This window comes from Carassius auratus, chromosome 36 (assembly GCF_003368295.1).
Source record: "Carassius auratus strain Wakin chromosome 36, ASM336829v1, whole genome shotgun sequence".
NCBI classification, from domain to species: Eukaryota; Metazoa; Chordata; class Actinopteri; order Cypriniformes; family Cyprinidae; genus Carassius; species Carassius auratus.
The window spans coordinates 20,133,283-20,195,782 of NC_039278.1; the positions used below are offsets into that span (position 1 = coordinate 20,133,283).

The 62,500-nt window shown below is 37.3% G+C and overlaps 2 protein-coding genes across 2 annotated transcripts; both read left to right on the forward strand.

Moving 5' to 3' along the window:
• Positions 1–16,903: 16,903 nt before the first annotated feature.
• Positions 16,904–20,401, forward strand: LOC113055587 (E3 ubiquitin-protein ligase TRIM39-like). Its single transcript, XM_026221989.1, has 9 exons — positions 16,904–16,983; positions 17,421–17,443; positions 17,547–17,630; positions 18,000–18,553; positions 18,666–18,761; positions 19,123–19,356; positions 19,436–19,574; positions 19,676–19,702; positions 19,839–20,401. The coding sequence occupies exons 3-9, from the start codon at positions 17,567–17,569 to the stop codon at positions 20,384–20,386; spliced, it is 1,662 nt and encodes a 553-aa protein (XP_026077774.1). The 5' UTR covers positions 16,904–16,983; positions 17,421–17,443; positions 17,547–17,566; the 3' UTR covers positions 20,387–20,401.
• A 13,624-nt stretch (positions 20,402–34,025) lies between these two features.
• Positions 34,026–37,599, forward strand: LOC113055608 (E3 ubiquitin-protein ligase TRIM39-like). Its single transcript, XM_026222031.1, has 8 exons — positions 34,026–34,139; positions 34,709–34,792; positions 35,159–35,712; positions 35,825–35,920; positions 36,274–36,507; positions 36,587–36,725; positions 36,818–36,853; positions 36,990–37,599. Exons 2-8 carry the CDS (start codon positions 34,729–34,731, stop codon positions 37,532–37,534), a joined length of 1,668 nt encoding a protein of 555 aa, XP_026077816.1. The 5' UTR covers positions 34,026–34,139; positions 34,709–34,728; the 3' UTR covers positions 37,535–37,599.
• The last annotated feature ends 24,901 nt before the right edge of the window (positions 37,600–62,500 follow it).

The following is a 62,500-nucleotide window of genomic DNA, read 5'->3' on the forward strand; positions in this document are numbered from 1 at the left end:
CTGATTTGTAATGATCCATGTGATCGTAGATGATCAAACACACATTCACACAGAAAACTGTAATCAATCTGTTCGTTGTGTGTGTCTGGTGATCCAGAGAACAGGGAACGCTCTCACAACGTTTGCCCAGCGTTATGGCAAGGTTCTCTCAATGTGATCAACAAATGTTCTTCCAGTTCTCTGGTGTTTTCCAAATGTTATTTATATGTTTTTCTGGACATTCATCTAACGTTTTTAAATGGAACTTGTTTCAGAGAACATTCAAAAGTAACATTTCCATAATGTTTGGAATGTTCCATTAATGTTCTGAGGAATAACATTTTTACAACATTTAAAGAAACGCAGCACACAATCTTTTGGTTGTCCAGAGAACATTCAGAAATAAAAGTTTATTCAAGTGTGCTAACAGTATTCTTCTTTTAAACTAAAAATAGGAAAGTATGCCTTGAGTTAACTTTTTATGTACTCCTCAGAAATATAGTTAAAATTACATTTAAGTATACTTGACTTATACTTACAAAAAGTCTAAATATATTTTTCATTTTTATACAGTAGAGGGCGCTAGTACACATCTTCTGTACAGACCCCCCCCCCAAAAGTGTACTCAATTTAGTCCCAAGGAGTATTGAAACAGTACACTTACAAGTATACTACTACAACACTGGTATTTGTATACTTGCTACAACTTTACTTAAGTATACTTAATAATATAAACTTGAAGTATACTACTTTTTGAGCATATTTCTGTTTGCTGGAGGTCACAGTCTCGTGTTGGAGCCCATCCGATCTCTTCTGTGATTCCAGCCTGGATTTTTAATTTATTCTGTTCCAGGAGTGCTTCAGACGGCTGTAATAATGGCCTGTAATGCAGCTTTTGGCAGGAGAGTGCAGACCTTCATTACTGCAGTCGGCCTTTATTCAGGAGAAACACACGTCCATCCAGCATCAGCGCTGCTCCCTTCACCTCAGCCCTTCACTAATTCTGTCCACACATTTGCATTATGTAATTGAGCTCCTCTATTATGCAGATTATTGACTCTCTTCAGATGAGAGAAAACAAACCCTATAACACAGAGCCACTAAACTCACACAAACTGAAGAAAACACAAGAGTTTATTCATGAGTTTGATCACATGATTCATCAGAACCCTGCTAACAGAGAATGTGCTCGGAACGTTCTCCTGACATTCTGACCTGGTTCTCTCATGAACAAACTCTTAACGTTAACATTTTGTTATTATACATCATTTGTGCAAGGTCCTGAAATGTTCTAGGTTCATTTAGAGAATATTCAGAAATGACATTCCCTTTATCTGATGAAAGTGATGAATTATAATTTGACCTTTATGTATGTCAGAAATTAAAATAAAAATAAAAATAAAACTGAAATTAAAATTAAAACTAAGCCTAAAGAAATAAAATGTACATTAACTGAAAAAAAAAAATTAATTATACATACGTATATATATATATATATATATATATATATATATATATATATATATATATATATATATATATATATATATTTTCAGCTTATTTCCAGGGCTACATTTCTCATTCTAATTTAGTTTCACTTTACATACAACAATAAAAATGAATAAATAAATAAATAAAAATCGATAAAATCTATATAAAAATTGCTAAAGCTAAAATTAAAATGGAAAACATAAAAAATAAAAAACATTCAAAATATAAAAACTACAGTAGTACTGTTCATAAGTTAATGGAACATTAGCGAAACATTCTTATAAGATATGAAGTGATAGGTCAGAGGTCACAGGTCACAGGTTAGCCTCAGGAAGGCAGATGCAGACGGTTAGAGTGATATCTGTTCAGATGTAGAGTGTGTTTTGGTGTTTGTCAGTCTGTGTGTGTCTCTCTCTCTGCAGGGCACAGAGGCACACATATGTTTATGGCATCAGATATTCAGGTCTCTCAGAGGGCAGCTGTGATTTATGCTGCCAATAAGTCAGTCTCTGAAGCGCGGCCTGCAGCCGAAGTCACGGAGATGTGTGGATATAATGCAGGAGGTGACCGTCCTGAAATTACAGACCATCGGTCACCAGTCTCCTGCTGCTCATGTTTCTCAGAGAGTCTGTGTCTGGACTGATCGGGCTTCAGTGTGTTTGCTGTTTGATCCGCTAGTGTTGTGCTATATTTCTGATCTGTAGAGGGTTCGGAGCTCAGGCAGTAATCACAGGTCATGTGACGTCTGATCTGTGATGAATAAAACTGCTTTGATCAAACTACTGACGCGAGCGAACGACATTCTAAACAACAACCATTTCATTACTGTGCAATGCTTTTTATATGGGAAAATGAATCATAATGGCATCTGAGTATTTTAAGTAATTACTTTACATTTAGAGGAACAGGAACAGGTTTATTACTGATCCTGCTCAGTCACACGCTGAAACAGTTCAAAGGTCAGCTCTGATGATTATATATGCTTTTATGATAAATATTAGAGATGCATCTTTATCTTCCCTATTTTCAACATAAGAGCAGATGACTTCAGCTTCAATGTTTCAAAGGCATCATTCGCTTTAACTGTTAAAAAATCTGTTATGCTGCTTGATTTTATTATCATATTATTTTAATGCCTTTTAACCGCTTTTTAACCACACCATATCTTTCTGTTGTTGATGTCAAAGGTCATGTGTCATTAGAATTTTAATAAATATTTTATTTAGGGCTGTCAATCTAATATTTTAGTTTCTTGCAAATAGTACAATAAACAAGAAGTTAACATTGTGTTATAATCGAGCATCGCGTTAGTTCAGTCAGGCCACGTTAGTCACGCTTGCATCAGCTGACAGTCAGCTGTTCCTGACGTATACCAATCCAGTCTCGACACCTATCACCTGCGGTCTATTTAAATTCCCATTCTTCAGCGTCTCTTCCATCGCATCGCTGCTTGAAATTAAACTGTTGCAGTTTGTTTCAGAACATCTGAAATGTCCATCTAAGATAAGTGAATGCTCTTTTAATCCATATCGCTGTGTATGTTGCCTGGCGGTTAACATGGTTTTGCCATCGGTTGCAGGAACGAATATTTAGCATATTAGCAGAAGCATACATCTGTGTTCATACACCTGGAGCAATAAGCCACGAGAACAGGGTTAAACGAGACCAGCATTCTCATGTAAGCGGTTCAATGGTTGTTCGCTGTATTAGCGGCGAAATCTCAATGTCACTGATGTTTATTTATAAGGTTGATGTCACATTATCTGTGTGAGTGTTTCAGATGCACGCAGCTTCAAAAGCAGGCATTTATCGCTCTTTATGGCTTCTATACATAGGCTTATAAGAACGTGATTTCAATAGCCACGTTTACATGTTTTTGTTTTTTTTTTTCATTCAGATTTAAAGATTCGGTGGACTGTTTCGGAGACATTATCTAATCCGATATGGTGTTTACATGTGGTCGTGCGTCGATTTGGGACATACTATGTGGCCTGCGATGACATGCAAATTACCAGAGAGAGAGAGAGAATAAAAGAAGTGGTTGCATTAATATTTTGAATAACTGCTTGCACTTGCTTGGAATTAAGACTAATATTTGAACCTTGAGCTGATCGGCGAAGCGAGGGAAACCTCCACCACATTAGGCACTGTTTCTAAATTACACCAAACTGCCAAAAAAGTGTGAAGCGGCGCTACGTACTGCATCCGGCAGCTGCACGCAAGAGCAGAGTCTCCCGCACAGCGCTGCATCAATTTAACGGCGTATATATATGCAAAAAACAAACGTTTTAACGTACTAACGTACAAAAAAATTACGTTTAAAGTATCGAGGAAAATACATTTGCTTTTTGCAAACAAAAATTAAGAATTGCAAAACATAAATGAAACAGCACGAAAGCAATGATTTTGCAATAGATTTTTTCCATGGTCATATCTATTAATTTATTTGCAACGCTTCTTTTATTTTGCGTGTCAGTCTAGTTTGAGCTTGCGATACCATTTTTCCTTTGCGCTTCACTTTTCTGCACGTCTTTCTGTTTTTACGTGGGGGCGGAGTCAAGGGACGGGGGCGTGTACAGTGTACCTGGAAGTGAGGTCATCGGCTCGAGACGCAGCTCACTGAGCCAGGTCCTGTCATGATGAGCAGAAACTTGAGTGGATCGTTTCTTTTTATCCAGTAGCATTAAAACATTCATGTTTTTGTTTTATTTACTTTAACAAATGTACACTAGAAAAAAAGGGTTCATTGGGGTTCTATATAGAACCATAAGGTTCTTTACTCAACTCCAAAGAACCTTTTATGCTAAAAAGGTTCTATGATGACAAGAAAGAACCCTTTTGGCACAAAGGTTCTTTAGGCTATTATTCATTTATTCATTCATATCTTGAAATTTGTGATCATTCACATGCATTCATAAATGCATTTGAATACACCAAATAATGCAGTGAAAGAACGCACTCAAAATGCACACGCGCACTAGTATGACTTCATCATGTAACTTTACATTAGCCTAGATGCGTGCACTTTTTAGGCACGATTTGTTTAGTTTTTTAATATACTGTTAAAAGGCACATCATTAAAACAAAAAATACGAGTTCACATTTCACACCTAAACAAGCGTGGAAAACGTAATTAGAACTAGCTACTAAATTAGTTAAAAATGCCTATCCATATACAGCTATGATTCGCGAACTCGCTTTGATCTCCCGAACTGACTCAAATGATTCGCGAACACGCTCCGAACTCCCGAACTGGCTCAAATGATTCGCGATCCCCAAACTGACTCAAATAATTCGCAAACACGCTACGAACTCCCGAACTGACTCAAATGATTCGTAATCCGAAGTACCCATCCAAATCAAATGACACCGCTAGCGCTAGTTTTCGCTTAGTTCTCTAATTTCATAACATTTACTGATTTTAAGGTATGAAAAGTATGTTGTTAACAAATAAAATATCAATATTTCCATTCCAAACTGCTTTCCAAGTCGAAACATCCACGAACATGACCATGACCGCTTTGAACTCCCGAACTGACTCAAATGATTTGCGAACCCGCTACGAACTCCTGAAATGATTCAAATGGTTCGCGATCCCGCTCCGAACTCCCGAATTGATTCATTTGAAAAATGTGTGTGTATATATATATATATATATGTATATATGTGTGTATATATATATATATATATATATATATATATATATATATATATGTATATATATATATATGTATATATCTCAATATATATATTTGAGAGGAGGGGTTCCACATGTAATACGTATTTTGTATGCAAAGATGTCAGCCAATCACAACAGTTGTCGTTTACTCGGAGTCTCACAGCAGACACGCCCCTTCAAACAGAGCAATCAAGCCAGAGGGCTAATATCAGGATAAAAATGCTTTTTATTTCTAAATTTTACAGTTTTAAAGTACACATAAGGAAACATAAAAAAAAGCATTTAAAAAAAGGAAATAATCCATGTCATGGGACCTGTAAGTACCAAGTCTATGTAAACTATTGAACGGAGTCATTTTTATAAAGTAAACTATTTTCTCTTGTGGATAATATATTTTATGTGAAATATCTGATTCAGGCCAGTACTAAATAAAAAATAATATGCATTTTGTATGATCCCTCTTTTGTCAAAATTTTTTCACATTTTGTAGATTCTGCAAGGTGTATGTAAACTTTTGACCTTATGTGTGTATACAGTATGTGTGTGTGTATGTATGTACAGTATGCATGCGTACGTGTGTGTGTGTGTATGACAATAACAATTTGTGCAAATGTCATGTTTTATATTTGTTTTGTTTTTTTAGAGACAAATGAAAAGGAGGGAACTGTCTTTAAGCTGTGGACTCTATTACTACTAGAACCAACTCAAGCACACAATGGTGACACATTTATAAAAACATTTCCCTCTGGTAATTATTCAGATTATTCTCTTTCTCATTGTGTAGCACTGGTTTAAAGGGGGGGGGGGGGGGTGCTATTTCATGCATACTGAGTTTGTTACACTGTTAAAGAGTTGGATTCCCATGTTAAACATGGACAAAGTTTCAAAAATTAAGTTGTACGTTTGAAGGAGTATGTTTGTTCCAAAAAAACTTCTTCCGGTTTGTCACAAGTTTCGTAAAGTTTTTTTCGAGTATGGCTCTGTGTGACGTTAGATGGAGCAGAATTTCCTTATATGGGTCCTGAGGGCACGTCTGCCGGAAGAGCGCGCTCCTGTATAGACCGAAATGTCACAATAGCACAGCAGACCAAAAAAAAAAAAAAAAAACAGCATTAAGGGACCAGTGGATGGAGTTTATTTTTACAGAGCATCAACGGAGTTGTGCAAGTGTTTGTGTTTGTTCCCTGCATTTCGAAGATGCTTGTTTTACAAACAAGGCCCAGTTTGACGCCGGATTTGCGTATCGTTTATTTCTTAAGGATGATGCAGTCCCAACGAAAAAGGGTCACGATCGTGTGTTGGAAACCGCAGGCGGTGAGTAAAACTGCTTAAAATATCTCTGTGTTGTTAACTTAGCTATCGGCGCGTAAGCACATCAAGTAAATAACATGCAATGTTGTCATCAAACTGCACTTTCCACATGTACACCTTAAAAAAAATAAAAAAAAAAAATAAATAAAAGACGACATAAAGTGGAACTTAGTCATTTTCCAAAACCGCTAAGCAAATATATACAGTTTCAGTACATACCACATAGAGACGCCGTTGCTGATGCTGCTCTTGTTAAATTTCAGCCTCGGGATCTGATTCTGGATCATAAATAAACGGCTGAATCTGACTGTTAGCCATGGTTTGTTTTGGATGTTTTTTTCCTCACGGTAATGTCACAGTTTCCAGACGCGCTCAACGCAAAAGCTTAGCTCCGCCCACACGTCACGCATCCAGACGCTTGTGTTTTTCCGGGAAAAACGGTACAGACTATCTTTCTCTTATAAATATAATAAAACTAAAGACTTTTTGGAGATATGGAGGATGCAGTACTACTCTATAGGTACTCAAGATTAACAGGATATTGAGTGAAAATGAGCATTTCACCCCCCCTTTAAAGGGTTTGTTCACCCAAAAATTACAATTCTATCATTAATTACTCACTCTCATGTCGTTCTAAACCTGTAAGGTCTCCATTCATCTTCGAAACACAAATTAAGATATTTCTTGAACAGGGCCGTGCACAGACCTTTTGAGGGGCATGTGCTGAAACTGCACCCCCCTCCCTTTTTTTATATCAAGATTATTTAGTAAGCCTGCATAAAAGGAAGAAATGGTCACATCAAATTCAATAACACAAAATAATAGTCTCAAAAGCTTTAGATTTATTCACGATTAATAACAAACATAATAATAATATTAGATAATTAGATAATATAGATAAACAGAGTTTTAGAGTACTGAACTGGAGTAATGATGCTGAAAATTCAGCTTTGATCACAAAAATAAATGACATTTTAAAATATATTCAAATAGAAAAGAGTTATTTAAAATTGTAAAAATATTACACAATATTACTGTTTTTGCTGTATTTTGGATCAAATAAACGAAGCCTTGGAATGAATCATGAATTACATTCTGCATGATAAAATATAAAGATTTCACAGTGATCTTCTGTAATTTTTTTTTTGTTACTACTACATTACTGTAGTAAAACCATGTTTTAATACATTTTATACATGTGAGGACGAGCGGAGAGTATACCATAACATGATTAGCCGAAATGTTAATAAATTAAGTGTATCAGCAATCATAAATCAAAGAAGAAATTTCTTAGAAATATATGTTATGTAGGTGACGAGGATCACTCGTCGCTTTGTGTAAGTTCCAGTACGAAACAGCGCGGGATCGCACCTGTTATGATTTTCCGATGGTAAAAACAAATTATATGTTGTTGTATTACCAATTATCAATATATAGTTTTTGACCAGCGAATGTGTGCAAATGTAAATTTTGTTTTTTTGTCCGTCATTAAAACGGCAACGGCGCCTCACATTACATTTTCATCTACAGGTTACAAACTAGTTTTTGTAGCTTTATAGACGGAGCGCTCAGTTTTTCCTGTGGTAAAATGCATTTGGCCAAAATCGCATTTTATAAAAGATGAAATGCTACTGTATGCACAGGCTATTTAAGTGTTGGCTATGTATTGGATGGCAAATGCTAGCCCTCTCTCTCAGGCGACGTCCCACATGTCTCAGTCAGTGAGTCAGTCAGACAAATCAAATAAATAAAATATGAGCCTTAATAGACATAGTGTTTAGTAGTACTTATTCAAACAACAAGATATTTATTTACCCTTCGCAAAACTGTTCAGCTCAGCTGTTGTCTACTGTGCGGCTGCTGTGGAACTTCAGTTGATTCAATGAATATAGAGGGGGCGGAGTTATCAGCTTACTGACAGCTTGAGGATCGAATTAGATTTACACAAGCTCATTTTAAGAACTTTCATTTGCTAAGTATTTGTAAAACAGACAGACAGACGTAAAGGGTGACCAATAGCATTGATTACACTTCGGAGTGTAAGGGCAAAAAGGGCATGTGCTCTGCACAGGTTGAGCCCTACCTGTGCACGTGCCTGCTTTTATCCAAAGCGACTTACAGTGCTTTCAATCTAACATTTCTTACCTAACATAATATATAAGTATGCAAAGTATATTATATATTACTATGTAAAGTATAATATTGTACACTATAATATAATATAATATTGTATTGTATTATAGTTATTATATCCAAGTTGTCTGTCTGGAAAGCAGCATTAAGTTAACGTCAATAAACGATCGTTTACTACAATGAAGAGCCATTCTATAAGGTTATATTTCAGCACTTGACAAACGGGGAACACACTTAGGAACATTAACAACATTGGTAAGATATATCTTTCGAGATCTTCTTAGCGCGCTAAGAGTGAGCGTTATCGGGAAACAGGGCCCAGATTTATGCAGTCACCTGCAGGACAATCAGCAGATTACACCTTTAACTAGATTCAATTGCAGTGTGATTATAATATAAGGATTTAATTGTACTTTATTGTACACTTTTTGACTCGTTTTCTTTCTTTATTTTTTATTAATTTATAGATGAAATAATTAAAAAGAGCAGAAAAAATCGAAATACACATTCAAATCAAATGACTCAACAACAGCAACAACAACAACAACAACAAAAAATAAAAATAAAAGAAGTAATGTAGGAAATGCTTCAAAGACTGGGTAAAAATATGTCAATGACTTTCTGAAGTGCACGAAAACCAGCTAAGTATTGGACCCTGAAATATAGTCTCTCTCTCTCTCTCTCTCTCTCTCTCTCTATACTGTATATAAATAAATATATTTAAACAAATGTATGCATTTAGCAGATGCTTTTATCCAAAGCGACTTACAGTGTATTCAGGCTAAAATATAAAGTTTAATATTTAAAGTTTATTATATATTATTATGCAAAGTATAATATTGTACAATATAATATAATATTGTATTGTATTATAGTTATTATATCCAAATTTTCTGTCTGGAACGCAGCGTTAGGTTAACGTCAATAAACAATCGTGTATAGAGTCATTCTATAATGTAACATTTCAGCACTTGACAAACGGACAGCGACTCCTAAGCAGCACTTAAAACACAGCTACATGCGACTGTGTCCAATCAGAATCCATCCTGCTATAACGAGCTCGAGGATTTAAAGCGGCAGATTTAAAGGTGCGCTCAGAATAAACAGACGATTTCGTTCGCTAGTGTGGATGCTAATATCGTTATCTTGGTTGCACTTTATTTTACAGTACGCGTACTTACATGTACTTATAGTGTACTTACAGTGTATTTATCTAATAAAGTTCTAGTAATACAAGGTAACTACATGGGGTAGGGTTAGGTTTAGGGGTAGGTTCAGGGTTAGTACGTAGTTAATACATAGTTATTGAAATTACTATAATAAGTACATAGTATGTACATAGGGAACAGGACTGTAAAATAAAGTGCTACCGTTATCTTTATAGTTATCTTTATAGTTATCGTTATTGGTGTGAACGGGGCTTTATTCTGCAACATTTTGTATTTGTAATTAAATTATTGTTTGTAGTAACTGATTTTTGGAGAAAAACTGAAATGGCACTATGGAGCCAAAAGAGTCTCAATAAAGATAAATTCACATGCATTCATAAATGCATTTGAATACACTGAATAATGCAGTGAAAGAACACACTCAAAAAGCACACGCACCACGCGCACAAGTATGACTTCATCATGTAACTTTACATTAGCCTAGATGCATGCACTTTTTAGGCACGATTTGTTTAGTTTTTGAATACACTTAATACTGTTAAAAGGCACATAATTAAAATAAAAAATACGAGTTCACATATCACACCTAAACACCCGTGGAAAACATAATTAGAACTAGCTACTAAATTAGTAAAAAATGCCTATCCATATACAGCTATGATTCGCGAACCCCAAACTGACTCAAATGATTCGCGAACCCGCTTTGAACTCCCGAACTGACTCGAATGATTCGCGAACCCGCTACGAACTCCCGAAATGAATCAAATGATTCACGATCCAAACTCCCAAACTGACTCAAATGATTCGCGAACCCACTTTGAACTCCCGAACTGACTCAAATGATTCTCGAACCTGCTTTGAACTCCCGAACTGACTCGAATGATTCGCGAACCCGCTACGAACTCCCGAAATGAATCAAATGATTCACGATCCAAACTCCCAAACTGACTCAAATGATTCGCGAACCCACTTTGAACTCCCGAACTGACTCAAATGATTCGCGAACCCGCTTTGAACTCCCGAACTGACTCAAATGATTCGCGAACCCGCTTTGAACTCCCGAACTGACTCAAATGATTCGCGAACCCGCTACGAACTCCCGAACTGACTCAAATGATTTGAGAAAGAAAATGACAAGAAAAGGCTTAAGACTAGCACATATTAATTTAAACAGTCTCAGGAATAAAATCAATGAAGTTGCTGAACTGTTAAAATGAGTATAAAATACACATTCCTGCTATCTCACTTGGACTCTTCCTTTGATGACACAGAACTGTTTATTGAAGGTTACAACATATACAGAAATGACAGAAATGGTTTTGGTGGTGGAGTAGCTTTTTATATTCAGAATCATTTGCCAGTAAAAATAAGAACTGATTTAATGAGTTTTAACATCGAAATATTATGGTTGCAAATGCATCTACCTTACCGAAAGTCGATACTTCTGTGTTGCTGTTACCGGTCACCAAGTGCCAGTTGTGAATATCTTGATACTATCTGTAAAATGTTGGATATAAATACTAATGTAAGTCAGGACATATATTTCATGGGTGACTTAAACATCGACTGGTTTTCTAAAGATTGCTACTTGGAAAAAAAAACTGTTAACTACTGCAAATGCATGTGGACTTACTCAACTCCCTTACTCAATTCCCATTGGTAGCAGTGATCATAATCTGATCATTTCTGTGTTAACAACCAAGCTGATTGGATCTGGAACTGCAGTCTTATTTAAAAGATCTTATAAATTGTTTAAAAATGACAGGTTTATTGAAGATGTTCAAGCTATATGCTGGTCTGATGTGTTGGCAGTTAGTAATCCAGAAATTGCTCTCTTTAAATTTAACAATCTATTCTTGTCATTGATTGAGAAACATGCGCCTTTAAAGAAGTTTACTGTAAGGAATAACGTCACGCCTTGGTTGGATGATGAACTGAAAAATTCTATGAAAATAAGAGGTCAAATGAAAAGAACAGCAGTTACTACAGGAAATAAATGTGATTGGGACCTTTATCGTAAAATGAGAAATTCTGTTACTAAACTTAATAAAAAGAAGAAGAAAATCTATTTTGATAATCATGTTAAAAATATAGGTAATTATAGTAGGAAGTTATGGAATGTTTTAAATCAATTGACTGGTAAGAAAAATAAAATAATTCCATCTTTTTTGGAAACAGGTGATACATTTATAACTAAGCCAATAGATATTGCAAATTATCTTAATGATTATTTTATAAGAAAATTAGATAAACTAAGAGAAAATATGCCTAATCTATTAATAAGAAATGAACTGATGAAAAATAAAAACTTAAGGTAAATGGAGCGCAGCTGGAGGAAAACAAAACTAGAGGTATTTCGTATTGCTTGGCGGGAAAGTAGCATATCCTATAGAAAAGCATTAAAAACTGCTAGATCTGATTACTTTTCTTCTCTTTTAGAAGAAAACAAACATTACCCCAGGTATTTATTCAATACAGTGGCTAAATTAACGAAAAATAAAGCCTCAACAAGTGTTGACATTTCCCAACACCACAACAGTAATGACTTTATGAACTACTTTACTTCTAAAATCGATACTATTAGAGATAAAATTGCAACCATTCAGCCGTCAGCTACAGTATCTCATCAGACAGTGCACTATAGACCCCTTGAGGAACAGTTCCACTCATTCTCTACTATAGGAGAGGAAGAATTGTATAAACTTGTTAAATCATCTAAACCAACAACATGTATGTTAGACCCTATACCATCTAAGCTCCTAAAAGAGGTGATTCCAGAAGTCATAGGTCCTCTTCTGACTATTATTAATTCCTCACTGTCATTAGGATATGTCCCCAAAACCTTCAAACTGGCTGTTATTAAGCCTCTCATAAAAAAACCACAACTTGACCCCAGAGAACTTGTTAATTATAGACCAATCTCGAATCTCCCTTTTCTGTCCAAGATACTAGAAAAGGTGGTATCCTCACAATTATATTCCTTCTTAGAGAAAAATGGTATATGTGAGGATTTCCAGTCAGGATTTAGACCGTATCATAGTACTGAGACTGCTCTCCTTAGAGTTACAAATGATCTGCTTGTAGCAAGGTTCAACACAGTCTTAATAGGAAGGAAGAAGGCAGGGGTCGGCTTGTTGCTGGGACGCTCGTTTATTTAACAATAACAAACAAATCACGATGCCCTCTGGGCGTAGACAGCAAACGATTGCTTAAACACGGTCAATAACTTCAATAACTTCAAAGCACTGTTGTAGCTTTCCCAGTGCAGAACGAGGTCCCAGCGTGTCTCTCTCTCCTTCTCTCTGCGGTGACTCGGCTTATATCCGGTCTCTCCACGCCAATTACTGCAATCAAACACACGTGTTCGTTATTTGCACTTGACCTACTTACGCCTCGCTCTGCTCCCTCCGTCTCTCTCCCGTTGCAGATTCCGCTAAACCACGCCCCCCTCGCCACACTGCTCTTATCATCTGATCGTGGGTGTATCTCTCTATTAGTTTTATTGGATCTTAGTGCTGCGTTTGACACAATTGACCACAACATTCTTTTGCATAGACTTGAACACTTTGTTGGCATCAGTGGAAGTGCATTAGCATGGTTTAAATCGTACTTATATGACCGCCATCAGTTCGTAGCAGTGAATGAAGATGTATCATATCGATCACAAGTGCAGTATGGAGTACCTCAAGGCTCAGTACTAGGGCCGCTACTCTTCACGCTTTATATGTTACCCTTGGGAGATATCATCAGGAAACATGGTGTTAGCTTTCACTGTTATGCTGATGATACTCAGCTCTATATTTCCTCGCAGCCCGGTGAAACACACCAATTTGAAAAACTAATGGAATGCATAGTCGATATAAAAAATTGGATGACGAGTAATTTCTTACTGCTAAATTCAGAAAAAAAAGAGGTGTTAATCATAGGGCCTAAAAACTCTGCTTGTAATAACCTAGAACACTGTCTAAGACTTGATGGTTGCTCTGTCAATTCTTCGTCATCAGTTAGGAACCTAGGTGTGCTACTTGATCGCAATCTTTCCTTAGAAAGCCACGTTTCTAGCATTTGTAAAACTGCATTTTTCCATCTCAAAAATATATCTAAATTACGGCCTATGCTCTCAATGTCAAATGCAGAAATGTTAATCCATGCATTTATGACTTCAAGGTTAGACTATTGTAATGCTTTATTGGGTGGTTGTTCTGCACACTTGGTAAACAAACTACAGCTAGTCCAAAATGCAGCAGCAAGAGTTCTTACTAGAACCAGGAAGTATGACCATATTAGCCCGGTCCTGTCCACACTGCACTGGCTCCCTATCAAACATCGTATAGATTTTAAAATATTGCTTATTACTTATAAAGCCCTGAATGGTTTAGCACCTCAGTATTTGAATGAGCTCCTTTTACATTATACTCCTCTACGTCCGCTACGTTCTCAAAACTCAGGCAATTTGATAATACCTAGAATATCAAAATCAACTGCGGGCGGCAGATCCTTTTCCTATTTGGCGCCTAAACTCTGGAATAACCTACCTAACATTGTTCGGGAGGCAGACACACTCTTGCAGTTTAAATCTAGATTAAAGACCCATCTCTTTAACCTGGCATACACATAACATACTAATATGCTTTTAATATCCAAATCTGTTAAAGGATTTTTAGGCTGCATTAATTTGGTAAACCGGAACCGGAAACACTTCACATAACACCGTACTTTCTACATCATTAGAAGAATGGCATCTACGCTAATATTTGTCTGTTTCTCTCTTGTTCCGAGGTCACCGTAGCCACCAGATCCAGTCTGTAACCAGATCAGAGGGTCACTGCAGTCACCCGGATCCAGTACGTATCCAGACCAGATGGTGGATCAGCACCTAGAAAGGACCTCTACATCCCTGAAAGACAGCGGAGACCAGGACAACTAGAGCCTCAGATACAGATCCCCTGCAAAGACCTTGTCTCAGAGGAGCACCAGGACAAGACCACAGGAAACAGATGATTCTTCTGCACAATCTGACTTTGCTGCAGCCTGGAATTGAACTACTGGTTTTCAACTGAGTCTGGTTTCTCCCAAGGTTTTTTTCTCCATTCTGTCACCGATGGAGTTTCGGTTCCTTGCCGCTGTCGCCTCTGGCTTGCTTAGTTGGGGTCACTTCATCTACAGCGATATCATTGACTTGATTGCAAATAAATGCACAGACACTATTTAAACTGAACAGAGATGACATAACTGAATTCAATGATGAACTGCCTTTAACTATCATTTTGCATTATTGAGACACTGTTTTCCAAATGAATGTTGTTCAGTGCTTTGACGCAATGTATTTTGTTTAAAGCACTATATAAATAAAGGTGATTGATTGATTGATTGAAGGTTTAAATTAGAAAGTGTAAATATAGATCAAGTAAATAATCTTTTAATAGCCTGTAAAAACAAACCACCGGGTATCGACGGTCTTGACAGCAGGCTTCTTAAACTAGCTCCTGACTCTATTGCCCCTGTTCTAACCCACATCATTAACCTCAGTTTTATCTGCTGTACCTGCCCACATGCATGGAAGCAGGCTAAAATAGTTCCTCTGCCCAAAGATTAGAAATTGCCTTTCTCTGGTCCCAACAGTCGCCCGATAAGTATATTACCTGTATTATCTAAAATAATGGAATCTATAGTATATGATCAAATTAACAACTATTTTTATACAAATGATTTATTAACAGATTTTCAGCATGCATACAGAAAAAGTCACTCCACTGCCACTGCACTGACTCACATGTCTGATGATTGGCTTAGAGAGACTGAAAAGAGAAATATTATTGGTGCTGTATTTTTAGATTTTTCTGCTGCCTTTGACATCATAGATCACGAACTGTTATTAACAAAATTATCTTGTTATGGTTTTGAGCAGTCAGCAATCACATGGATGTACAGTTATTTGTCAAACAGAACACATACAGTGTTTTTTAACAGCAGTCTCTCACGTATCAGAAATATCACATGTGGCGTACCCCAAGGCAGTTGTCTGGGTCCATTATTATTTAATATTTTTACTAATGATTTACCGTACACTTTACATAAGGTGAACATTGTCATGTACGCTGATGATTCAACTATATATACATCAGCAAGTACACAAATGGAACTAGAAACTGTTTTAAATATAGAATTACAATATGTAGTAGATTGGATCAAATTAAATAAACTGGCATTAAACAAAGTAAAAACTAACTGCATGATTTTAGGTCAATCAAACATCAGTCAAAATCCTGTAATTAATATTAAAATTAATAACGCAATTATTAAACAGGTGCATGAGACCAAACTGCTGGGTGTAACAGTTGACCCTAGATTATCATGTAAAGAACATATTAATAATATTATTGCAAAAATGGGAAGAGGTATATCTATTATGAGAAGACATGCACATTTTTTAACTTCAAATATTATGAATTATGCGATGAAAGCACTAATATTGACGTACCTCGATTATTGCCCAGCAGTTTGGTCAAATGCCAAAGAGAAAAAGATGGAGTTGGATCCATGCACAGTCTTGCAATCATGGGTGTAAAGGGAGTAGAGGAATGGGCACAGCACACAGCCCTGTGGTATTAAGTGTGATCATAAGATATTGAACAAGGGTCGGCCCATGCAGGGCTCTATTGGTTCCCTTGTTTTAATTAGAAGTTCCCCCCAGCTCGGCATGCCTCCAAACTGCCCGGGCCCCCATGTGCACTTGCATATCCTGCACACCCAGACAATGCCACTGGGAGACAGATGTGCACTTTAGGTATTGTTATCATGATCATTACCACCACCTTGTGGAAGAATAGGACAATACAAATGATTATTAATGTACTTATTCATAAGTACGCTTATCCATGCGTAAGTTATCCAGACGTTTATCGACACGTAAGTTATCCAGACACAAAGTAAAAAAATGCACAAATTTCACCTCATCTGGCATAACTTATCGCCTAACAGTGCTTATTTAAACGCCGTTTAAATATTGATACGGTGGTAAAAAGCATCCGAATTCTGACCCATTTGGCCTTCCATAGAACACACCCTGAGCAGCTCTGACATCACTGTAGTTCAGTGAGAGACTCTGAGAAAGTGAAACTTACTTGATCAACAACATGAACGCCAGAAACCATCGAACTCTTTAAACAACAGAATATTGAGTCGTTCAGAGACACTTGTGAACACATCTGATACTCACAGGTAAGAGATAGAAATATAAGAGAGATTGTCCTGAACCGGTTTCTAATGGCAGTGTTCTGGTTTAGTAGGGTTTATGTCAGACTGGAATGAGTTGAACAGAAGCAGGTTTAAGTTTGTCAAATACTCAGATACTTTAGATGTTTACTGCACTGAAATGATATCAGAATTGTATTAACAGTATGTCATTAGATCGAACAAAGTTTGGTGTTTCTGTCATTTTGTCACGCGACGTAAAGACAAACAGGTAAAACAGGAAGTAAATGACCTGCAGACAAACTGAACACAAACCTGCTTCACTGCAGCTGAAAATCACTTTCACATTACACAATAACTTATGATCATATAATATAGTTTGTGGAAAGATTAATCTAATTTTTGATAAGGAGATATATATGTTTGTTGGAAAATATAAAGCTTGATCTTTGTACTTTGTACAGCAGGTCATAGTTCAGATTGCTCAGTAAGTTTACGAGTCTCTCACTTTGTTTCAAACAAATGATTGTGTTTCCATCACTATCAGTTCTCACATTTTAACCAGTTAAAGTATCATTTTTCTTTAAAAGGCTTTAAGAAGGAAAGAACAATGGCAGAATCTTCACTAACAGCAAGAAAAACCAGGAGAAAGAGTATTGAATATGATCCTCCATGTAAGTCAATAACCCAGAAAAACACTTTGACTTTGACTTTTCTTTTATAATATTGAACATGTACAGTTCAGGAATGTAAAGCAGATCAAATAATTTAATCTTAACAATAATAATTATTGTACATATATTTATTATTTAGGTAGTGGTTATGTAATGAGCTTCATATTTAGGTTCTGATCAGCTTGTCTGGGTTCATTTTACAATAATAACCAGCTGACTGTACATGATCTCTTTATATCTGAGTTTCTTCAGCACTCTTTGTCTCTAAACACTCTTTACATTCAACCAGCTTCATGAGGTGCATCATGGGATTCTTCATAAACAGTATTGAAGGAGTTCACACTAATCCTAAATAATGTCTCTTTCCAGTAATGTCATCCTCCATGAGTTCACTGTCTGAGGAGATTCAGTGCTCTGTATGTCTGGATGTGTTCACTGATCCAGTCTCGACTCCATGTGGACACAACTTCTGCAAGATCTGTCTGAATAAGTGCTGGGACAACAGCCAGACCTGCAGCTGTCCATACTGTAAAGAAACATTCAAGCAAAGACCTGATCTCAAGATTAACACCACACTCCGAGAGCTCGTAGATCACTGTAAGAAGAAAAGTCCTGAGAAAACAACTGAAGTTCTGTGTGACTTCTGTGAGGAAAGAAAGCTGAAAGCGCTGAAGTCGTGTCTGGTGTGTCAGAGCTCTTACTGTGAAACTCACCTGGAGCCTCATTTGAGAGTGACACGTTTGAAGAAACACAAACTGATGGATCCTGTGAGTAATCTGGAGGACTATATATGTCAGAAACACGAGAAACCTCTGGATCTGTTCTGTAGAGATGATCAGACATGTGTGTGTTCAATCTGCTCTGTGAAAGACCACAAGAACCACAACACTGTTCCTATAGAAGAGGAGAGTCAAGAGAAGAAGGTAGACGTTATTATTCTTTTAAAGGACTGATATCATGAGGAATCAGATTTGATTTCATATTGTGAGTTTAATCTGTGTTATGATAAATGTGTCTGTGTTGTTCTCTCTATAGACTGAACTGATGAAGACACAGAAAGACGTGCAGCTGATGATCCAGAACAGAATCAAGAAGATTCAAGACATCAAACACTCAGCAGAAGTCAGAAAAGTGAGTTTAAAATAATAGAATAAAATAAATATTTTATTGTAAATATTTACCATTTCAACAAACTTCAATGTTTAGAGACATTGAGAAGACATAACAATAACAAAATAAACAAACAATCAAACGAATGACAGATGACTATCAGACTCAAATATCCAGCAACAGCCAATAAAACAAGAAGTAAAATGTCCAGGGCTTGTTCTGCTCTCGTCCAGGGTGCAGAGTGAAGTTTAATACTTCATTTGAGGGATTCTGAAAACACATGTAGCCTATGTATGTGAACAAAAATGTATGAGCAATAGTTACACAGATTCTTCTGTTAGCAAACACTGCTAATAATGTGTTGCCTGTCCTGGTTGAGCAGAGAAACACAGAGAAGGAGAAAGCAGTCCGTGTGGAGCTCTTCACTGATCTCATCCGCTCCATTGAGAGACATCAGACTGAACTGCTGGAGATGATGGAGGAGCAGCAGAAAGCAGCAGAGAAACAGGAGCAAGAGCTGATTGAAGAGCTGGAGCAGGAGATCACTGAGCTAAAGATGAGAAACACTGAGCTGGAGCAGCTCTCACACACTGAAGATCACCTCCACCTCCTACAGGTCAGTCAACATGATCTCTCTGATCAATCATAATGCAGGATATGACATGCTGAAGGATTTCTCCTCTCTCCTGCTGTAGAGTCACTCATCCCTGTGCAGCTCTAGAAACACCAGGAACTGGCCTGAGATCAGTATGAAGACTCATGAGAGTCTGGAGACTCTGAGGAGAGATCTGACTCAACTGAAGGACACTATAGATGAGAAACTCACACTAACTGGTACATCAATACACACTGATCAGATAGAAACATGATAGTGTACTCTGTTCTTTAAATATAAGCTTCAGATCTGATTGTTTTCTTGTCATGTGTCTCTACAGAGCTGAAGTGGATGCAGCAGTATGCAGGTACAGTGTGCTGTCTGCACTACACTAGTTTACATTCATACACTCACTGCTTCATTACTGCACTACAATCTGATTAAACACGGGGTTAACTAAAAACATCAGCATCACAGAATATCTGTATTCTCTGTTTTCTCAGTGGATGTGACTCTGGATCCTGATACAGCTCATCCTAAACTCATTCTGTCTGATGATGGAAAACAAGTGAGACATGGAGACATTAGACAGAAACTCCCAGACAAACCAGAGAGATTTGATTACTGTGCCTGTGCCCTGGGAAAGGAGGGATTCTCCTCAGGGAGATTTTATTTTGAGGTGCAGGTGAAGGGAAAGACTGAATGGGATTTAGGAGTGGCCAGAGAATCCATTAACAGGAAGGGACGGATCACACTGAGTCCCAGAGATGGATACTGGACTGTGTTTCTGAGGAATGGAGATGAATATAAAGCCGGTGCTGGTCCTTCTGTCTCTCTGTCTCTGAGAGTGAAGCCGCAGCGGGTCGGTGTGTTTGTGGATTATGAGGAGGGTCTGGTCTCCTTTTATGATGTGGAGTCCAGCTCTCATATCTACTCTTTCACTGCTCAGTCTTTCACTGAAAAACTCTATCCATTATTTAACCCATGCCCTAATGATGGAGGAAAAAACTCAAGTCCACTGATCATCACACCTTTCAGTTATAATAAATGAATTTACTCAATTATCAAATGCAAGATTAAAATAATGAATTCATAATAAATAATCTGGAAACATTATGTGCTGCTATTTTTAATAATTTTCTTATCAGTTTTTAAAATCTAAATGATCTTATCACATTTTTTTTTTGTTCAGTAAATTATATTTTGTTCAACTTTTCATAAATATTTCTGCCATTTTTTACCTGACAATGTGAAATTGCCATCTATGCAAAGTTGGTGCAATAAAATAACGTCATAGTTAACAATTACTTGTTTACATACATAGATAGATAGATAGATAGATAGATAGATAGATAGATAGATAGATAGATAGATAGATAGATCATGTAACATAATTCTTAAATGTATAACAAGACTAGTTTCTTAATCATTACCAGGACAGTAGAAGACTAAAATGTCTGTGTCAAAAAAAAAAAGCTTTCATTAAGAATTGGAAGTTTTGGAGCACAGAAATATGTTTGGCCTCATTTTAAGGAAGAACCTTGGCAGTTCATTGTTGAGCTGAATTTTTTTTAAAGTGAAACAGAAATGTTATAGAGGCTTTAGTTTATGACAACATTTTTATACAAACACATATTTTATAAAACATGCTAAACTAAAAAAAAAAACTACTAGAAATCAAAACCTAACAATTAGTTATTGGTTGTGGAGTAATTAAATGCACAATGTCTATCACAATAACACACACAGTGTATGTAATGTGTGTGTGTACACTATATATATGTATACACACGTGCACAAACTCAGACTTCCCTCATTTATCATATAAAGTCCAGCACAGCAGGATCATCATGTAACAGGTTCAGCGAGGCTAGGATTTCTCAGAAGATAATAAAAGAAAAAAAGAACAGAAAAACATTATATAAATAAATAAAATAAATAAATAATTACATCGTGCTGCTCTGTGAACCCTTCGAGATTTTAAGAGAACTCATGTAAGTTATACTGGATGCTCTTAGGAGAGAAAATTATATTAAAAAAAATGAATTACTCAAAAATCAGGCTAATATCTTACTAGATAACCTCAGTTACATGTAACATGGATGTGTAACTATTAAAAATAAATTAAACAACAACATATAGTTCAGAAAAGAAAAACAGACTACAGCTGAACAATTATTTCTGAATAAATTAAACTTATTTTTTTAGGGAAATAAAAAAAGTCTAAATATTACTCTTGTACTGATTGTTATAATTAGCATATTTTTAATTAAAATGAATTTGTTGAGCCATATTTATTTCAATAATATTTTTAATGTCTGCTTTAAAGTTTCAGGGTAAACTATTCACCTTCAAATGATTTAACATTTCAATAAAACTATTTTTAGTTATTGCAGTATTTAAGTTATACAACGAAATATATTTAAAATCCAACAAAGGCAGATAAAAGCGCAATCTGGAGAAAAAAATAACTTTTACAATAACCCTTTTTTATATTTTGAGTTCCTCCAGGAACCTCTGGAGCACTTTGAGTTCTGGTGTAATGAAAGAGTGACTCCAGAAGCTCAGAACTGGAAACAAAGTGCTTCAAACATCCAAAGAGTTCTTACATCAACTGCAAAGACTATAATGTTTCCTCCAGGAACAATATGATGAGAAAAAGAGCTTCGACGCACTTAAAATAAATGATTAAGTTCCTCCAGCATCAAAAGGATTTCTGAGGCACCTTTAGTTTTTAGAGTATTGTTCTTTTCATCTTTTCAGCGAACTATGGTCAGTTATTTCCAAGTTAATGGTCATTTTTACGTAATAAAAAATCATAAGAATATTAAGTAAAGATCATATTCCATGAAGATATTTAGTAAATGTCCTACTGTAAATATATCAAAACTTATTTTTTGATTAGTAATATGCATCGCTAAGAATTCATTTGAACAACTTTAAAGATGATTTTCTCAATATTTAGATTTTTTTGCTCCCTCGGATTCCAGATTTTCAAATAGTTGTATCTCAACCTAATATTATCATATCATAACAAACCATACACCAATGGAAAGATGATTTATTCAGCTTTCAGATGATGCACAGATCTCAATTTGGACTGGTTTTGTGTTCCAGGGTCACATTTGCATTTATTTTTTCAGCCTGAGTGAACTCTGAAAAGGACAACAAATGACAATAATGATTGTAACATGGAGTCAGAGACGTTCGGATCCATTTGCAGTATTTTATTCGAATGGTCAGACAGGCAGTAATCAGCAAACAGTGTCAAGTATGTGATGGGATCTCCAGAAACAGAAACAATATCAGACAGAGAATCACGGGCGGTATACACAATCCACGGTAATACACGGAAAGAACAGACACAGGGAAACCGCTTGGAGTCAGACGGGGCTAAACAAGACTTCACAATGTGTGAGAATCCAAACACAGTATATAAAGAGGAGAGGTAATGGGGAACACCTGGTGGTGATTAACCTAAAGCATAGGAATATGGGGAATGGGGTTCAAGGGCAGTCCAGCTGACAATCGTGACTTTGTGTCCATGATAAGGCAGGTAGAAAGTTCACACATGGCCTTCATAGCCGTGACAGGACAGACAGTGAGTTCACAGACGGGTACAACTGACACCTCTGGAGGTTCTTCTGCAGTTTCAGCTGCCATCTCTGGAAACACAGTAGGTGCCGCTGTCTCAGGAGTCTCTGTCGTGGTGTATGCAGCACAAACACTTCATAAAGACATCCCCATTGTGGGAAGCACTACAGACAGGGGAAAAAAGTTCAGGAACAGGAGGGCTAGAGTCAATCAGTTTCGGGATAGTGACGAGACTCTGGACGGTCAGCTGGGACACCTGTAGTCTGATGTTCAGAAGGAGGTGGACATCATCAGTCAGGTGCTGCATCAGTATCAGTTGTATTCACCGGATGCTCTCCATTTTATTACGTGTGATTTTAACAAATGTTCTCTGGAGGGAGTTTTACATTTCCAACAATATATTGACTCTCCTTCAGCAATCAAAAAATACTTGACTTATGTTATGGGTCGATACCAGATGCATATAGATCCTTTTCCAGAGCCCAAATGTTTGTGTCTCTTTGCAACCATAATCCAGTGCTTTCACGTCACTGGTTATTTGTTGTTTTACATTGTTTGTTTGTATATATATATATTTTTTTAAATATTAGTAATGTAATGTTGTTGTTTTTTAGAAAAATATGGGTTTTGAACAACTTTGTAAACCAGCGAGCACTTGTAATCGTCTTTGGACACAGTTACGATCGCAGCTCCATATGTTTCGCTGTGGTTATATTTAAGATGCTGTAGATCAGGACCAGTTTAATAGTTTAAGAGGAAAGAATAAAAAAGATGCAGCAGTTTAAGAGATATCGTCAGCTGAAGGACAACAGAAATGTCAAAGAGCTCATTTATGGTCTGATGTGCACATGTCTGTGAGCTACTTTCAGTCTGACAAATAGTGCAACAGTGAACTGACTGATGGAATTAAAGAACAGAATCATATTTCACTTCACTGTTCATAATAAAGGCAATCAAAGTTATTTTAACTAAACATTGCAGAAATAGTAGGCTACTTGTTTGCACCGTGTGTATCTGACTCTGATGTTCATTTCTAAACTTGGTCACCACTCTTAACCAATCATCTTCCTTTGCAGTTGTGGTCATATCTTCCTTTCTATAACCTTCGAATGCATCAGAACAAGCCACACTGACATGTTTCTAGCACTGATTAACAACAATGAAGATTAAAAAGTACAGTGGTGTGAAAAGAGTTCCTGATTTCTTTTTTTTTCTTTTTTTGCATGTTTGCCACACTTTAATGTTTCAGATCATCAAACAAATTTAAATATAAGTCAAAGACAACACGAGTAAACACACCATGCAGTTTTTAAATGAAGGTTTTTATTATTAAGCGGAAGAAACATCCAAAACTACATGGCCCTGTGTGAAGAAGTGTTTGCTCCTCTGTTAAAACTGTGGTTTATCACACCTGAGTTCAGTTTCTCTGGCCACACTCAGACCTGATTACTGTCACACCTGTTCACAATCAACAAATCTCTGAAATAGGACCTGCCTGACAAAGTGAAGTAGACCAAAAGATAGAAATCATGCCTAGATAGAAAGTAATTGAGATATATCAGTCTGTAAAAGATTATAAAGCCATTTCTAAAGATTTGGGACTCCAGCTAACACAGTGAGAGCCGTTATTCACTAATGGAGCTGCTCCACTGCAGCGACTTAAACTGTAATGATGCGCTTTGCTGTAATAATGCAATGCCACTCAAATAATGCAGAAACACTCAAGAAAGCAAAACACTCGCAAAGAGTGCATGTGTTTGTACTGTTGCAGAACGAGAGGAACAGTATTAATGTACTGCCGAGCGCATTACACACAAGCTGCTGGATTCACTTTCGCCAGAAACTCATGTGTGCTTGAACAGGGCCGTGCACAGCCCTTTTGAGGGGCATGTGCTGAAACTGCACCCCCCTCCCTTTTTTTATATCAAGATTATTTAGTAAGCCTGCATAAAAGGAAGAAATGGTCACATCAAATTCAATAACACAAAATAATAGTCTCAAAAGCTTTAGATTTATTCACGATTAATAACAACCATAATAATAATATTAGATAATTAGATAATATAGATAAACAGGGTTTTAGAGTACTGAACTGGAGTAATGATGCTGAAAATTCAGCTTTGATCACAAAAATAAATGACATTTTAAAATATATTCAAATAGAAAAGAGTTATTTAAAATTGTAAAAATATTACACAATATTACTGTTTTTGCTGTATTTTGGATCAAATAAACGAAGCCTTGGAATGAATCATGAATTACATTCTGCATGATAAAATATAAAGATTTCACAGTGATCTTCTGTAATTTTTTTTTTAGTTACTACTACATTACTGTAGTAAAACCATGTTTTAATACATTTTATACATGTGAGGACGAGCGGAGAGTATACCATAACATGATTAGCCGAAATGTTAATAAATTAAGTGTATCAGCAATCATAAATCAAAGAAGAAATTTCTCAGAAATATATGTTATGTAGGTGACGAGGATCACTCGTCGCTTTGTGTAAGTTCCAGTACGAAACAGCGCGGGGGCGCACCTGTTATGATTTTCCGATGGTAAAAACAAATTATATGTTGTTGTATTACCAATTATCAATATATAGTTTTTGACCAGCGAATGTGTGCAAATGTGAATTTTGTTTTTTTGTCCGTCATTAAAACGGCAACGGCGCCTCAGTTTTTCCTGTGGTAAAATGCATTTGGCCAAAATCGCATTTTATAAAAGATGAAATGCTACTGTATGCACAGGCTATTTAAGTGTTGGCTATGTATTGGATGGCAAATGCTAGCCCTCTCTCTCAGGCGACGTCCCACATGTCTCAGTCAGTGAGTCAGTCAGACATCAAATAAATAAAATATGAGCCTTAATAGACATAGTGTTTAGTAGTACTTATTCAAACAACAAGATATTTATTTACCCTTCGCAAAACTTTGTTCAGCTCAGCTGTTGTCTACTGTGCGGCTGTGTGGAACTTCAGTTGATTCAATGAATATAGAGGGGGCGGAGTTATCAGCTTACTGACAGCTTGAGGATCGAATTAGATTTACACAAGCTCGTTTTAAGAACTTTCATTTGCTAAGTATTTGTAAAACAGACAGACAGACGTAAAGGGTGACCAATAGCATTGATTACACTTCGGAGTGTAAGGGCAAAAAGGGCATGTGCTCTGCACAGGTTGAGCCCTACCTGTGCACATGCCTGCTTTTATCCAAAGCGACTTACAGTGCTTTCAATCTAACATTTCTTACCTAACATAATATATAAGTATGCAAAGTATATTATATATTACTATGTAAAGTATAATATTGTACACTATAATATAATATAATATTGTATTGTATTATAGTTATTATATCCAAGTTGTCTGTCTGGAAAGCAGCATTAAGTTAACGTCAATAAACGATCATTTACTACAATGAAGAGCCATTCTATAAGGTTATATTTCAGCACTTGACAAACGGGGAACACTCTTAGGAACATTAACAACATTGGTAAGATATATCTTTCGAGATCTTCTTAGCGCGCTAAGAGTGAGCGTTATCGGGAAACAGGGCCCAGATTAATGCAGTCACCTGCAGGACAATCAGCGGATTACACCTTTAACTAGATTCAATTGCATTGTGATTATAATATAAGGATTTAATTGTACTTTATTGTACACTTTTTGACTCGTTTTCTTTCTTTATTTTTTATTAATTTATAGATGAAATAATTAAAAAGAGCAGAAAAAATCGAAATACACATTCAAATCAAATGACTCAACAACAACAACAACAACAAAATATAATAAAAGAATAAAAGAAGTAATGTAGGAAATGCTTCAAAGACTGGGTAAAAATATGTCAATGACTTTCTGAAGTGCACGAAAACCAGCTAAGTATTGGACCCTGAAATATAGTCTCTCTCTCTCTCTCTCTCTCTATACTGTATATAAATAAATATATTTAAATAAATGTATGCATTTAGCAGATGCTTTTATCCAAAGCGACTTACAGTGTATTCAGGCTAAAATATAAAGTTTAATATTTAAAGTTTATTATATATTATTATGCAAAGTATAATATTGTACACTATAATATAATATAATATAATATTGTATTGTATTATAGTTATTATATCCAAATTTTCTGTCTGGAACGCAGTATTAGGTTAACGTCAATAAACAATCGCGTATAGAGTCATTCTATAATGTAACATTTCAGCACTTGACAAATGGACAGCGACTCCTTAGCAGCACTTAAAGCACAGCTACATGCGACTGTGTCCAATCAGAATCCATCCTGCTATAACGAGCTCGAGGATTTAAAGCGGCAGATTTAAAGGTGCGCTCAGAATAAACAGACGATTTCGTTCGCTGGTGTGGATGCTAATATCATTATCTTGGTTGCACTTTATTTTACAGTACGCGTACTTACATGTACTTATAGTGTACTTACAGTGTATTTATCTAATAAAGTTCTAGTAATACAAGGTAACTACATGGGGTAGGGTTAGGTTTAGGGGTAGGTTCAGGGTTAGTACGTAGTTAATACATGGTTATTGTAATTACTATAATAAGTACATAGTATGTACATAGGGAACAGGACTGTAAAATAAAGTGCTACCGTTATCTTTATAGTTATCGTTATTGGTGTGAACGGGGCTTTATTCTGCAACATTTTGTATTTGTAATTAAATTATTGTTTGTAGTAACTGATTTTTGGAGAAAAACTGAAATGGCACTATGGAGCCAAAAGAGTCTCAATAAAGATAAATTCACATGCATTCATAAATGCATTTGAATACACTGAATAATGCAGTGAAAGAACGCACTCAAAGTGCACACGCACCACGCGCACAAGTATGACTTCATCATGTAACTTTACATTAGCCTAGATGCGTGCACTTTTTAGGCACAATTTGTTTAGTTTTTGAATACACTTAATACTGTTAAAAGGCACATAATTAAAATAAAAAATACGAGTTCACATATCACACCTAAACACGCGTGGAAAACATAATTAGAACTAGCTACTAAATTAGTAAAAAATGCCTATCCATATACAGCTATGATTTGCGAACCCCAAACTGACTCAAATGATTCGCAAACCTGCTTTGAACTCCCGAACTGACTCGAATGATTCGCGAACCCGCTACGAACTCCCAAAATGAATCAAATGATTCACGATCCAAACTCCCAAACTGACTCAAATGATTCGCGAACCCACTTTGAACTCCCGAACTGACTCAAATGATTCGCGAACCCGCTTTGAACTCCCGAACTGACTCAAATGATTCGCGAACCCGCTACGAACTGCCGAACTGACTCAAATGATTCACGAACCCGCTACGAACTCCCGAACTGACTCAAATGATTTGAGAAAGAAAATGACAAGAAAAGGCTTAAGACTAGCACATATTAATTTAAACAGTCTCAGGAATAAAATCAATGAAGTTGCTGAACTGTTAAAATGAGTATAAAATACACATTCCTGCTATCTCAGAGAGTCACTTGGACTCTTCCTTTGATGACACAGAACTGTTTATTGAAGGTTACAACATATACAGAAATGACAGAAATGGTTTTGGTGGTGGAGTAGCTTTTTATATTCAGAATCATTTGCCAGTAAAAATAAGAACTGATTTAATGAGTTTTAACATTGAAATATTATGGTTGCAAATGCATCTACCTCACCGAAAGTCGATACTTCTGTGTTGCTGTTACCGGTCACCAAGTGCCAGTTGTGAATATCTTGATACTATCTGTAAAATGTTGGATATAAATACTAATGTAAGTCAGGACATATATTTCATGGGTGACTTAAACATCGACTGGTTTTCTAAAGATTGCTACTTGGAAAAAAAAACTGTTAACTACTGCAAATGCATGTGGACTTACTCAACTTATAAATAAGCCTACAAGAACATGTTTTAAGAGCGACGGCTCCAGAACATCTACCTGTATAGATCATATTTTCACAAACCGACCTGAATTGTGTAAAAAGGTATTGTCTATTACCATTGGTAGCAGTGATCATAATCTGATCATTTCTGTGTTAACAACCAAGCTGATTGGATCTGGAACTGCAGTCTTATTTAAAAGATCTTATAAATTGTTTAAAAATGACAGGTTTATTGAAGATGTTCAAGCTATATGCTGGTCTGATGTGTTGGCAGTTAGTAATCCAGAAATTGCTCTCTTTAAATTTAACAATCTATTCTTGTCATTGATTGAGAAACATGCGCCTTTAAAGAAGTTTACTGTAAGGAATAACGTCACGCCTTGGTTGGATGATGAACTGAAAAATTCTATGAAATAAGAGGTCAAATGAAAAGAACAGCAGTTACTACAGGAAATAAATGTGATTGGGACCTTTATCGTAAAATGAGAAATTCTGTTACTAAACTTAATAAAAAGAAGAAGAAAATCTATTTTGATAATCATGTTAAAAATATAGGTAATTATAGTAGGAAGTTATGGAATGTTTTAAATCAATTGACTGGTAAGAAAAATAAAATAATTCCATCTTTTTTGGAAACAGGTGATACATTTATAACTAAGCCAATAGATATTGCAAATTATCTTAATGATTATTTTATAAGAAAATTAGATAAACTAAGAGAAAATATGCCTAATCTATTAATAAGAAATGAACTGATGAAAAATAAAAACTTAAGGTAAATGGAGCGCAGCTGGAGGAAAACAAAACTAGAGGTATTTCGTATTGCTTGGCGGGAAAGTAGCATATCCTATAGAAAAGCATTAAAAACTGCTAGATCTGATTACTTTTCTTCTCTTTTAGAAGAAAACAAACATAACCCCAGGTATTTATTCAATACAGTGGCTAAATTAACGAAAAATAAAGCCTCAACAAGTGTTGACATTTCCCAACACCACAACAGTAATGACTTTATGAACTACTTTACTTCTAAAATCGATACTATTAGAGATAAAATTGCAACCATTCAGCCGTCAGCTACAGTATCTCATCAGACAGTGCACTATAGACCCCTTGAGGAACAGTTCCACTCATTCTCTACTATAGGAGAGGAAGAATTGTATAAACTTGTTAAATCATCTAAACCAACAACATGTATGTTAGACCCTATACCATCTAAGCTCCTAAAAGAGGTGATTCCAGAAGTCATAGGTCCTCTTCTGACTATTATTAATTCCTCACTGTCATTAGGATATGTCCCCAAAACCTTCAAACTGGCTGTTATTAAGCCTCTCATAAAAAAACCACAACTTGACCCCAAAGAACTAGTTAATTATAGACCAATCTCGAATCTCCCTTTTCTGTCCAAGATACTAGAAAAGGTGGTATCCTCACAATTATATTCCTTCTTAGAGAAAAATGGTATATGTGAGGATTTCCAGTCAGGATTTAGACCGTATCATAGTACTGAGACTGCTCTCCTTAGAGTTACAAATGATCTGCTCTTATCATCTGATCGTGGGTGTATCTCTCTATTAGTTTTATTGGATCTTAGTGCTGCGTTTGACACAATTGACCACAGCATTCTTTTGCATAGACTTGAACACTTTGTTGGCATCAGTGGAAGTGCATTAGCATGGTTTAAATCGTACTTATATGACCGCCATCAGTTCGTAGCAGTGAATGAAGATGTATCATATCGATCACAAGTATGGAGTACCTCAAGGCTCAGTACTAGGGCCGCTACTCTTCACGCTTTATATGTTACCCTTGGGAGATATCATCAGGAAACATGGTGTTAGCTTTCACTGTTATGCTGATGATACTCAGCTCTATATTTCCTCGCAGCCCGGTGAAACACACCAATTTGAAAAACTAATGGAATGCATAGTCGATATAAAAAATTGGATGACGAGTAATTTCTTACTGCTAAATTCAGAAAAAAAAGAGGTGTTAATCATAGGGCCTAAAAACTCTGCTTGTAATAACCTAGAACACTGTCTAAGACTTGATGGCTGCTCTGTCAATTCTTCGTAATCAGTTAGGAACCTAGGTGTGCTACTTGATCGCAATCTTTCCTTAGAAAGCCACGTTTCTAGCATTTGTAAAACTGCATTTTTCCATCTCAAAAATATATCTAAATTACGGCCTATGCTCTCAATGTCAAATGCAGAAATGTTAATCCATGCATTTATGACTTCAAGGTTAGACTATTGTAATGCTTTATTGGGTGGTTGTTCTGCACGCTTGGTAAACAAACTACAGCTAGTCCAAAATGCAGCAGCAAGAGTTCTTACTAGAACCAGGAAGTATGACCATATTAGCCCGGTCCTGTCCACACTGCACTGGCTCCCTATCAAACATCGTATAGATTTTAAAATATTGCTTATTACTTATAAAGCCCTGAATGGTTTAGCACCTCAGTATTTGAATGAGCTCCTTTTACATTATACTCCTCTACGTCCGCTACGTTCTCAAAACTCAGGCAATTTGATAATACCTAGAATATCAAAATCAACTGCGGGCGGCAGATCCTTTTCCTATTTGGCGCCTAAACTCTGGAATAACCTACCTAACATTGTTCGGGAGGCAGACACACTCTTGCAGTTTAAATCTAGATTAAAGACCCATCTCTTTAACCTGGCATACACATAACATACTAATATGCTTTTAATATCCAAATCCGTTAAAGGATTTTTAGGCTGCATTAATTAGGTAAACCGGAACCGGAAACACTTCACATAACACCTGATGTACTTTCTACATCATTAGAAGAATGGCATCTACGCTAATATTTGTCTGTTTCTCTCTTGTTCCGAGGTCACCGTGGCCACCAGATCCAGTCTGTGTCCAGATCAGAGGGTCACTGCAGTCACCCGGATCCAGTACGTATCCAGACCAGATGGTGGATCAGCACCTAGAAAGGACCTCTACTGCCCTGAAAGACAGCGGAGACCAGGACAACTAGAGCCCCAGATACAGATCCCCTGTAAAGACCTTGTCTCAGAGGAGCACCAGGACAAGACCACAGGAAACAGATGATTCTTCTGCACAATCTGACTTTGCTGCAGTCTGGAATTGAACTACTGGTTTCGTCTGGTCAGAGGAGAACTGACCCCCAACTGAGCCTGGTTTCTCCCAAGGTTTTTTTCTCCATTCTGTCACTGATGGAGTTTCGGTTCCTTGCCGCTGTCGCCTCTGGCTTGCTTAGTTGGGGTCACTTCATCTACAGCGATATCATTGACTTGATTGCAAATAAATGCACAGACACTATTTAAACTGAACAGAGATGACATAACTGAATTCAATGATGAACTGCCTTTAACTATCATTTTGCATTATTGAGACACTGTTTTCCAAATTAATGTTGTTCAGTGCTTTGACGCAATGTATTTTGTTTAAAGCACTATATAAATAAAGGTGATTGATTGATTGATTGAAGGTTTAAATTAGAAAGTGTAAATATAGATCAAGTAAATAATCTTTTAATAGCCTGTAAAAACAAACCACCAGGTGTCGACGGTCTTGACAGCAGGCTTCTTAAACTAGCTGCTGACTCTATTGCCCCTGTTCTAACCCACATCATTAACCTCAGTTTTATCTGCTGTACCTGCCCACATGCATGGAAGCAGGCTAAAATAGTTCCTCTGCCCAAAGATTAGAAATTGCCTTTCTCTGGTCCCAACAGTCGCCCGATAAGTATATTACCTGTATTATCTAAAATAATGGAATCTATAGTATATGATCAAATTAACAACTATTTTTATACAAATGATTTATTAACAGATTTTCAGCATGCATACAGAAAAAGTCACTCCACTGCCACTGCACTGACTCACATGTCTGATGATTGGCTTAGAGAGACTGAAAAGAGAAATATTATTGGTGCTGTATTTTTAGATTTTTCTGCTGCCTTTGACATCATAGATCACAAACTGTTATTAACAAAATTATCTTGTTATGGTTTTGAGCAGTCAGCAATCACATGGATGTACAGTTATTTGTCAAACAGAACACAGACAGTGTTTTTTAACAGCAGTCTCTCACGTATCAGAAATATCACATGTGGCGTACCCCAAGGCAGTTGTCTGGGTCCATTATTATTTAATATTTTTACTAATGATTTACCGTACACTTTACATAAGGTGAACATTGTCATGTACGCTGATGATTCAACTATATATACATCAGCAAGTACACAAATGGAACTAGAAACTGTTTTAAATATAGAATTACAATATGTAGTAGATTGGATCAAATTAAATAAACTGGCATTAAACACAGTAAAAACTAACTGCATGATTTTAGGTCAATCAAACATCAGTCAAAATCCTGTAATTAATATTAAAATTAATAACGCAATTATTAAACAGGTGCATGAGACCAAACTGCTGGGTGTAACAGTTGACCCTAGATTATCATGGAAAGAACATATTAATAATATTATTGCAAAAATGGGAAGAGGTATATCTATTATGAGAAGACATGCACATTTTTTAACTTCAAATATTATGAATTATGCGATGAAAGCACTAATATTGACATACCTCGATTATTGCCCAGCAGTTTGGTCAAATGCCAAAGAGAAAAAGATGGAGTTGGATCCATGCACAGTCTTGCAGTCATGGGTGTAAAGGGAGTAGAGGAATGGGCACAGCACACAGCCCTGTGGTATTAAGTGTGATCATAAGATATTGAACAAGGGTCGGCCCATGCAGGGCTCTATTGGTTCCCTTGTTTTAATTAGAAGTTCCCCCCAGCTCGGCATGCCTCCAAACTGCCCGGGCCCATGTGCACCTGCATATCCTGCACACCCAGACCATGCCACTGGGGAGACAGATGTGCACTTTAGGTATTGTTATCATGATCATTACCACCACCTTGTGGAAGAATAGGACAATACAAATGATTATTAATGTACTTATTCATAAGTACGCTTATCCATGCGTAAGTTATCCAGACGTTTATCGACACGTAAGTTATCCAGACACAAAGTAAAAAAATGCACAAATTTCACCTCATCTGGCATAACTTATCGCCTAACAGTGCTTATCTAAACGCCGTTTAAATATTGATACGGTGGTAAAAAGCAACCGAATTCTGACCCATTTGGCTTTCCATAGAACACACCCTGAGCAGCTCTGACATCACTGTAGTTCAGTGAGAGACTCTGAGAAAGTGAAACTTACTTGATCAACAACATGGACGCCAGAAACCATCGAACTCTTTAAACAACAGAATATTGAGTCGTTCAGAGACCCTTGTGAACACATCTGATACTCACAGGTAAGAGATAGAAATATAAGAGAGATTGTCCTGAACAGGTTTCTAATGGCATTGGTCTGGTTTAGTAGAGTTTATGTCGGACTGGAATGAGTTTAACAGAAGTAGGTGTAAGTGTGTCAAATACTCAGATACTTTAGATGTTTACTGCACTGAAATAATATTTTAGAATTATATTAACAGTATGTCATTAGATCGAACAAAGTTTGGTGTTTCTGTCATTTTGTCACGCGACATAAAGACAAACAGGTAAAACAGGAAGTAAATGACCTGCAGACAAACTGAACACAAACCTGCTTCACTGCAGCTGAAAATCACTTTTACATTACACAATAACTTATGATCATTTAATATATTTTTTGAAAAGATTAAATTTAATTTTTGATAAGGAGATTTATATGTTTGTTGGAAAATATAAAGCTTGATCTTTGTACTTTGTACAGCAGGTCATAGTTCAGATTGCTCAGTAAGTTTACGAGTCTCTCACTTTGTTTCAAACGAATGATTGTGTTTCCATCACTATCAGTTCTCACATTTTAACCAGTTAAACTATCATTTTTTCTCTTTAAAAGGCTTTAAGAGGGAAAGAACAATGGCAGAATCTTCACTAACAGCAAGAAAAACCAGGAGACGGAGTATTGAATATGATTATCCATGTAAGTCAATAACCCAGAAAAAAACACTTTGACTTTTCTTTTATAATATTGAACATGTACAGTTCAGGAATGTAAAGCAGATCAAATAATTTAATCTTAACAATAATAATTATTGTACATATATTTATTATTTTGGTAAGTGGTTATGTAATGAGCTTCACATTTAGGTTCTGATCAGCTTGTCTGGGTTCATTTTACAATAATAACCAGCTGACTGTACATGATCTCTTTATATCTGAGTTTCTTCAGCACTCTTTGTCTCTAAACACTCTTTACATTCAACCAGCTTCATGAGGTGCATCATGGGATTCTTCATAAACAGTATTGAAGGAGTTCACACTAATCCTAAATAATGTCTCTTTCCAGTAATGTCATCCTCCATGAGTTCACTGTCTGAGGAGATTCAGTGCTCTGTATGTCTGGATGTGTTCACTGATCCAGTCTCGACTCCATGTGGACACAACTTCTGCAAGATCTGTCTGAATAAGTGCTGGGACAACAGCCAGACCTGCAGCTGTCCATACTGTAAAGAAACATTCAAGCAAAGACCTGATCTCAAGATTAACACCACACTCCGAGAGCTCGTAGATCACTGTAAGAAGAAAAGTCCTGAGAAAACAACTGAAGTTCTGTGTGACTTCTGTGAGGAAAGAAAGCTGAAAGCGCTGAAGTCGTGTCTGGTGTGTCAGAGCTCTTACTGTGAAACTCACCTGGAGCCTCATTTGAGAGTGACACGTTTGAAGAAACACAAACTGATGGATCCTGTGAGTAATCTGGAGGACTATATATGTCAGAAACACGAGAAACCTCTGGATCTGTTCTGTAGAGATGATCAGACATGTGTGTGTTCAATCTGCTCTGTGAAAGACCACAAGAACCACAACACTGTTCCTATAGAAGAGGAGAGTCAAGAGAAGAAGGTAGACGTTATTATTCTTTTAAAGGACTGATATCATGAGGAATCAGATTTGATTTCATATTGTGAGTTTAATCTGTGTTATGATAAATGTGTCTGTGTTGTTCTCTCTATAGACCGAACTGATGAAGACACAGAAAGACGTGCAGCTGATGATACAGAACAGAATCAAGAAGATTCAAGACATCAAACACTCAGCAGAAGTCAGAAAAGTGAGTTTAAAATAATAGAATAAAATACATTTAAATATTAATAATTTCAACAAACTTAAATGTTTAGAAACATTGACAAGACATAACAATAACAAAATAAACAAACAATCAAACGAATGACAGATGACTATCAGACTGAAATATCCAGCAACAGCCAATAAAACAAGAAGTAAAATGTCCAGGGCTTGTTCTGCTCTCGTCCAGGGTGCAGAGTGAAGTTTAATACTTCATTTGAGGGATTCTGAAAACACATGTAGCCTATGTATGTGAACAAAAATGTATGAGCAATAGTTACACAGATTCTTCTGTTAGCAAACACTGCTAATAATGTGTTGCCTGTCCTGGTTGAGCAGAGAAACACAGAGAAGGAGAAAGCAGTCCGTGTGGAGCTCTTCACTGATCTCATCCGCTCCATTGAGAGACATCAGACTGAACTGCTGGAGATGATGGAGGAGCAGCAGAAAGCAGCAGAGAAACAGGAGCAAGAGCTGATTGAAGAGCTGGAGCAGGAGATCACTGAGCTAAAGATGAGAAACACTGAGCTGGAGCAGCTCTCACACACTGAAGATCACCTCCACCTCCTACAGGTCAGTCAACATGATCTCTCTGATCAATCATAATGCAGGATATGACATGCTGAAGGATTTCTCCTCTCTCCTGCTGTAGAGTCACTCATCCCTGTGCAGCTCTAGAAACACCAGGAACTGGCCTGAGATCAGTATGAAGACTCATGAGAGTCTGGAGACTCTGAGGAGAGCTCTGACTCAACTGAAGGACACTATAGATGAGAAACTCACACTAACTGGTACATCAATACACACTGATCAGATAGAAACATGATAGTGTACTCTGTTCTTTAAATATAAGCTTCAGATCTGATTGTTTTCTTGTCATTAGTCTCTACAGAGCTGAAGTGGATGCAGCAGTATGCAGGTACAGTGTGCTGTCTGCACTACACTAGTTTACATTCATACACTCACTGCTTCATTACTGCACTACAATCTGATTCAACACTGGGTGAACTAAAAACATCAGCATCACAGAATATCTGTATTCTCTGTTTTCTCAGTGGATGTGACTCTGGATCCTGATACAGCTCATCCTAAACTCATTCTGTCTGATGATGGAAAACAAGTGAGACATGGAGACATTAGACAGAAACTCCCAGACAAACCAGAGAGATTTGATAAATATCTAATTGTCTTGGGAAAGGAGGGATTCTCCTCAGGGAGATTTTATTTTGAGGTGCAGGTGAAGGGAAAGACTGAATGGGGTTTAGGAGTGGTCAGAGAATCCATTAACAGGAAGGAACAGATCACACTGAGTCCCAGAGATGGAAACTGGACTGTTCTGAGGAATGGAGATGAATATTATGCCGGTGAGGATCCTCCTGTCTCTCTGTCTCTGAGAGTGAAGCCGCAGCGGGTCGGTGTGTTTGTGGATTATGAGGAGGGTCTGGTCTCCTTTTATGATGTGGAGTCCAGCTCTCATATCTACTCTTTCACTGCTCAGTCTTTCACTGAAAAACTCTATCCATATTTTAGCCCAAGCCTTAATGATGGAGGTAAAAACTCAAGTCCACTGATCATCACACCTGTCAGTTATAATGAATGAATTTACTCAGTTATCAAATGCAAGATTAAAATAATGAATTTATAATAAATAATCTGGAAACATTATGTGCTGCTATTTGTAATAATTTTCTTATCAGTTTTTAAAATCTAAATGATCTTATCATATTTTTTTATTTTGTTCAGTAAATTATATTTTGTTCAACTTTTCATAAATATTTCTGCTATTTTTTACCTGATAATGTGAAATTGCCATCTATGCAAAGTTGGTGCAATAAAATAGATAGATAGATAGATAGATAGATAGATAGATAGATGGATGGATGGATAGATGGATGGATGGATAGATAGATAGATAGATAGATAGATAGATAGATAGATAATGTAACATAATTCTTAACTGTATAACAAGACTAGTTTCTTAATCATTACCAGGACAGTAGAAGACAAAAATGTCTGTGTCAAAAAAAAAAAGCTTTCATTAAAAATTGGAAGTTTTGGAGCACAGAAATATGTTTGGCCTCATTTTAAGGAAGAACCTTGGCAGTTCATTGTTGAGCTGAATTTTTTTTAAATAAACACTTACATCGTGCTGCTCTGTGAACCCTTCGAGATTTTAAGAGAACTCATGTAAGTTATACTGGATGCTCTTAGGAGAGAAAATTATATTAAAAAAAATGAATTACTCAAAAATCAGGCTAATATCTTACTAGATAACCTCAGTTACATGTAACATGGATGTGTAACTATTAAAAATAAATTAAACAACAACAAATAGTTCAGAAAAGAAAAACAGACTACAGCTGAACAATTATTTCTGAATAAATTAAACTTATTTTTTTAGGGAAATAAAAAAAGTCTAAATATTACTCTTGTACTGATTATTATAATTAGCATATTTTTAATAAAAATGAATTTGTTGAGCCATATTTATTTCAATAATATTTTTAATGTCTGCTTTAAAGTTTCAGGGTAAACTATTCACCTTCAAATGATTTAACATTTCAATAAAACTATTTTTAGTTATTGCAGTATTTAAGTTATACAACAAAATATATTTAAAATCCAACAAAGGCAGATAAAAGCGCAATCTGGAGAAAAAAATAACTTTTACAATAACCCTTTTTAATAATTTGAGTTCCTCCAGGAACCTCTGGAGCACTTTGAGTTCTCGTGGAATGAAAGAGTGACTCCAGAAGCTCAGAACTGGAAACAAAGTGCTTCAAACATCCAAAGAGTTCTTACATCAACTGCAAAGACTATAATGTTTCTTCCAGGAACAATATGATGAGAAAAAGAGCTTCGAGGCACTTAAAATAAATTAAGTTCCTCCAGCATCAAAAGGATTTCTGAGGCACCTTTAGTTTTTAGAGTATTGTTCTTTTCATCTTTTCAGTGAACTATGGTCAGTTATTTCCAAGTTAATGATCATTTTTATGTAATAAAAAATCATAAGGATATTAAGTAAAGATCATATTCCATGAAGATATTTAGTAAATGTCCTACTGTAAATATATCAAAACTTATTTATGATTAGTAATATGCATTGCTAAGAATTCATTTGAACAACTTTAAAGATGATTTTCTCAATATTTAGATTTTTTTGCTCCCTCAGATTCCAGATTTCCAAATAGTTGTATCTCAACCTAATATTATCATATCATAACAAACCATACACCAATGGAAAGATGATTTATTCAGCTTTCAGATGATGCACATATCTCAATTGGACTGGTTTTGTGCTCCAGGGTCACATTTGCATTTATTTTTTCAGCCTGAGTGAACTCTGAAAAGGACAACAAATGACAATAATGATTGTAACATGGAGTCAGAGACGTTCGGATCCATTTGCAGTATTTTATTCGAATGGTCAGACAGGCAGTAATCAGCAAACAGTGTCAAGTATGTGATGGGATCTCCAGAAACAGAAACAATATCAGACAGAGAATCACGGGCAGTATACACAATCCACGGTAATACACAGAAAGAACAGACACAGGGAAACCGCTTGGAGTCAGACGGGGCTAAACAAGACTTCACAATGTGTGAGAATCCAAACACAGTATATAAAGAGGAGAGGTAATGGGGAACACCTGGTGGTGATTAACCTAAAGCATAGGAATATGGGGAATGGGGTTCAAGGGCAGTCCAGCTGACAATCGTGACTTTGTGTCCATGATAAGGCAGGTAGAAAGTTCACACATGGCCTTCATAGCCGTGACAGGACAGACAGTGAGTTCACAGACGGGTACAACTGACACCTCTGGAGGTTCTTCTGCAGTTTCAGCTGCCATCTCTGGAAACACAGTAGGTGCCGCTGTCTCAGGAGTCTCTGTCGTGGTGTATGCAGCACAAACACTTCATAAAGCCATCCCCAATGTGGGAAGCACTACACTAAAGCCAATTCTAAAGATTTGGGTCTCCAGCTAACACAGTGAGAGCCGTTATTCACAAATGGAGCTGCTCCACTGTAGCGACTTAAACTGTAATGATGCGCTTTGCTGTAATAATGCAGGGAACCACTCGTTATAAATCTCCTGTCATATTTTCCACTAATAGTGAAAGTCGCATTTTATACTTTTTTATTTTCTATCTGAAACGTGCTGCAATTTCTATTCCAATGGCACTCAAATAATGCAGAAACACTCACAAAGAGTGCATGTGTCTGTGCTGTTGCAGAACGAGAGGAACAGTATTAATGTACTGCCGAGCGCATTACACACAAGCTGCTGGATTCACTTTCACCAGAAACTCATGTGTTCTTAAGAATTCTGAGACCTCGCTGACCCTTCAGCTCACACATAATAGCATGCGCTGCTCACATTCAGTGCATGGATCCTCTCCAAAATAGCACCATGGTGAAATCAAAGAGACAATTTGTTGAATAAAGTCGTTCTATATATACAAAAAGGGGGTACAAAAAGTATTCTCATAGCTTCGTAAAATTATTGTTGAACCCCTGTTGTCACATGGATTATTTTACCGATCTTCTTGCCATGTTTCTGGACCTAGATCGTGATAATTACATTGCTGTCTATGGAAGGGTCAGAGAGGTCTCAGAATTCATCAAAAATATCTTAATTTGGGCTGAGTAATTAATGACAGAATTATTTTTGGGTGAACTTACCCTTTAAGCTTAGTGAATATTATGTACAGGAAGCACTAGAAGTAGAGACTTGTACTGCTTGGGGTAGTGTACCAAATAAACCTTTAATTTTGCCTTTTTGTGCATAAATTATCAAAAGGAAAGAAAAGATGCAAAATGGCACATCCTTTGCATTGTTTTTTGTAGTAAATTAAATATTTTTTTAAATATGAATATTGTTTTAATAGAGTGCTCAGTACAGTAATTGTCTATACATCTAAATCAGTATGTTAAACGTTTTGTTGTCTTAAGAGCTTCGAATAACAACTTAAAAAAATATATATATATCAGTGCCATAAGACAGTAAAATATTTAATTATCTATTATGCAAGATGCATAAAAAATACAGCCATAATCTACTTATGTGATTTGTATTATCAGGTAACTGTACAAATACTGTGGTATATGGACATTACTTTTTTATTTGTAACAAAGAAACATGCATTTTCTGTAAAGGTGTTCTGAAATATGTATTCTGAAAAGTACTATCCAAATAAACTAACTGTATTTGAATTCTAGATATGTATGCAACTTATTTGTGTGTGTGTTAGCATACCGGTGTAGGCAGGCAGCCAGGCCCAGATCCGGTAAAAACGGATCCGTGACGGTATTGGCCCGTTGTGCCAAAAGACCCTGGCCCTAGTCCGTTGCGCGGATCTGGGCCAGATCTTCCGATTGGGTTCGCGAATCATATGAGTCAGTTTTGGGGATCGCGAATCATTTGAATCAGTTCGGGAGTTCAAAGCGGGTTCGCGAATCATTTGAGTCATCTGGGCCAGATTTGGCTCTATTGATTCGCAAACCCGCTACGAACTCCCGAACTGATTTCAATGATTCGCGAACCCGATACAAACTCCCGAACTGATTCAAATGATCCGCGAACCCGATACGAACTCCCGAACTGATTCAAATGATTCGCGATCCCCATACTGACTCAAATGATTCGCGAACCCGCTACGAACTCCCGAACTGATTCAAATGATTCGTGATCCCCAAACTGACTCAAATGATTCGCGAACCCGCTTTGAACTCCCGAACTGATTCAAATGATTCGCGATCCCCAAAACTGACTCATATGATTCGCGAACCCGCTACGAATTTCCGAACTGATTCAAATGATTTGCGATCCCAAAACTGACTCAAATGATTCGCGATCCCACTAAGAACTCCCGAACTGATTCCAATGATTCGCGATCCCCAAACTGACTCAAATGATCTGTGAAGCCGCTACGAACTCACAAAATGATTCAAATGATTTGCGATCCCCAAACGGACTCAAATGATTCGCGAACCCGATACGAACTCCCGAACTGAATCAAGTGATTCGCGATCCAGCTCCGAACTCCCAAACTGACTCAAAAGAATCAGAGTCTGAAGTTCCCATCCAAATCAAATTGACACTGCCAGAGCTTCTATTGGCTTAGTTCTCTAATTTCATAACATTTACTTATTTTAAGGTACAAAAAGTATATTGTTAACAAATAAAATATCAATATTTCCATTCCGAACTGCTTTCCACGTCGAAACATCCACGAACATAACCAGGTGAGCAGTTCACTCTCTCACTATTTGATTGCTCTAGTCTTTATCCACTCATCATCATCATCATCATCCACCAATCAGAACACATGAGAACTCTTTGACCACAGCTGCTGTGCTTCAAAAGCTCTTGCAGCAGCTCAACACTGGTTTTCTCTGAGGTGGTCGGATCACATCAGATTGTGGTTAATCTTGCAGATCATGACTTATATCTACTCTTCCTCTCCCTGCAGTTTGGTAATATAAAGATTCCTGCTCTGAACTCCCACCTCTTCTGTGGGTTTTATTGTTCTGGGTCTGAATTTGGGATACTGGGGTCTCAAAAAAGAAACATATTCAATCTCCAAGGTGAACGTTATTACAACGTGTTTTAGCAGCGTTTTCTCAAGTTAAAGAAGTTGTTAACATGAACATCTGCTGTTTATTTCTCTCTCTTTATAGCATTAAAATGTGTATTGTTTCATTTGGTTAACTGAAAGTGTTTGTTTAAAATCTCTTAACTTGTGGAGGACTCCAGCGCACAGAAGCGTTCTTTGCTCACATTAGTTCAGAGGAAAACGCAGCCCTGAAGAGTTTTGTAAATAATACCTTTACTGTAAAAGCCGGACATGCCAATAAAGCTTTGATTATGCTATGTGAGAGGAATTTTTACTGGAAGTGCACTTTAGAGGTTGAATTTAACAATAACTATATACAGTCTTGTTCAAAATAATAGCAGTACAATGTGACTAAGCCGAATAATCAAGGTTTTTAGTATATTTTTTATTGCTACGTGGCAAACAAGTTACCAGTAGGTTCAGTAGATTCTCAGAAAACAAATGAGACCCAGCATTCATGATATGCACGCTCTTAAGGCTGTGCAATTGGGCAATTAGTTGAAAGGGGTGTGTTCAAAAAAATAGCAGTGTCTACCTTTGACTGTACAAACTCAAAACTATTTTGTACAAACATTTTTTTTTTCTGGGATTTAGCAATCCTGTGAATCACTAAACTAATATTTAGTTGTATGACCACAGTTTTTTAAAACTGCTTGACATCTGTGTGGCATGGAGTCAACCAACTTGTGGCACCTCTCAGCTGTTATTCCACTCCATGATTCTTTAACAACATTCCACAATTCATTCACATTTCTTGGTTTTGCTTCAGAAACAGCATTTTTGATATCACCCCACAAGTTCTCAATTGGATTAAGGTCTGGAGATTGGGCTGGCCACTCCATAACATTAATTTTGTTGGTTTGGAACCAAGACTTTGCCCGTTTACTAGTGTGTTTTGGGTCATTGTCTTGTTGAAACAACCATTTCAAGGGCATGTCCTCTTCAGCATAGGGCAACATGACCTCTTCAAGTATTTTAACATATGCAAACTGATCCATGATCCCTGGTATGCGATAAATAGGCCCAACACCATAGTAGGAGAAACATGCCCATATCATGATGCTTGCACCTCCATGCTTCACTGTCTTCACTGTGTACTGTGGCTTGAATTCAGAGTTTGGGGGTCGTCTCACAAACTGCCTGTGGCCCTTGGACCCAAAAAGAACAATTTTACTCTCATCAGTCCACAAAATGTTCCTCCATTTCTCTTTAGGCCAGTTGATGTGTTCTTTGGCAAATTGTAACCTCTTCTGCACATGCCTTTTTTTTAACAGAGGGACTTTGCGGGGGATTCTTGAAAATAGATTAGCTTCACACAGACGTCTTCTAACTGTCACAGTACTTACAGGTAACTCCAGACTGTCTTTGATCATCCTGGAGGTGATCATTGGCTGAGCCTTTGCCATTCTGGTTATTCTTCTATCCATTTTGATGGTTGTCTTCCGTTTTCTTCCACGTCTCTCTGGTTTTGCTCTCCATTTTAAGGCATTGGAGATCATTTTAGCTGAACAGCCTATCATTTTTTGCACCTCTTTATAGGTTTTCCCCTCTCTAATCAACTTTTTAATCAAAGTACGCTGTTCTTCTGAACAATGTCTTGAACGACCCATTTTCCTCAGCTTTCAAATGCATGTTCAACAAGTGTTGGCTTCATCCTTAAATAGGGGCCACCTGATTCACACCTGTTTCTTCACAAAATTGATGACCTCAGTGATTGAATGCCACACTGCTATTTTTTTGAACACACCCCTTTCAACTAATTCAACTAATTGCCCAATTGCACAGCCTTAAGAGCGTGCATATCATGAATGCTGGGTCTCATTTGTTTTCTGAGAATCTACTGAACCTACTGGTAACTTGTTTGCCACGTAGCAATAAAAAAATATACGAAAAACCTTGATTATTCTGGTTAGTCACATTGTACTGCTATTATTTTGAACAAGACTGTAAATATCCTAACCCAATAATAATAAATAGTAGAATTATAAATTAATAATTCGCTGGTTTCATTTGTAAATGAAAAACCCTCATTTATCACAGAACGTTAATTAGGTAGGCAATACATGAATTGAAATGAAATAAGCATAACAATAATATAGCCCTAATTAATTAAAATATAGCCCTAATTAATATAATATTAATATCAATTATATACAGCTAGCCTATATGAATGAATTAATAAATGAATTATGCATTTATATAGTGCTTTATTGTGTATTGTTGTCCACCCAAAGCGCTGTACAATCTCTCCTCAACCACCAGCAATGTGCAGATATATATATACACCGTATTTTCCGGACTTTTTTCATAGTTTGGCTGGTCCTGCGACTTATAGTCAGGTGCGACTTATTTATCAAAATTAATTTGACATGAACCAAGAGAAAACATTACCGTCTCTAGCCGCCAGAGGGCGCTCTATGCTGCTCAGTGCTCCTGTAGTCTACACTGAGAACATGGAGCGCCCTCTCGCGGCTGTAGACGGTAATGTTTTTTCTTGGTCCTCAATAAATGGGATTTATAGTCCAGGGCGATTTATGTTTTTTTCCTCATGACGTATTTTTGGACTGATGCGAGTAGTATACTTAGGTGCTACTTGTAGTCCGAAAAATACGGTAATGATAAAAATAATAATAGCCTTATGAGCATATATTACCTAAAAAGACATGATCAACGGACTGTGGGATGGATAAAAAATATTTGATCAATCTCTGATAATCTCAGGTGGCACTGGTCACCCTGGTTTGTTTATTCATTAAACTCGTGGCCACAACATTATCACCTTCCCAAGAATTAATATCTCGTGGCCATGACAAAACTAAACCAAAAAGACTCCAGTTTAAAAATTATTATTAATTTATGCCAGTATTTATGTAAATGAAAAACGAATTTGCGATCGATATGAAACTTGAGTCGTAGACCTCTTTAATGATGTAAGTTATAGTTTATGAAATTAATTGCATTATTTTACATTAAAACTAGGAGTAACCCTGAACTAATGTAAACAAAGAACGCTTCTGTGCGCTGGCGTCCTCCACAAGTTAAGAGATTTTAAACAAACACTTGCAGGTAACCAAACCAGGTTTGATGGGAGCAGCCCTACTTGACGGAAGTGGTCCTGATTGAATTGTAGATATTGTCAGTATTATGCGTTTTTGCTCAGTTTTGTCCCAATCAAGGCCACGGTAGAACAGTTGTGCATCTCTAATTGATTTATTAATGAATGAATGAGTGAGTCAGTGATTCATAAACTGTTTAAATGAATCGGTTGAGTGAATAATTCAACGACTCACTCATTAAGACCTATTGGCGGTCTTAATAAGAGTATCAAATCTTTTCTTTTTTACAATTTCAAATTTCAGTATTCATAATCTAAACGTTAATCCCCATTTCTTATCATTATGCCCCTGGTTAAAAACAAACAAACAAAAACATTGATAAGGAGTTATAATGGGAATCTTATTGCTTCTGTGCTCTCTTCTATTGGTGGCTTATTAGAATCACTAAATACTAATGGAATTGGACACAAAACTCACTGCTGGTAATGGTTTTAATGGTTAATGCTTTAAAGCTTTGTGTGCCTTTGTTTATTTTTGGGTGGCCATCTATCGTCCAAAGTCTGGGTCGTGCAGCGAGACCGGTTTCTCCAGAACGGCTGCAGAATCGATATCTAGCAGGAGATCTAGTTCTTCTCCATCTCTGCAGTGTCACATTCCTCCTGACGTCCAGAAACACAGTGTGTCTCCGTGAGCTCCATCCATCTCTCGTGAGACCCCATCAGTCCAGCGCTTTATGGGCTCTGTGTGCGTCTGCGTGGGCATTAGAGCCGTCCGAGCGAGACTGATAGATGAGCAGAAGAGTAATGACTGCAGCTCGTGCTGAATTCAGACGCTGTGATGGGAAAGAGGTTAAATGTGCTCTTGACCTACTGCTCTGTGCTCTCTGGATCTGGATCTGAAGAACGCTCTCCTGTGTCACACACTCCAGTGGTTCTGGTTCTGGTTCTGTGTAGACCGAGTCTCTGGTGGATCAGAAATGCAGCTCTCCTAATTAGTGTGTGTAGTGTAGGATGTGCAGGATAAGCAAAGTAAATTGGCCGTTACAGATGTTCAAGATGGACAAACAGACGGAGGCTGAAAAGCTCATTACGCTCCTAAAGAGTGTCGCTGCCTTGAGGAAATGAACCGCAACCTTCATTTTATGCCACAATCAGTGCAAATTAGTTGCATATAAAGGGAAATATTTTTAACCACAGTGTGTGTATGTGTGTGTGTGTGTGAGAGAGAGAGTGAGTGTGTGTTGTGTGTGTGTGTGTGTACTGAATTGATTTGTTGTTGTCCCGTGCATCATCTGAACTTTAACTGCTGTTTGGAGAATTGGAGCTATTCTCATTAAATATAAATATATATTGATTTGGCATGTTATTTTGTTTCAGTTTTGTTACTTCGAATAATAACTGACAAAGAAGTATGAAGGTTATAATTTTTTGTAGTTATAAAAACAGACCTAAGCCAACAATAGCCTTTAAAACGAGTTAAAATGCATATAAAAACAAGGCAATAATGATTGGTTAATTAATCATTACATGGGTTCATCGAATAACACTGTTAAAATACATCATTTAGGCTAGTACAAAATAAACAACTGATGTATACAATTTGATCGTAATAAAACTGCTTAATTTCTTTGGGGTGATTTCTGAATGCTAGAGACGCAGAAGATAACTGAGCTACAACTTTAATGTGTAAATAATACTAATTAATTAATTTACTTTTATATTTCATTAAAGTTCTTTTTTGACCCATACTATAGTTTTTTTTTTTACGTTTCTGTGGCATACATAATTGTGATCGCGATTACAACATTTGATGAATTGTGCAGCTCTGTATGATTGCATCTGATCTATGTTTGTCACAGAAGTTAAATGTAAAAGCGGTGACTGTATTTGTGTGCATTCATTAAAACTGAATGAAGGTGATCCAGAACGTGTTCAGTTTCAGCTCTGCTGATGATTTCATAATGAGTCTTTTATGAGCTGAACAAGCAAGTAGATGATTTGAATGTTTATAAACCAGGCTGAAACATAATGCATATTTCATGTTGTCTTAAAGCGACAGTTTAATCACTCGCACTGGGATGAAGGAGTGAAGGTGATGCTGGAGATGAAGCTCTCTGTGTCTCTCGACGGCGTGAATCTGAATCTTCATCATCTTCATCATCTTCATCATCTTCACTGCTCAACACAGCAGAAACTCATACTTTACAAGTTAACTTCTGTTTGCCTTTTAAACTCTAACCATCAACCAAATGAAGAGGTTTGAACATAGTGGGGCAGAAATGTCATCAAAATTACTTGTTTGACTAGTAAAATGATTAATTTATATAAAAATATCTATATCTATGTTTTCTTAGCTCTCCGTGGCTGTAATGGAGACGTAATGTTGTTCCTGTGAACAGTTCCCAGTATTTCAGTAATAACAGTGTCCTAGTGGACATTACAGTGCACAGCAGTGACCTGCAAAACATTTGGATCCATCCTTTCTTGATTTTTCATGAAGGAGCAGGTAGTTAAACACTGACTTTCTGGAACGGGACGGTTGTAAAATCTCCACTATCTTCAGTAAATGTTGAAATGGTCTGAACAGGGATGCGGGGAGGTTTTCAGACTTTATGAGTTTGAAGGAGAATCAGAAGAAGAGCAGCTTCAGATCTGAGAGATCCAGGCACCAGCGCTGTTTCTGTTTCTAGGCAGACCCTGACGAAGGTTATTCAAGTGTGCTATTAGTATACTTCTTTTAAATTAAAAAATAAGAAAATATGCTTTTAGTTAACTTTTTATGTACTTCTCAGAAATGTGCTTTCATACTGACAGTTTACTAATTAAATACTTTGTACACTTTGAAATATAGTATCAGTAAAATACTAGTTTAGTACTTTTATACTGCAAGTATACTCTTTAAGTGAACTTTACATCATACTTTAAATAGACTAGCATGTCCCTATTTAGGTTTTAATGTGGTTATATTTTGTTAGATGAATTTCTGAACACACAAAACATCCAAAGAAAGAACAGAGTATCTGCTTGTGAACAAAATCATTTGATTCTAGCTTCATGCGTTCTTCTTTTTTTAAGAAGTGGAGTCATCAGTGGAGTCGATCAACACCCCAACGCTTGACTGGGATTATTACTTCTTCATTGATTGAGATTTTATTCCACAATCTTACAGTTTAGATGCTGTTTCATGTCAGATGATCGTGTTAGATACGTGTTAGTATCTGTGGTTTCTTTTTTCTTCTTCACTTGTGTTTATTTTTGTGTTTCTTCTGTGCAGAAGATGTGTACTAGCGCCCTCTACAGTATAATAATGAAAACACAGACATATTTAGACTTTTTGTAAGTAAAAATCAAGTATTTTTGGGGTACATAAAAAGTAAACTAAAAGCACACTTGAATAAACACTTTTGTAAGGGAAGCAGTGTCTGATATCGTGGTTGCAAGTTCACACACCTCTTTAATGGTATTAGTAGTGTTTGTGTCAGACTCCTCCGTGTTGTGTGTGTGTGTGTGTTTGTCTCTCTGGCATGGATCTCTCGGAGCGTCGGAAGCCCGGAGCTCCTGGTGCACATACGCCCCCCCGGCCGCACGTGTCCATCTGTCACCGCACAGACCCCAGCTCAAGATGTTCCTGAGGCAAGGTTCGGTGACTGGCAGCCGTGTGTGTTTCGGGGACCTTTGGCCATCTGGACGATCAGAGCGTGTTTGGAGCACATTGTGCGTCTGTCAGACACTGATACACATTCACTTCTGCTGCTGCATTAACAACAATAACCAGCCATGAATATTTCACACTGCCCTTCAAACCGGTTGTGTTACACGCTTTTATTGAAAGTTTGCTTCAGTCGGAGCCTGTGTGCAGGTGTCTGTTCGTTTCAGGTTTACTTCAGAGGAATGAAGCACTCAGAGTAAGAGAGGTTTCTGGCGTGTCGTGCAGTTTGATGCTTTTAATATTCACAGCACTTAGTCACGATTAAAGGGGTTTGCACTTATATTTGATACAGGATAAAAGTCAAATATATTAAAGACCTACTTTGATGAAGCCCAGAGATTTTCATAAAAATTTCCATCATCAAGTCTGACATGATCAGAGGTCTGACCAAATTATCTGAACTCTCTCTCTCTCTATCTCTCTCTCTCTCTCACACACACACACACACACACACTCTCTCTCTCTCTCTGTCACACACACACACACACACACACACACTCTCTCTCTCTCTCTCTATCTCTCACACACACACACACACACACTCTCTCTCTCTCTCTGTCACACACACACACACACACACAGTTTGTTGTGTAATCCTCCGTCTGTCTGTTACTCATCCCGTGTGATGATGAATGTAAAGCTGTGGTGAGGGATGGAGGCTCCTGTGAGACTGAAATCCTGAAGAATCGACCCCTGACCTCAGATCTCCACACGTGTTGAGTGAATCAAAACCTTGTGTTTTCTTTATGTCTTCATCATTTCTTTCCCACTCTTATGATCTTCTGTAAATGTAAAGAGCTGGTTCTGTGTCCCGCTGTGCAGTTGCATCAGTTATAGATCAGTTATATGTTCTTCCAGTTTGCTGCATTCCTTCTTCATCATCGAGATCTCTCAGTTCAGTCTGAGTTATGAGGAACGACGTGAACATCAGCTCAGAATGACTGTTTTCTCAGGTTTATCTGATTAAAACGTGGAGTTCAGTGTTCAGGAGTCAGAATCCTCTTGTTCTGTGAGTGTTTCTGCTCGTGATGATGAACTGCTGCAGGAATCGGTTGCTAGGAAACAATCATCACAGGAGAAGTCTGAGCGCTAAACTTTCAGGACACAGTTAGCACACAGATCTCTGTTTCACTCAGACTCAGCTGGATGTGAGAGTCTGAATCATGTGAAGGCAACAGTAGACGCACAGGCTTCTTATAGTTTGTGAAAACAGTTCATTCAGTCATTTTAGAAGACTCTAAACTGCTGTGTCTGCATTAATAAGTTCGGTGTCTCCTCGGTCAGCGGCGGATGCGGTTGCCATGGTTCCTGTCGTCCAGCATCAGTGCTGAAGAAGCAGAAGCATGTAATCATCTGCTGTGGCTTAATTAGAGATCATTAGCTTCATGTCCAGCCCTCGGCGAAAGTACAGCACAGACGCTAAATAAAGACTGATTTAACTCCAATTGTTCCTTGGAAACTAAGCAGCACACAGTGAAACCAGTTTAAACACATCCAATCATGTGTGTGTGTTTGTGTGAGTGTGAGTGTGTGTGTCTGTGTGAGTGTGAGTGTGTGTGTTTGTGTGAGTGTGAGTGTGAGTGTGTGTGTGTGTGTGTGTGTGTGTGTGTGTGTGAGTGAGTGTGTGTGTGTGTGTGAGTGAGTGTGTGTTTGTGAGTGTGTGTGTGTGTGTGTGCTCATGTTTTTGTATCATATCAGGACACAACTGTGTATAATGACATGGGTATGACACAGGTATTACAAGGAGAGGGTGACTTATGAGGACATAACCCATGTCCCCATTTTTCAAAACACTTATAAATCATACAGAATGAGTTTTTTTGAGAAAGTAAAAATGCACAAAGTTTCCTGTGAGGGTTAGGGTTAGGTGTAGGGTTGGTGAAGGGCCATAGAATATACAGTTTCTACAGTATAAAAACCATTACACCTATGGGATGAACACACTTTACACAAAAACAAACATGTGCGTGTGTGTGTGTTTTAACCAAATCTCACAATTTTGACTTTTATCTCTTTGCCATTCTTCTCAGAAATGTTAGTTTATATCTCACAAAGACAAAAGCTTCTGTAGTTTTCCTTCAGTGAGTTTAATCAGAAGTCAACTATAAATGATGCTGGAGATTCCTGAAGCACATTCAGACTCAGACTCAGATGTTTGATTGATGGATATGATCATGATTTCCTCTGATGCTGAATTCAGTAAGATCTTCACTGATAGCTCAGAGTCATGGAGAGATTTCCATATCAGCGCTTGAATCATCAGCTAGTCATGATTCAGTTTGTTGTACAAAGATGTGCTTACAGATCAATAATTATTAATATTAGTCTTCTGTGAGACCCGTCAGGATTATTATCATCACGGCAGACTGAACAGAAACACATGAAGATCATCAGAAGTGTTGTGGAGCTTCATCCAGTGACAGATGAGTAGAGTTTATTTAGAAGTTGAATCTTGCTTCATCTGTTTATTTGTCTCTCCTCGCTGTACACAGTTCTGTAATTACTCTCATTATTAGATTATTTCCATTCATCTTTTGTTTTCCTCCTGAGCAGAGACGTATATTTGAGTTCAGACCGAGTGAACGACAGGAAGAGGAATTACTGAACTCTTAATCAAACAAACTGGACACAGCTGATGCATTCTGGGAAACAAGCGTTTGAACTTTCATAGATTGTTTAGACTAAATCTAAAGTTGAATGTGAATTTCATATCATTTGAATTCAGTCCTGAGGTCAGAATCTCTGATGTGTGTGTGTGTGCGCATGTGTGTGTGGTTGTGTCTTGAGACTCATTCTTATTCTCTGTTCATCACCTTGAGTCTTTCCTCCTTTATTTCTGCGTTTCTCTCGTCTTAATCTCGTGTTCTTTTCTCTTCTCTCCTCTCCGTCGGGGAGTTTTAATTAAAGCAACCGTATTTCACAGGCTTAGCGAGTAAATCCAGACTTCCTGCTACAGTTTCACGACCTCAGACTCGTGCTGATTTAATGTCGGAGGAAACGAGAAAAGAAGGTTGTGTTATTGAGGCAGAATAACAATAATAATCTGAAAACACTGCAGGATGCATGTCTGATTCAGATACTCTTATAGCTTTTAATTCAGATTTTTGAACTATTTTTTATTTTATAGAATTCTATATAAGTTAAAATAACGTTTTTATATTTAATTTTATTTTGGCTAACGTTTATTTTATTTAAAGTTATGTTTTTGTTTTGTTTAATTTTCAGTTTCAGTCTGGTTGTAGGTGTTTTCCAGCATGAATTAATTAATTTGTTAGGTGTTTTTGTGCCTTCAGCTTGTTTAAATCATTACGATGATATGATTTATGATTTAACACAAATTATCTTTACATTATTATTATTAATGGTACAGTCCAGAGTTATTATGGCTAACAAAACTGAAACTGTAATTAAAACCATTAGGCTACTTAAAATAAGATAAACATTAACTGAAAAAAAAAAGAAATCTATATATTTCAGCTAGTTAGTAAGGTGACTTTTGTATTTTTCATTTAGTTTAACTTGATGTACTAAAAAAATCAATAAAAAATCAATAAAAATAGCTATAGACATTTAAAAAAGAAAAAAAAATGACAAAAAAATAATAATTGAAATTAAAAAAAATTTATCTTTTAAATATTAAAAACTATAATAGTATCTCAGTAATACTAAAATAACACTGCTACAGTGAGTAAGTTAGTTATTCTTTTAAATAGTTTAGTAACCTAACCATGTTATTGACACAGCGGGTCACGTGACCAAGTCATGACGAATAAATCGATCATATTATTCCTTTGTTTAAAAGTTGAAAAAAAAAAAAACACTTAATGTCTGTACAGTATGTTAATTTCAATAGATTAAAAGAATGAATAGGAAAAAAGAGTTTGTGAATCTCATAATTGATTGACAGCTGAGGTGATCTGAAGGATTTGCGTCTGTGGTCGTGACGCGGGACGCTCGTTTGCGCGCGCTGATGCTTACTCTCACGTGCACAGAAGAGCCTCGGCAGCGGGAGCGCGCGCGTGAAGGCCGCTGACAGCGTGCTATTACCGGCTCGTTCCCGTCACGCTCCTCGGTGTGTGTGGTTTATTTCGGACTCCCTCGACTCTGGTGGAGTATATTTGAGCTGATTGTGCGGTGATTCATGACAGATTCATCTTCTGAGGTCTGGGTGTTTATTTGGGGATGACGTCAGCGCTGGCTCTCATTAATTATGCATTAGAATCAGAGTTCTTCAGACTGGGGAAATTATGAAGTGTTGGATTTACTTAAAATATACATGCACCTTTTGGCATCACACTTTTTAAGTAAATCCGTCTCAAAGTTCACTCAGCATAAAGTAGGCCTTGTAGTGTTAACATTTAATATCATGTGCATTCAAATAGTTGAGTTGAACCAACATAACATTATCATTTATTTTAGATCTTGAGCTAATGAATATAAGTTTAAGTTCTAGGAGTGTGTTTGACTGGAGAAAGTGTCTGATTCAGGTGAACGTGGATCAGTTATTAGAGCTGTTAATGTGAGATTCATCTGAATGAGGTTTGCACTGAGCGTTGATTGTAAGATAAACACCTCGAAAGAATCACTGGCTCATTAATTACAGCAAATAAGAGTCGCACATGAATCCTCTGATAGCTGAGACTGTGCATTAAACCTCTGAACACAACACACGTCATTACACAACAAACTCTGATTAATGAGCCTCGGTGGAAACACTCACTTCTGCTTCTGTTCAGTGTTTGTATATTAAATATCATCATGTGTTTATTGCCAAAACTACAATGTTGGTCTTTCTCAATATATCTGTCTTGTTCTCCAGTACACATGTCTAAACATAACTGGATGTTAGAGGTGCATCAGTGCTAGCAGGCTAAAGTTATAATTCTACAAGATCTCCCTCTACTTTAACAGATTGATAGATTACTGTAACTCTTCCTGCCATGTTTGTGTGATTTTCTGCTGATGGAGTCGATCTCTGATGTGTGTGTGAGTGTGTGTGTGTGTGTGTGTGTGTGTGTGTGTGTAGAGCTGCATATTCAGGTCTCTGCTGGTGCTAATGTTTCATGTTGAATGTATTATTGTGGAGGCTTTGGGATGAACATGTTTGTAATGTGCTCTGTGATTGTGTGGGATCAGATGTAAAGGACAGAGTCTCCTGCAGCAGGATTCACATCACACTCGCTCCGCATCAGTCGCAGCTCTCAGCACTGACCTTTAGTCCCAGAAACAATCGCAGAGATCCAGCAACTTCACTTCAGATGTCTGTGTAATTGAAAAGCATGGCCGGAGTTTTTCTGGGTCTCTGCAGAGAATGACATCCTGACATATTTCGGCTTGTTTACTGCTGTTTTTCCACTTGAATTCGACACGACTCTCGACTCTCACGACCTGCGTTCAACCTACTCAGACAAGAGACGCACACGTCTTTAATGCAACCTATTCTATATTTCTTTGTCAGTCACAGTGTTTTTCTCCTCTGTGATGTTGTTCTGCACTTTCATCATTTTAGGTGCACAAATTGTGTAAAATTGTAAGTAAAAAAGAAAACATTGAGGATCTTACAGTCCATAGCGGCTCCACTTCTGATGTGCATCACATGATTAGAATGATGCGTATCTACCTGATGAAAGCAGATGAATAGATGAAGACTGATGAAGACTGTGCTTGTGTTCTGGTGTTTGCTGACACAGTTTGGACAGAAGCTCACGCTCAGCTGCGTGTAGATGACAAACTTTGTGTTGCTGCAGGATCTGATGAAACGTGCAGCTATTTAAAGCATCAGATGCTCACCGTTACATAATTAATGCTTGTTTCATGTGATTGCTCAGCCTCCACCGATCAATAACCCTCGGTCTGCGGCAGCGTCCGTATAGAAGCCATTCTGCAGCGTTCGACAGCGACCCAGAAGAGCTCTGTGCAGCGTTACTCCACATTTAGCATCATCCGTCTGCAGCAGAAAACCAGCGAGACTCATTTGTCTGTTTTCCCTGAGAGAAACCCCTTGTGTTTGTTAGCAGAACCTGAAGAGAGAGATACGGCAAGCGTGCTGCTCTAAAACGGCCCTCAGGATCGGCGTCCTGTGGGAAATGCTGCTGTGCAGTAGATTTGGGTCATTGAGAGGCGCGAGGAAGAGCCTCAGGCGACACAGATACATATGAACAGGCCTGCAGATTAAATCTGTCTTCATTTAACGGCAGAAGCCGGCGGCGAGCAGGTGTCGGGAGAGCACGGCCGCGGCGTGACGGAGCATAAATCCAGGATAAAGTCATTGCTCTTGTTAAATTGGCTGTAGTAGCCTTGGGTCTCATTATCAAAGTTTCGCAGGAACTTCTCAATATTTCATGCGTAGCGCCCCTCCTATATATCAGTATGTGTGAATGCCATTACAACTCTGCTTAATATTTTAATTGCTTCCCAGGAACAGAGGGCGAGTCAAATTGCTTTGCTATCCCGGAGGCTTCGGTGGTAATGAGATCCGCGCCCCTCCGCCTGTTTGGAAGGTCCTGACCTCACACTCGTCTCTGGGCTGACCGCAGGGCGTCTGTGGTAAACACCGGCTGATGGATGAAGAGCTCTAGAGCTAAAGAACCGTGACAGATCTCGCTCTCGGACACTTCATGATCCTGATCCTCACAGCTCTCCAGACTAAGAGACAGAAACCAGCTCTGATAAACGTACTTCATTTCCCAGAATGCATCGGCGGTGCTACCTGTGATTTATAAATCCTCTTCCTGTCTGCTGTGAGCAGATGCAGGAATTGTAAGGAGCTGATTCTTTAGCTGTATATCTTCACGTTTCTTTATTGTCACTGCTGTGATTGGCTAACAGTTGTGTATGATTGACAGCCTCCATCCTTCACAGATGCAAAGTGAGCTCAAAATAAAAACAGTTCCTCACTTGTGTGGTGCGACATTACTGTCAGATCCGGTATAGTCACACAACATTGTCTTTTAGTTTCAGTCTTTCTGAAGATCCTGTCGAATTGTACCTTGTTTGTAAACTTATCTATGGTGAAATGAAGTGAACAAAGCACAGAGTTCCTACTGAATTGATCAGGATTTTTATTATAAGTAAAGTTCATCCACACTTTCATAATGTTGGGATCAGACAAGCCAATGCAAAGACTTTTTCCACAGCTTGACTCTGAACAGCATCTTATTGTCTTCAAAGCATCTTTCTCTTTTGGTTTCTGTGTGGACCTGTGTTTGCCTTTCATTATTTACACCACACGTGTCAATTGGTGGGCGGAGCTAAACGAATTGGTGGGCGGAGCTACACAGGCAGTGATGTAGAAGCAGGCGTTGATCATCTTATGTGGAGGCGGGGTTTATCCACACTATTACATCACAGAGCGGCACACTCCACTAGCTGTCATTTCTGCTGACTGTCTTTAATATAAGCTGATTTTAGACTAACAAGAAAGTTTAGATTTCTGAAACATACAGGATGTTTTTATAGTACAATGACCTTGTATCTTTCAAAAGATCAATTTAGATTTTTCAGTTCATGACCCAGCTGTGAAACACACACACACACACACACACACACACACATATAAATGACTAACCCTATGCACCAATGCTGAGGTTTATTCACACACACTTAAATGGCTTCAGCAGAAATGTGAGTGATATGCGAGCCGTCTCACAGCAGTGTTGAGATGTGTGATGAGATGTTCTCGTGCTAATGCTCAGATCTCCGCTGGGCTTTCAGACGTGTGGATCGGAGCAGATCTGTTCTCTGCTCTGTTTGTTAATTGCTTCTCTTCATTATTTCATTGACTCTTATATTGAGTCCAGGGCCAGTTGAGCTCCCAAACACTCCAGTCTGGTCGATTATTAAAGTGATTTTATAGTAGTGATTAATTCAGTTTACTGCTCTTCTTTCAGGTCACATGACGCCGTGAGCTGCTGCTTCTCCATGTATCAATGAGCAAGAGTTTCACCAGATTTTGAATTAATCAAGAAATCAATTAGTATAATAATTAATTTGCTTTAATTAAACAGTTCTGTAGTAGATTGGAAACTCATTATTTATTCAATAATTAATGTGCTGTGATTAAATATAATCTCAGTTTTAAACACCTCTGCGTCATTTGTGAAGAGTGATTATATAAGTAATAATGAATCATTCTGAACCTGACGTGCGCATGATATCCGTCTATCTGTTCCTAAACTTAGGAAGCGTTAACGAGCATTAAAACACCATAATCAGCTTTTGTTCTTGTGTGTAATTGTGAACACAACTAGACGAGTAAAGTTTGATGGCAAACTTTGATGTTAGCTTGATAAAGCCAGGTCTGAAAGTATAAAATTATTTTGAAAAGCCTGACGTTTGGAGATTGAGAATTCAGTAAATGTTACGAACATTGCACATTGCTAGCATGTTTCTACTATGTTTTAGCACACTGTTAAAATGTTCTGTTAGCATGATTTTGCACATTGTAGCATGTTTCTGGTATTTTTTAGCATGTTGCTAACATTTTTAAAGTTTTAACGTATTGCTAACATGAATTACCACATTTTTAGCATTTTTTTAGTTGATAGCATGTTTCTAAAATGTTTTTTTTTTGCACATTGTTAAGATGAGATATGTTGTTAACATTTTTTTTTTTTACATAGTGTTAACATTATGTAGCACATTGCTAGCATGTTTCAAGTATGATTCAACGTGTTGCTGGCATGAATTAGCACACTGGTAACATGTTCACATTTGTACCAATGTTTTAGCATTCTGTTAACATTTTAGCTTCTCATCCTAGGTTAGCATTGGTAGCAGTAAGACAGCTTAAACACTGTAAGTTTTCACCCCCTCAAAGGAAGTCTATGGGAATTTGGGCCTATTTGGGAGTGAGATACGGGAATTCTGCAAGTCGGATCAATTAGAAATCATACAGTACGCTGAGTCAAAATGGTCTGAAGGTCTGTGCCAAGTTTGTTGGTCATGGCTTTATAGCTCTAGAAGGAGAATTGAGAAATTTGGTCTCAGAAGTAGAAGAATTGGAAGGCAGCCAGAATAATTAAAGTTGGGAAGTAACAAATCAACGAAAGAAACCATAGCAACAGTAATCATGCATTTCTTTTTAATCCAAAACAATCAGGTCAGTAAGTTACTTTGTTCCATCCTTCAGATGATTTTACGGCTCATATTTAGTTATGTGCTGAAACTCATGTCAAGTGATATTTCAGGTCTATAATCTGGCGCTGCAGAACTGTTCATTAGTGTGAACATACGTTGAATTAAATGTCACTTTAGTGAGACAAAAGCTCTGTAAAGATCACTAGAACATTAAGACGCCACAGAAGGTGTTATTCTAGGGTTCAGATCACATTTGGAAACTGGCCTTTGGATTCCAGCCTCGTCTTCCGACATCATTTGGCCGAAGCCTTGAATTATAAAAGCTGGTATCAGATGCTCTTGACAAGGTTACGTCATTGTCTCCTCTTAATTACTTTGAAAGAGTTCTGGAGTGCTGGTGAATTGAAAGAGCCCTATTGTGAACCAGAGCGAGACCTTTTCTAAACCCATCATCTGATTAAAGCCTGTATTCAAACAGATGCTGGAGGTGTTTGCTTTACCTCAGCACTGCAGTAATTCATGTACATCTGTAGAAACAGTTATTTGATTTCATTTCCCACCATCAAATAAGGCCTGTCGGCTATATTATGCTGAACGGATTCCTGGGTTCTGCTTCAAAACAATTAACTTAACAAGCTCGGTGCTAGAAAGCATGTTTAACTTGTGCTGGAGAATAATTAGAAATCAATCATCAGATCATGTGACATCCACTTGAGACGCCACACCAGGATGGAGTCTCAGTGCTTTAACTTCTGTGTACCAAATATTTTCTGTGCATATGAATACTTAGAAGTCATTACTAAATGTGGCTTTGTGAAGTAAACAGTCGTGTTTTTGGTTCCTCTGTTGATGATGTCACATGAGGTTCCCATCTGCAGGAGAGGCATGAGTCGAATCCAGATCTAAGGTGGAGCTTAACAACTTTAACAGAAAAATATATAACTTTTATAACGAGTAAATGTAAAACATCCTATATAAATGTAACTGCTATTTATGCATCACTTGAATATTTTGTAACCCATTCTTGCCATGAAAATAGCATAATTTGCTGACATGGCAAACTGAACAAAAACTAGTAATACTAATAAAGATTAACTAAATGATTGTTTGGTTTATGATTTATCGTTTAATTGGTGATTTATAATTCGAAAGGTACTTATTTAAAAAAAATGAAATGATGATAAAGTCACGGCTGTATGTTTTTTCATTACTTGAACTCATCAAATTAATTGAACCATTTTCAGTTTTTACAATTTCACAGAAACCCAAATCATCACGTGTGTTTTCCACGCAGCAACAGTTCAGCACGTTTCCATGAATTCTGGTAAAAACATGATTTTTCTTGCTGTGACAGCAGAAGGAGGGAAAGTGGAACATGAACTAGAAGTAAACGAGTGCTTGAGATAAATTTGGCATTGATTCAAATGAGATTTGGAGCAGCGTGTAGCACTAGAGGATATTGAACATCACTGGTGTTGTGTGTTTAATTTACTGTTTGACTGCTGTTGTGTGTCTTTGCTCTCTCACATGTATCTGGACACAAACCCCTGAAGGCCTTCCATCACCTCCTCCTCACTCTTGTGGAGACAGGAACGAGTCGAAACACACCGAGACTCATCGAGAGATCGCTGAGATCTCGCTTCAGATGCAGTGTGTGCAAACGTTTCATACTACTGCGATAATGTGATATTAATTTATGCAACAGTTCAATAAACAAGAAGATAACATTGTGTTAAAATGCGGACTCAATATTATCAACACCGTCTGTTTGGCTCAATTTCATCTGGTGCTTTTATTTTCATATTTAGAGTATTAATTAATGTTTAAAATAATTTCAATATTAATTTTTAAAACATTTCTACACTTAATTTTTTTTTTTTTACCAAAATTGATGTGCAATTAATTTGCAATTAATTTGATAAATTAATGGGCGCATTATGTTATTGAATAGATTTTACACTTTTCCTCGTTGGTTTACATTTTTACCTGGATTCTTGCACTAATCATTTACATTTCCACTGCTCTGCTTTTAATTAATACTGTCCCAATTCCAGTTGATGTTATGTGTGAATAACACCAAGGATTGCTGCTTAATTTCGTTGTATTCTGTGCAATGACAATAAAGGATAATACTACTACTAATAACGCAAATGCCAATGAAGAAATGTAGTTTCCTTTAGACAGACCAGCACTCAGTTCAGTCTTTTCTGCAGGCTCTGAGATGGATGTGATCCTCTACTATCCGTCTGTTGCGAAGCATTTCCAGGTGAAGGTGGTGATTCACCAACGCAGGCATCGGGTGATAAATCCACTGTGGAGCGGTTTAACACCCATTCAGGGAGAGAAAGAAACACACTTATTAAAGGAGGCGTGTAGGAGACAGCCATTAGTCAAGGATTTCCTCTTTCTCAAACGGCAGTCAAACAGTCCATGTTATGATTCTCCATGCAACGATTCGTCACAATGCTCTTGATGGAAAGAACTAATAATGAAATGGGAAGGGTGCCAGTTTTCTGAGAGAGAGAGAGAGAGAGACGGAGAGAGAGATTGTCATGAGAGAAAGGAGCAGAATAAATAGTTTCACTGCTGCTTTGATTGAACTTGAAGTCCTCAGCGCAGTTTCTCATTAATGACACATCCAATTAAGACTGGTTTAGTTTAGAGGCAGGACATCTCAGGCTTCATGGACAGACACCGGCTGAATGATAGACAACTTCTATCTATCTATCTATCTATCTATCTATCTGTTAAGTTTAATTTTATAATTTCCTAGCATTCAGTTTTCTATATTATTTCAGATTCAGCTCACATTAAGAACTGATCTGTGTTTTGGTGTTCATCATCTCAGTTAATGTGTTGATTATCATCAGAGAAGCTGACGTTTGTAGATGTTTAGTTCTTGTTTCTGTCCTGTAAGGACGTCAGATCATCAGAGCGAATCAGACGTCCTGAAGGCTTCATGTTTATCACTTCTAAAGTGACATTCTGCCTCGGGATAAAACAATCTGTTGCCTTTGAAATGCATAAAGCTGCTGATGAAACTGCTGAAGTGTGTCTGCTGAAGGCTGCGTCTGCCCTTGCTCTTCTCTGCCCGGTTCCTCTCAGTTTTAATATGCTCCATATGAGCAGCGATTACACCTGACAGATCTCTAATGGGTTTGGACATCCCTGAGTCTCTGGTGATCTCAGACAGCAGCGTGGACTCGTGGACACTCATCTGTTCCTGGATCAGCTCAGGGTTAGGGCTCTCTCGCTGCAGGTTTGATGGAGCTCCTCTGTTGTTTAGTTGCACCTGTTTAAAGTCCACTGCAGTGAACGCATGAGGAGATTCCCACTAGAAAACACAAACACAATTACATTTGCATTCAGTTAGATCTCATTACCAGAAACACATCATCATGCAGTGTGTTGCTCTCAACAAAAACTATAATATAGTATCTCGATGTTAAAAGAACGCTGGAATCAGATTCGTTTGATTTATTACATTCAGGATCATGTGACACATTGTTTATCAGATTACGTTGGTTCATAGATGGTTTGTTTTCTGTCTATAGAGTACAGTTACAGTTACAGTTCCTGCTTGTGATCAATGTGTTGTGCTTTAATGTAATCTCCTCCTCCTCCTCCTCATCTTCATCAGGTCTTCAGTGCCTGATGGAGAGCTGAAGGGAAGGGTTAGAAACTCTTATCAGGCTGTGTGATGTGAAGCACTGTGGCCGCGGGCGTCAGCTGGATGCTGAATGTATGGAGAGTGTTTATCGATGAGAGGAATCTGCTGAGATGAGCTGATGTGGGTGGAAGCACTGCTCCGGTGTGATGAAAATAACCATCCCGTCCACCAGACGAGCGCCTTATCTCTGAGCCATTCCTACAGTCTTCATCAGCTCAACACTGTGGTGATGTTAAAACACTCTAGTCCTCATGATCAGATCATCCCTCCCTGATGTTGGGCTCAGGACAGTTCTAACAGTTCGGACATTGCATCAATCAGAGGTAAAAAAAACATCTTCAGAAATCATTCTAATATGATGATTTACTGCTCAAGAAACATTTCTGATTATTACTAATACTACAGTCTGTATACACTACTATGCAAAAGATTAGAG

Coding starts and splice junctions, on each gene's coding strand:
- LOC113055587 (XM_026221989.1), top strand. CDS start 17,567: ATGGCAGAATCTTCACTAACAGCAAGAAAAACCAGGAGAAAGAGTATT. Junction 18,554..18,665: donor AGGAGAGTCAAGAGAAGAAG/GTAGACGTTATT, acceptor TTCTCTCTATAG/ACTGAACTGATGAAGACACA. Junction 19,357..19,435: donor ATCACCTCCACCTCCTACAG/GTCAGTCAACAT, acceptor CTCCTGCTGTAG/AGTCACTCATCCCTGTGCAG.
- LOC113055608 (XM_026222031.1), top strand. CDS start 34,729: ATGGCAGAATCTTCACTAACAGCAAGAAAAACCAGGAGACGGAGTATT. Junction 35,713..35,824: donor AGGAGAGTCAAGAGAAGAAG/GTAGACGTTATT, acceptor TTCTCTCTATAG/ACCGAACTGATGAAGACACA. Junction 36,854..36,989: donor GTGGATGCAGCAGTATGCAG/GTACAGTGTGCT, acceptor CTGTTTTCTCAG/TGGATGTGACTCTGGATCCT.